At 31.8% G+C, this 61,840-nt stretch overlaps 3 protein-coding genes across 9 annotated transcripts in view; 1 reads left to right on the top strand and 2 right to left on the bottom strand.

Moving 5' to 3' along the window:
• The window catches only part of LOC132725419 (uncharacterized), an 18,005-nt gene extending 2,069 nt beyond the window's left edge, over positions 1-15,936 (top strand). For 3 of the 5 annotated variants that reach the window (XM_060710546.1, XM_060710544.1, XM_060710545.1), the window contains exons 2-4: positions 6,809-7,631; positions 9,289-9,413; positions 11,571-15,936. In XM_060710546.1, the coding sequence (XP_060566529.1) occupies positions 6,811-7,631; positions 9,289-9,413; positions 11,571-11,674 (1,050 nt within the window). In that variant the 5' untranslated portion in view covers positions 6,809-6,810 and the 3' untranslated portion in view covers positions 11,675-15,936. Of the gene's footprint in view, positions 1-2,803; positions 2,946-6,808; positions 7,632-9,288; positions 9,414-11,570 lie in introns of all 5 variants that reach the window. The other 2 variants (XM_060710541.1, XM_060710542.1) reach the window with 1 other exon arrangement.
• A 2,464-nt stretch (positions 15,937-18,400) lies between these two features.
• Positions 18,401-24,591, bottom strand: LOC132725418 (uncharacterized). 3 transcript variants are annotated; one of them, XM_060710538.1, is made up of 3 exons: positions 24,381-24,591; positions 19,921-21,284; positions 18,401-18,934 (listed from the first exon to the last, which is right to left on the bottom strand). In XM_060710538.1, exons 2-3 carry the CDS (start codon positions 20,945-20,947, stop codon positions 18,909-18,911), a joined length of 1,053 nt encoding a protein of 350 aa, XP_060566521.1. In that variant the 5' UTR covers positions 20,948-21,284; positions 24,381-24,591; the 3' UTR covers positions 18,401-18,908. The 3 variants fall into 3 exon arrangements, with proteins under 3 accessions (XP_060566521.1, XP_060566523.1, XP_060566522.1); XM_060710540.1 differs by having other exon boundaries at positions 19,963-21,284; XM_060710539.1 differs by lacking the exon at positions 24,381-24,591 and adding an exon at positions 22,277-22,442.
• Positions 24,592-30,602: 6,011 nt separating this feature from the next.
• LOC132725417 (guanine nucleotide exchange factor DBS-like) lies at positions 30,603-48,901 on the bottom strand. Its single transcript, XM_060710537.1, has 16 exons — positions 48,848-48,901; positions 48,350-48,541; positions 44,618-44,806; positions 42,818-43,087; positions 41,957-42,189; positions 41,311-41,377; positions 40,545-40,660; positions 39,445-39,514; positions 38,734-38,922; positions 37,939-38,067; positions 37,128-37,334; positions 36,395-36,487; positions 35,798-35,876; positions 35,209-35,465; positions 33,336-33,561; positions 30,603-31,054 (listed from the first exon to the last, which is right to left on the bottom strand). Exons 1-16 carry the CDS (start codon positions 48,899-48,901, stop codon positions 30,966-30,968), a joined length of 2,460 nt encoding a protein of 819 aa, XP_060566520.1. The 3' UTR covers positions 30,603-30,965.
• Positions 48,902-61,840: the final 12,939 nt, after the last annotated feature.

The following is a 61,840-nucleotide window of genomic DNA, read 5'->3' as shown; positions in this document are numbered from 1 at the left end:
TATGCTAGAATCAAATGGAACATATTCAAAATAAATATAATTGCTTATTTGCAAAGAAACCATCCAATTATGGGATAAAATCAACAAATAAGAGAACAAATGCAAAAATAAACGGATCAAAATGAGGATCAATTTTAGGATCAAGATCAAAATTTGGATCAACTGTAAAATACCTATTTCTTGTAAAAATAACAATAAATTCATTCTAAAATTTCATAAACGTGCTATTTCATGACAGTTTTATCAAGTTAATTCTGAAAATTCAATCTAAGAGAATGAATAAAGGAGAATATTCGAGTTTTTAAATTCGATCCTGATCTTGATCCTTAAATCTTTGTGAACACGGGGCCAGGACGACAAGATGAGAGTCGGACATTGCGCACTTTGTCGCACAAAAGCATTCCAAATCAGCCATCATAGTAACTTAGTAAGGGCTATTTTTGCATCTATATATATAATTATAATACTGCATGTTTGTAAGGTCGCTTTTCATTGGATAATCGTGACGTTTATATAGCTTTATATATATGGCTGCTGTCAGTTTATTAAGAAATCACATTTTCCCCCTTAAAAAGGAAGTTTGCTGTATTATAAATTCGTAATAAAGATTCCTGACATCTTATATGGCCGTATATTAATGGTTGTTTGCAATATAATCCTTGCTTAGCTGCTCGGGTTATATATAACAAACAACGGTTTATATAGGGTCAGTATAACCTGTCAAGAATCGTTATAACTAATAATTTATATAATATCCACCTCTTTTTGGTATTTATGTGGATTGAATGTGTAAATTACTTTTCTTGTTCACAATATACAATACATTTCCATGAAAATTAGCATGAATCTGGAGGCATGCTGCTTTAAATATACATTAAAATTTCATGTTCAACTCACAGTTGGTATACAGGATATATATAATATATAGAATTGTTGATATGATTTTACAGATTGAATGCTTTAACAGTCGGTGTAATTTTAGTTAATTTAAAACTACATTAGGAAATTGTACATGATATTGAAGGAAATAAAATTCAGTTAAATTCAAAGTAAGACTTTTTAAAGATTAAGTGAACAGTATAGATAAATGTACTTTTATAATCATATGTTATACTTGCAGTGGAATTTGCATGATGAATACGCATGGATTTTATCAAAACCAACTGAAAATATTTTTTTTGCTATATAATATATCTCTTTATGAGTAGATCTATTTCCATAATTGTTTCAAAATAATGATATGGAACGCTGCAGGGTTTATTCCAGGATTTTGTGAACATGACCCATACCTATGGAATTGGGAATTTAGGCAATGTTTTGTGAAAAATTGGAAAAAAATGCATGAAATAAATTTTGCAGTGATTAAATAAATGCAAAGAATCACTGTCTAGGATGTCATCTTCAAACATTTAAACACCTTAACAGCGAAGAACCCCTCTTTTTAAAAAAAAAAAGATTTAAGAATTTGTTATTCAATATTTTTATTTTGTAACTTCGGTTGGGAATTTTTTCTTGTCAACTGGGAAAATAGTATACTATTTTTAATAAGGAATATGACCGAATATTGGCTATAAAATAGGCAAATAAAAAAAATCCCTGAAGTTGAAGAACAGAACGGACATTTTATTAGATTTGAACATAAGTATAATTATCATCTTACTACTTTAAATCATCAGTGTTAAACATGCCACATAATTATTTAGAACATATAACACAAGTTAAATATATGCTAAAATTTAACATAAATTTACATAATTTAAATTATAATACATACATGACTTTTTGTATGGATAACAAAGACAGTAAGGTAATAATTTAGTAGTAGTACTATTGCATCAGGTATTAATTATTATTTATAAATAAATTTCGAATAACAAATGTCTTTTTCATAAATTTGCACAATTTTACAATATTGTTTTTTTTTTATAATAAGTAATTTAAGCAAATCATGAAATTTAAACACAGATGGTTTGACATAATAAAATGTTTCATTTAACATCATTTAAAGGGAGACACAGGCAAAATTTTCATTTCTTTGTTTTGATTTTTTCATTCATAATATTCTGTAAATGTCCTCAAAATGAATACTCTAGGCAGTCATAGGAACAAATCTTTTCTCATTATAAAGTATTAGATGATGGTTTTCTAACCTGACCCAAGTGGGTCAGGTTAGAGCATTAAGACTTCACAAATTGTTGTCACAGTGAACTGTTAAAGAAATGTTAAAGAACATGTTAAATGAATGACTTAGACTTGTTTCAATCATATGATAGCCACAATATCTGTTATTGTAACTTCCAGGGTATCTCATAATATTTAATGAATTATTATTGTTATAATCAGCTTCATTTTTTGGGATACTGCTATAATTACATGTAATTTATAGAATATTTGTGGGTAAATTTATAAGAATAGAATGATGTATAAAAATATTTTGTTTACAAAGTTTCACAGAAAATCTGTTGAACATCTTCAATTTAACAGTTTGTATATTACTTGAATCAATATTATTGGTTCAAACATAATAATTATAAATCAGTCAAATCAAAATTGAAGTTCAATTTAATAAATTAATATTCATCACCCTCAAGGGACATCACAGGAATGTTCATGCATCTTTCAAATTTAAATTAACTTTATACAAAATAACTTGGCCTCAGATATTGATATTAAATTTCACAGTACAAAAAAAATAACTTAGCATAAATTCCTTCATTTAATTTCACAGTATAAAAAAAAACATGTCTACTTCAGGTTATCGTACTTCAGGTTATCGCAAGAACTTTTTTATCTGTTTAATCAGGTTTTACGTCACTTATCTCAAGAAAGGTACAAGTTCAAAATATATAATGGCTGACTGGCTCCCCAGTAAGATTACAGTGTAAGCAGGAAGTAACACAGTCATCCTTGTAATCACAAGACAGGATATAGGCTCACAAGACAGGGTACAGTGATTTCATTTATGTACTGCGAATTTCGTATCCATTCCTTTTAAAGCTACAATCAAACACAAAATATTTTGAGCGTTTTTTAGCTCGACTTCTTTTTATTAAAAATAGAGGTATTGTTACATGCAGTCACGTTTGTGGTGGAAGTTGCTGCAGCAGCCCTTGCTGTCTACTAGCTTGTAGCTTGATCATAACTTATTAAGTTCTTGGAGAATTGTCTTTATACTTGGCCACAAGAACCCTTTGGACAACGACATTACTTTCACATTGACCTGGCTAACCTTGACATTAATTCATAAATGACCTTGAGCTTAAAGGTCAAATCTCAAAATGTTGCCTCTTTTTTGTGTGGTGATTTTTGCTATTAGTGTCTGTAGCTTTGTCTGTGGCTTTCCATTTTTGAATGGATTAGCTTCAAACTTGAACATAATAATCTTTTATTAATATAAACATTCACTCATAAATGACCTTGACATTGAAGGTCAAATTACTTAAATTTTCATTTTATTTGTTGTATTTGGCTATAACTTTGTTATTATTGAATTGATTGACTTCATGTTATAACAGAACATTCTATAGGATAAGACCCTCATGTTTATCAAACTCAAATTTATCATTGCTCTTTAATGACCTTGACCTTTAAGGTTAAATTATTGAATTTGCACTTATTTTTGTTATAATTGACTGTAACTTGGTAATTTATAATTGGATTATCTTCATACTTTGACAAAGACAACATTTTGGACAAGACCTTAAAGGTTAGCTAACATTGAAATTGAGCTTTTGGACAAGACCTTAAAGGTTGAGCTTAAACATTGAAATTGAGCTTTTGTAACTCATACAGTGAAATTGAGCTTTTGTAACTCATACAGGGACAAAACAACCATTTCATACAGGGACAAAACAACCATTCTAAAAGGTGGAACTGACCTGGACCTTATGCTTTAAATGACCTTGACAGTCAAGGTCAAAGTATTGAATTTTGATTAAGTTGTCATATATGTACAGATCTGATTCATACATGGACAAAACAACACTTGTAATCAAATGGACATATTGTATAATTTAGATATGACCTTGACTGTCAAATACTTGAATTTAGATTATAATTTCTAATCTAATTTTTAATTAATTTTAATTAATTTAATTTTTTTAAATTATAATTTTCTTAACTTAAACATTTATTTATGAAAATGATTCATACTTGGACAAAACAACAAGTGTGACTTGACAGATCTATTAAAATTAAAATAAGGAAACACTTTTTTTTTCATGAATATTCTTTTTAAAGATTTGTTTAAATATGTGTTTGTTAGCTTTTTGAAAAAGTATAAGTAGAGCGTTGCCCTCGTCCAGTGGTGACCCTTGTTTAAATAAAATGTCATAAAAAATTTCACCACCGACTTGTACATTCGTTTACATGGCACTAGAAGATTAATACATGTTTTGTGAGACAAAAAAAAACTCAAGTAAAGTATTTGCAAAGTTTATCCTGCTGTAAATTTAAACAGTTGTGACATTTTGTATTGTACATGTAAATATTGACCCACTCAGTTCAGGGCTCTCGTTTGGTAAAATTTAGGGCCGAATATGGGCCCCATTCCCCCATTAAAATAGTGTGTTTTTTCCCCCTAAAACAGAAAAAATTCCTCCTCAATAATAATATATAACAGCCATAGATCAGGGTTGAATTTTTATACAAAGTATAAAAAATTTACTCAATTTCATTGGAAATAACCAAAATATTTCATGACAGCAGCTTATTGATGATAAATTTGTTAATTGAATCACACTTTCACTTGTTTTTATGAATGAATTTTCTTCTGTTGAAATCCTGGCCCCTTGAATGACAAATATTTGAAAACCATGCAAAATTCCCCCTCAGCATGGACCCTGACCCCAGTCTTAAAATGCTAATGAGAGTCCTGCAGTTGAATTTACTGGGTTGGTTGTGGTTAAAACAATTGTGGGCTTGGTAAGTTTTTTATCCTGTAATCAAATGATGTGCAATTTATCGTAGAAAATTATGTCTATATAAAAAGAGACAAAAATGAAGAACATATCTTGATAATCCAGGTACATGTTTAGGGATGTAATAAAAGGAGTGTTTTTATCTGATTGTCAAGTGAAACATAACAACTGTTAGGTCACAGTTATCTCCTGGAAACTGAAAATTTTTCCTTTATGCATACTTAATAACTGTAAACAAATTTGTTGATGTTTTTAGGCCTGTTTTGTGTGTGGGAAAATTGCTATAATAACAGACAGATGTAATGCAATGTTCAACAAGTATCTTATGTTTCCTAATATAATCTTTATCCCAAGTTATATTATACATATGAGCCGCGTCATGACAAAACCCAACATATTGTGTATGCGACAAGCATGGATCCAGATCAGCCTGCTCATCCGTTCAGTCTGATCAGGATGCATGCTGTTCGCTATCAGTTTCTCTACTTGTTATAGGGTTTGTAAGCGAACAGCATGGATCCTGATCAGACTGTGCGGATGCGCAGGCTGGTCTGGATCCATGCTGGTCGCAAAGGCATTACGTTGGTTTTGTCGTGACGCAGCTCATATATGCGGTCAGAAGCTCTCTTATGATGTTGACCACTCGGTAGGTAATTGGCCTTTCCTTTTCATATTTCAGAGAGATTAATTTAAACAACCAAGCATGGCCTAGTGGATGACACGTTGGACTAGTAATCTAATGATCGCTAGCCGCATGGGTTCAAACTCCTTAGGGTTTCCTTGAGCAAGAAACTAAACACTCATTGCTCAGTACTGGTTGGTTCCAGGAACGGATTCAAAAGTGTATCTATAAGCTTATAGCTTCCTACACAATTGAAATAAAAAAACGTTAAAATTCTGTATAAACCAAGCATTAGTTCAATTTTCTTCTATTCCAGGCAGATAACGAAATGCAAACCCCATTTAGTCCACCTTTCATTATTTATGCACTTGAACAAAAATTATTCTAAATTCTATATAATATTATATACATGTAATTTATTAAGTTATTTTACTGTAATGTATGTATTTTCATTCTATCCTATCTTACATAAACCTAAGACATAAACTGACTTAACTTACCCCCAAAATCTGTATATCCAAATTTTTACCCTTAACAAAGTATCTGCCCCCATTTGAATTTATCAGATCAAATCATATATTTCTTGTCGATAATTAATTTCATTATCAAAGATGCTGTCTGACCAGCTTCTATTTCTCCCATCAAAAGATTTCACACCTATGTGATATTTCTTTGAGAAGCTGGATGAAGCAGACCAAAACCCATAATCAGCTAGCTATCCATTGAACCAAAATATGTTATCAAATCATTAAGACATAATGATAATTTTGATCATGAAAGTAAAAAAGTAGTGCCTGGCTTAACATAATATATTCAAATGTGTATTTTTGAATAAGGAAGCATGCAGACCCTATAACTTATAATGTTGGTGGTTCCTTGGTTCTAATTTCTCCATTGACTTTGGATTCTTTCATGAGAGGAAGTCCTAAAATCCAGCTAGCTGAAGAATAAGTAGTTGTACTGCTCTGGTGCTCCTGCTAAAAGTAATGCACACACAGATACCCAAGATCCAATAAATTTATCTTATTTCCTTACTTTTTTTTCTAAATCTATCCTAATTTCTCCCTAATTTCTCTAATTAAGTCTATCCTAATTTCTCTAATTTACTCTATCCTTATGTCACTTATTTAGTCAATCCTAATTAATCTCTGATATATATGTCTGAGGTCTGTGTGACCATTACTACATGTATTTATTATATCAGGGTGTGCCAGGTTTATACTTTTAAACATTAAACATATATTTTAGATATTATGTTTTATTTCAGATATGAGGTGGCAAAGGATGGACATGAATTTTACAAGATTAAGAGGCATAGTGATTCGGTGTTGTGTAATCTTCACCATCACTTGTGTTGCATGGTATATGTATATGTCACAGCCCGACATGTCACTGGAAATTATACAGAAAGCTTGTTCTGTAGGACATATAGGGTCAAAGGTAACAGACCAAATACCTGGCAACGATGATAAATCAGATGATATGAAACAAGTTGTGGCTGTAGCAAAGGCTGCAAGTAAACATAATGGTGCAGTTCTCGTTAGTGTAGTGAACGATGCATTTCTACCATTTGCTTACAGCTGGCTGTGCAATACTAAACATATGAATATTCATAAATCAGTTCTTGTTATAACTACAGACTCTCTCTCTAAACGAAGACTGAACCAAGATTGTCCTGACTTAAACGTTGTTAAACTTAATTTGAACATTCCACGAGGTAACCAGGAATACAGTAAGGCCGGATATGTTCAAATTATGATACGAAGAACGGAACTGCTGTTAGAATTATTACAGGCCGACATAGAAATTCTATTGTTAGAATTTGACTATATGTGGTTTGACAATCCATTACCTGGCTTGCAAAATATGAAAGGTGTTGACTTTCTAATAAACCCAGTGACTAGCACTGAAGTGGTGTATAATGGTGGATTTTTATACATGTTTCCAACGGTGCGGTCAAAAGCTCTATGGAAAAAGCTAACAGATATGATGCATGATTTGGAAAAACAGATCGCCAAGAAATCGGAAACTTTTGAAGTGTCAGCAGATGAAAATGACCAAGTGTATTTTACAACTTTGATAAAGGAAAGGTAAGTGATAAAACTTAACAACTCCTAGCCCCAAACCCCCTGCCCCCACCCCAAGATTATAATAAAGTAATACGTCTTAGAACTAAGAAATATTTAAGGTAATGTTAATTTGAACATTTTGCATGAATTGACATTTATGCATCAGTATATTTACATACATATATCATGGCCTTTGAAGCACATTTATACTTTAATACATGTAGCTGAATCACTTATGATCATGGGTTCAAATTTCAATAAACGCACTTACATGTCAATGAATTTACATTGTACTCAGAAAGACACTTCTTATGTTATTAAGAAAGACACTTCTTACATTGTATGTTATTATTGTTTATAATGGACTATAATTTATTATTATGTTAAATAAATCAATATCTCATACATGTTAAAACAATGTCTGATAGATTACTAGATCTACTAGATTAACGCAAGGATTCAAAGGCGTTAGATGAGGGGTTAAGGGGCCATATGACCCCCCACCTCCATCACTCCTGAGATTTGGCTAGTATATCAAACTCGTAGATCTGAAGTTTTAATGTCAACTTCTAATTTTCTAGTTTTCGAGTGAAAATTATGCAAAAAGTGATGAAAATTGCACAAAAATTGGACAAGTGACTCTGTGAAAAACTGGTTACGCTTGAAATCCCAAACTCTCACTGGAAGTAATAAGTTATGTGGCAGGTTGTTAAAATATATTTTACGACCCTATCTAAGAATAATCTTTGATCAGCACCTGAAATTTATTAAAATTTTGTTATCAATTTTAAAACAAGTATAAAATCCATAAGAAATAAAAGTTTGATAAATGTTTTATAACAAATATCATGCATTTAACATCAGTATTAAGAGTTTCATGTCTTTGCCGCAAATTTAAGTGTCTGAATAAGAACTGCCTCCCTGAATTGTGCTAAGGTCACAAACTTTTAAAGATTTTTTTAATTAATGTTGCCAACATAAAACTTTTATTTATAGTAAGAATACTGAAATTGATAATTTCCTCTTACATCTCTTTCCTTAAGAAAGTTGAAAGTGTGTACATTTTTCACATTCTATATTGCTTAGTCAACCATCATGATCATGGATGAATGATTTCATGGAAATAATGCGCAGAAAGTGGTCAAACCGCAGTTGTTTTGAAATTTGGAAAGTGTATCTCTATAGGCAGGGCCCTCGTTTTGGGGTCATGCAAGGAATTGAAATGCCTGGCGTAGTGAGCGCCCAACACGGAAACTCTCAGTTTGTGGAATGGGATACTGATGTCGGTCCTTTTCTAAATTAATCCGTGACATCCAGTTATCCTTTTAGTAAATGATTGTAATATATAACACAAAAGTCCAGTGTTGATGTTATTTCATTTATTTTGTACAGTTATGGAATTAAAGTTTCTAAAATACATGTATAGCATAATAATATACATGTATATAGTCCACATATATATTTTCACAGCAATAGCACCTGACTTTACCTAAGTTAATTTTACTGTTTAGGTGTCTGCACCTGTCCAGAAATAAAATAGAGGCACATCAAAGTTTATCATGATAACAGTACTCATAAGATTAAGAAGGGTGATTTTAATCCCAATATGATGTTCACAATGTAATTGTGGCTTTAAAACATTACAGTATGATGACAACATTTTAATCTATGTTTTAAGGTTTGCCAATGTGAGAACGCGGGAACTGCCACTACATACATATGCGGATGGACAATGGTACGAGCTCACTGAGAAGGAAAGAAAAAGTCAAAATACAATAGTCATCAGTAATAATTTTGTTCTAGGTTGGTGTTTTTATATCTTTGATAAATTAAATTAACTGGACCATTTTGTAAAAAATTACATTATATGTTTTCATTAATTTTGATGACATATATTTAAGTTATTCTTGCATATCAGAATGGCATTTCCATTAGTTTTACCCATGTTGTAAATTTAATATTTCGATCCAAACCATAACATATGATCTTTAAAGTTACACTGCAACAAACTTTTAATATCCTGCTGGTATTATATAACATACTTTACCTGTTCCGGGTCAATGCATGGTGTATTTACAATATACCCGGTAGGTAAAAGGTGTAACAAACAATGTTGTAAAAATGAATTATTTAGTTGCCAAGCGAGGGAAAATTTGCACAAAGTTCTGTTCACATTGTTGGATTTTGAAAGTTAGGGTGTTGGATCCTAGTTACCATGTATAGAGATTAAAACCGAAGTTAACCCTAACCCTGAACCGGAAGTGATTTACTGTTGCCACATTAGCCTGGGTTCCAGTCTGTCGATTTTTTATGTGCTTCTGTTCAACAAATCGATATTGTTGATATAATGGATAACACGAATGAGTATGAAATACAAAATGTATTGCATATGTTATGAATAAGCAAAAAATATCAACGCCTGAATCCCAGGCTAACTGCACATCTGTGTAGTTAATTGACCATTGAAATTTGACCTGAGCAAAATCTGACAAGTGAAGTCTGACGCAGGCTTTTTATTGATGGCTGACTAACTTCAGATTTTCTTCAGTCTTGATATCCCCCAAAAAATATCCAAAAAATAAAAATGCACATTGCAACCTTGTATTTTATCACTTTAATTAATTCAACTTGTTTAATATATTCAATATGAAAAGACACTTGGATAAGATTCTTTATTTTATTAGAAATTTATAAAATTGTTACAAATGACTTCTCAAATCTTTTAATAACATCTTTTGCTGATGAAAGTAAAGTAAACAAATGGTTGACAAAACTCTCTTAAGCAGGAAGTACATGGTAATTTCAAGCATTTAAATAAACATTTTGCAAAGGACACTGTTAAATATTACTGCACTGATCATAAGGGTGGATTCATTAATAATAGGCTTAATGTTTTATTTGTCTGTTTCTCAACCCAATAAGACAATAATCAAGGCTCAGCCACATGTCCTACAAATTGTAACCATCTGGTTAGCTCACTAGGTAAAGCGTTGGACTGTGAATCTGGCGACCTTATTCCAGGGTTCGATTCCTGGACAGTGCAGGTCACTTTTGTTGTGATTCATCATGAAATCTTTCTTTTCTACGGTCATTAGAACTGTGTACCTCTGCTCCGGCATGTACAGAAGTTATCAGTTTCTTGCCAAGGTGAAAGGAACTACTACTGGTAAACTGCTTAACAGCCTGTCAAGGAACGATGCGGTGGCTGAACTGTGCTCTGGTAAATTCAATGTGGCTTACTGCCGTGATCCAAAGTGAAAACTTCCAACACCACCACCACATATTAACATGTACTAATTGTTTATAACCAAGTTTTGTTTCTTCATAAATTTGGCACCAGTACTGATTAGTTAAAGAAGTGAGGATGGAGCTGTGACCTAGTGGTTAAGGTGTCGATCTGCCTCTCAACCCAGATATCATGGATTGAGCCCTACTTGGGTTACACGACCATGTTTCTTCATATTACACAAGTACTGGTTGGTTCCAGGAGGCAGATTCGAAAGTGATTAATATAAGTTGCAAGAACTTGTTTCGCAATCGAGCTTAAAGAAATATGTTTTAACCATTAGTTTAAGAAGTGATGATAATCAAGAAAGATAATTCTTTTCCAAATAAACAGACATGTCCATTTTTAAATCTGGACAAAAACTGCCACTGTAAAATTTTAAGGAAAATTTCAAGATTATAATTGTATTGACTGAATAGTGAACAGTGCAGGAAATTATCAGATGGCATTAAGTTGGGTAAATGATTAAGGACAATGGCCTTTATATTGTGAAATCATTTAGTGAAATGTACTGGCATATATGGCCATATCGAATGTTCATGTACTTTGTAACTCTTGTGCCTAGAGGGTAGAAAAGTCATTTAAGCTATTGCTGATTATGTATAGTGATAATAAAATATTATTTTGTTTTATGAAGTCATTAAATATATTGTTCTATCTTTGTGTCATTGCAGGTAACTTAAATAAAATGAAGCGTGCACAGAAGTGGAATCACTGGTTTTTACACAATGACTGCACATGTAATGCTGACCTTGTTTTAAAGATGGTCCATAAATAACATAAAGGCAAAATTATAGGCGTTTTTTTAATTTGATAATATTAACTATAAAAAAAAAAACTAATATGAAGTGAAACAGGTTGACTAATCTATTGTGATGGGTAGTGCACCGTGAAGCTAAAACGGTAAAAGTTAGTTTGTACCTACAGATTAGCTGGGAAAAACCCACGTTGCCGAGTTCCGGAAAAATGTCTATTATTTAATGTGACACATGGAAAAGTCCTTCCAGTAATGAACTAACAATTTCAAGGATATTTAGGAACAGGCACATGGTAGTGAAAGGAAGTTCAAATTTTTATACAGGTGGTCGGAAAATAGCTGTATAAAGACATAAAAGGTGTTCAAAACTCTTGCCAAATCATAAATATTCCAGATATTTTGTTCATATTAATTGTGGGGGTGGGGAATTGAAACCGTCTATTGTACGAGTGAGACTAAAAAAAGGATTGGAGCACCACACTAAATACCGTATTCCAGTATATACCTGACAAGGCGCTTGAATGATAAAATGCTAAAATTTAGCCTTTTTTTACCCAACGAAATGAACTTTAAAAGGTCTAATTCATCTTTTTTCACTTGATTTATGTACTATTATGAATGAAAAATGTAATTATCGGCGGAAAAAACAACAATATTTGTCTATTTAGTGATCATGGTTTCTGCAAGCGTCTAGAGGTATTGCTCCAGTCCTGTAATGAGTTAAATCCCTATTGTACATAATTGTATGAGATTTTTGAAACAGTTTTAGGCCTATACCAAGTATTAGATTACAATGAATCGATTCATACATGAACCTGGGTTAACACAAGCTGTTAAGGGTTATATATGGTGGCTGATTTGGAACCCTTTAGTGAGTCGTGCTAGCGACAACAGGACAAAGCACTAAACGGCGCATTGTTGGACTTTTGTCTTGTTGTCCTGTCCCTTACGATGTACCACAAACGGCGTTTTCGTGCGGCGTGATGTCACATTGTCGCTCGGTTCAAATCAAAGGATTGGCTTATAATAAGCTAAGTGACAAACGCCACATGACAACGTTTGGCGCTGTGTTGTGTTGACACTAGCGACAAGACGAAAGGGGATTACAATATATCTATCGACAATGCAATGTACCAAATCAACCACCATACTTATAAGTTACAGTACACTAGTCTAAGGATGAATTTTCATTTTAACCAGAATTATAATTTGTTGAAGATGTTTTGTATTTCCATTTTTGGAACTGTTAGTCATTGGTTTGGAGATATTGAGATGAAATTCAGTTAGTGCAGTCAGTGGACCAACAGTTTACTAACCAGGTCAGACTGTATGGATGTGCAGGCTGGCCTTATGCTATACTGGTGGCGAAAGTGTCACTTTATGTTCAAATAGTCTAAGGTGTTGATATTTTTTGCCATATTTTAAATAGTGTTTATTTTGTTGATTTATGATGAAGGAAAATCAAACAAGAACTTTTCTTATATGTGCAAATTGATAAATTGATTAAAGGTAGTCTTTTTAATGCTTACCTAGTTGTATTAGAGTCTGGTCAAATCGCAGAATTTAAAGCTTACTTAGTTGTATAAGAATCTGGTAAGAGTTTGTACAGATTTTCAGGCTGACCTGATTGTATTATAGCCTAGTCATCTTGTACAAACTTTCAGGTTGGACTAGTTTTATTATAACATGGACAGATTGTACAAATTTGCCTGATTTTATTATTGATGGCAGAGATGTTTCATTAATTTACTGCAAACATTTTAACTGTTTACACAAAATATTTGTCAAGCAGAAAAAATAATGTGTCATCACAAGTAGTTGTCAATAAGTAATATTTAAGATGGCTTTTGTCAACAAGTAGTATTTAAGATGATTTTGATGCTTTGGGGTAAAAATTCTTACAAATGTTTAAGTGATAATTAATATATGAAAGAGGATACTGAAGTGTGACACTTTAATTTACATCTGTCATGTATTATAAATTATTCTTGATTTCATCTATCCTGTATTAAACAGGATGTTCATTTCCTCTTATCTTCTAACATGATATATTGAAGTTAACAGCTGGTTTCATTTTTTTTACATCATTTATATTTAACTCATTTCCGGAGATTGTGATAAAGTTCTATGAATATACATCGAATACAGGAAGTACAGTATAACCTTCACATAGTAACATCCTGTTGTGAGTAAAAGATTTATGTTATTCCCGAATAAAGTGTTGCTATAGTGAGGGTAAATCTAGAGTCTATTAGTATTGGGGAAGATTTATAAATTATGTTATGGTTGTTAAGGAGAGGTTATTACTCTCACAGGGGGTCGCTCTTACAGGTGGTCACTCTAACAGGGGGTCACTTTACAGAGGTTTCACTGTAATATACAACGAAATGTGTTTTAAGAGATTAATCATTTAAGCTCACAAGTAAAAGCAAATTGTGGTTATTTACTGCCTGTCTGTCCACTCAATAAAAAGATTTATTCTCCTTTTAAATCACATCACATATACCATGCAATCAATTTGTGATTTGTTAAGACCAAACTTAATCAAACAAGCAATGAGAAAAATTAATTTCAGTGCCTGAACATTCAAACTTTAATTCATGTAAGATGCTGTGTGAAAACATGTTTTCAAACGGTGGAAGAAAGCAATAATTTTTGTGCGATTAAATATTTGCGTATAATTTCAATTCGCATAAAATTAAGATAACTTAGAGATTTTGAATAACTCTGGTTTCCAAAACAACAGTAAATAATTTTTTTTTTTTTGAAAGATAGTTTTCAAATAAGTCTGGAGAAATGACCCTTTTTGTGAGAACAATTTTCAGACATGCATGTTGTTAAAGTTGGGGTTTATTATTGTTTATTATTATGTATAAGAGGTTTTAATTGCTCAACAACATTTTTCATAAATTTTGATGAATCATCAAATATTGAATGTTAGATATAATGTTCATTTTATTATGCAAGAAAGCTTGCTTATTTTTATTGTATACAGTCTTGTGTTATATAATATAATGATAAATCATGTATAAAATTTGAGCCGCGTCACACCAAAACCAACATAATGGGTTTGCGGCCAGCATGGATCCAGACCAGCCTACGCATCCGCGCAGTCTGATCAGGATCCATGCTGTTTGCTATCAGTTTCACTACTTGTTATAGGGTTTGTAAGTGAACAGCATGGATCCTGATCAGACTGCGCGGATGCGCAGGCTTGTTTGGATCCATGCTGGTTGCAAACCCATTATGTTTGTTTTGTCATGGCGCGGCTCAAATGTTGTTGTTGTTTTAAACATGTGTATATTTCAAAATTTACTTATTTTTTAACCATTACTATTTCATGCTTTCTTACTTTTTACGTGGTTTAAAAGGTTCATATTTTAACATTTTTTATGCACTTTATAGCTAAATAATTACAAAACTTTTGAAATTGTGTTTGTGCATGTATGCTTGTATACACATGTTAAAATTTTATGCATTTTAAAATAGACAAAATATTTGTTTACTAAAAGTCTGAGGCTTGTTATAATGCTTTGTTGCAGTTTTTTTTTTAACATTTTGATATGTAGTCTGCTTATTTATGTAGTTTAAAACCTAAACTTAAAATGATAAATCTTAATTTATTTTGCTGTTTCAGTCGAAACATTTTATAAAAGTAGGGGACAATACTCTTTTGAAAATTCATATGATTTTCTACAAATTTTATATTTTGAAAATGTCTTAACATGCTTGGCTGATATGATTGTAATAGTAATTACATGTAAAATACCTATAATAAATGAGGGGTTTTGATTGGTAAAAAGGCCAAAAATGTTCCATGTTTCCATAGTCACCCTACATACCCACATTTTAAACTGCCAGCCCTGGTCATTTATTATTTTCTCTCTTAAATTTTCTTCTCACTTTTTAATCTTTTATTTGCTGAGTTTTTTTAAATGGAACTGTCCACCTTTTATTTTGGACCTATCCATTAACAATTTTAGGGAAATCAGGAAATTTAAACATTGGGTCAGCCAACAGTATAAAGCCTGGTCAGACTTACACAAATGGCTGATCATGATCCACATTGTGTTGACCAAAAATGATGCTGGTCAAGATTTGGAAGCTCATTACACATATCTATCATGTTATAGGTAACAATAATAATCAAATAAATTGGATGTGCAATATTATAAATTTGTAATAGAATCTTATGACAGGTTATTTTATCATGTCAAAATACTCATACATGTAGTTGTTTTGGTATATTAAACTTTCATTTTAGCATCTTTGGTTATGATCAGAGACAAAGATAACAGAGATAAGCAGCTCCTATATACTCCATTGAAATATCACTCATGCCTATCAAAAAGTGAAATATTAGGCATTTTGTAGCAAATAAAACTTAATGGATGTACATTTGATCCTTTAATATTATATACCATTTGAAAGGTAAATCTTTTATCTTTTGCTGCATGTTAAAATATTGGTAACTTTCCATGCCTTTCACTTAGAAAAACATGGCAGAACATACCCACTGAGCCAGTTTTTTGTCATATGAATAGTTTTGTAACAAAAATTATTATAGTAGTTCTCTTTAAAAAATGATGTAACATTTATTTAAATGGGAACTGTAAATATTTTTACCTGCAGCCATAGACAAATGCATAAGCTTTCAGAAAATGTATTATTTTACTGATTTTGATATCTGGTTAATAAGTTTTACATGCTACAAGTTTTAAGTTTAACAGGCACGCGTGATATTTTAACTGGCTAGGAAGTTGCCTATCTCTGTTATCTATGTCTCTGGTTATGATATAATAATAGTCAGTCATTATAATTGACTATACCAATTATATCCTGTATAAATTTGTATATACATAATAGTGTTGCAAATTATAGTTATAAAGATTCTTAATATTATACATTGTATAAATACTCAAAAAAACTTTTTCTAGACCTTTAACTTTAATCAAAGGGCATGAAGATATAATAGCCTGTAGAATATATTTGTTTAATCTTGATCAAAATTATACTTATTGATATGTACCAAAAATTGATAGAAGGATGTTCATAAATTTCCCAAGAAGTGCCTAGAGAAAATATGTCAATTAGCAGCTGAATATTTTGATAGAAAATCAATGTTTTATCTGTTGTTTTTTATGCATTTAAGGCCCATTATAAACCTCAGAAATGCTTTTATGTTTATTTATCAAAAGCTTTCTAATTGTGGTATCTTAATATAATTTACTTAAAGGTTAGTCAATGGTCATTTACCTGAGCCTTTTGCTTTGTTTGCTTTTTTGCTTTTTGGCAATTAGTACAGTTATAGTGATTTATTGTTTTGTATGGAAGTCAAAATACTACTTTGTTTACATTTTGCTAAACTTATGACAGATAATTTCACAGTCAACTCTACTTTTCTTCTTCAAGTGTTATGCATCTAACTTGCCTAAAAATAAGACCATTATTTAAACATTACAAAACTTAATTGGGTTATCTGTTTTCTAAAGAAAGAAATATTTGTTTTACACTTCTTGCTAAAACAAGAAAAGTTTATAGATACTCTGCTAGACTAGATCTTTAAAGGAAGACATGAAAGCAATGTGATTTTAATGCTTTTGTAATTTGTTTTATTGTATTTTGCCATATGTTACAAACTTTTTTACCTTATAATGGCTTTTAAAGCAAGGTCATATGTTTTTTCTATGAAATTATCAAGAGCTTGTGGTGCTTTTTAGAAAGCTTACATATTATATTTTATATACAAGTTTCATGGTTTATATGTAAAATCCTTACACATTTTTATGCCCTTGGATCAGGAAATCCCGTCGGCGAATTTATTTTTGCTCTGTTTGTTTGCTTTTCTGTCTCTTTGTCCTTCACTTAATTATAACAAGGAAGTCCTTCCGCTTAGTGTCTCCATACTTCCCAGGTATACACACTTGCCAGACCTACTCAGAGGTCACAGTGTCAACAGTTTCCAGGGTCAATGACTCCCTCTGACATTTATTTGAACATAAAATCTGTTTATGTAATACCTTGCATGTTTTATATGCTTATACATACAGAGGCTTATTTCAACATGTTGGTTTTATTTTAAGCAGTTATATCTACCATGTATGTTCATTTTATGTTACATGATATACATGTATTTTGATTGTATAAATTGTTCACAGTGAGTCATGTGATTATATGTAATAAAAACTGTTGAAATCATGTTGTTTTTTTTGTTGCGGTTTTCTTATGAATGTCGTTAAATAGATGATTATGATACCTGTGTGTAAAGTTTGTTAAGTATTCACTGGTTTGGAAATAATTATCTGAAAGTATGCAGCTTATTAATTAATACTACAACTCATTTAGTGAACAAGGTCAAGTTAGGCAGCCTAAGTAAAGATCCAAGTCACCCTTAGATAATATGATAGTGCATTGATAGTTATGTCCAGTAAACATCTTTGTTATTCATGGACAGATTTTAAATAACTTAATTATGGCATAGTTATTTATCCAGTATTATTGTGAGTGATTTCAATGTAAAATGCTTATTTAAAACGTTGTACAGCTGTATTCAACAATACAACGAAAAACATGTAACTCAAATGTCACCAAAATCAAGATCCTGTATTGTAAATTTCCATTAGCATTCTGTATATATACTCAATGCAATCTGATTAAAATTAGCTCCTAATTAACGGGATGTATTAGGCAAGAAATAAGTTAAGTAGATCTAAACTTAACACAGATTGTACAAATTGTGACATGTGTGAACTTTAATGTATAGGTCAAATATATATGGAGAGGGGTGTCGAGATGGTAAAGATTATTGTCTCCCTACTCAGTGATCATGCGTTGGAGTCCTATTGGGAGCTCTGGCTGGTATTTCTTAAGGCATGTGATTTATATTAACTGCCAACATTTAAGAGCTATAATGCATTATATTATACACATAATAAATTCAACATTTAAAACACTGACTCTTGTTCTATAATTTATTTCAAACAATTAATTATTGAAAAGCAAAACTTTCCAGGTTTTAAATTAATACAATGTCATATTTTTGGAACAATTATCATATAGTATCGTACATCACGGATTTATATTACATAATATAATCCGTGCGTACATGTAATTGCAGAAAGTACTTCAAATAAATATATGCATGTTGCAACCCTTTTGTCGTCTGTAATTAAAGGGAAATAACACAGCGTATATAATTTATGAATGATATGTATTTGTTGTCTCCCTTGGTATATGATACGTAAACCCATATTGGTTAGCTTATGGTACAGCAGCTAGATTCTGAAAGAAATAAGAAATAAAAGATCATTTAAACAACGTTATATTTCCAAATATATAACAACGTAGTAAAGTAAAGAATCATTTAAATAATCTTAATTAATGTTTATGATAATTGTAAAAAGTAAAGTTTTTTTTAACAATATGCAGTTTGCGGCAAATCACAGAAATTTGGTGGTCAAATATTCCCTTTCGCCCACCCCACATTTAACTCGAGATCATCTACCTCTATTAAAGACCTGTTTTGAGACCACTTACTCGTGGATTTAAAACAAATTCGCATTTACCGTCATGGTTCATTAAAGAATTTATTCATACGTTATATGGTACGTAAATATTCGTGTGGATATTGAATAAGAACAGGTTCTTATGATTCAGGTAGATGACACGTTTTTGGCAGGGCAATTAGGGCATGATCTGACCATCTCATAAAGTGTCTGTGAAATGAGCAGGCGCGTTGGTCCGTATTTATAATATCGAACAGAACATGAACAGAAACACGAATATACGACAGTCATCATTTTGTCTTACTTTCACTCCGCAGTGGGCAAGGCAAAAACACGATATACCACTTTGTCGTATGTTCGTGTTTGCGCTTTGCAGAACGCCGGACGAAAACACGACAAAGTCATTACTTTGTCGTATTTCGCCTAGCCACATGGCAAAAATCAGCCATCATAATATAAATGTACAAATCAGCCACCATAATACAAATATAATATAATGTTTTGAAAAGACACACAATAAATAACGTTACAGGAAATGAAAGCCTCATATGAAAAATGCATTACTTAAATTCTATATACTCCTTAACCAAAGAAAGCTAGATAAAAAAGACAAACGGAAAGACAGACAAATAACCAGAGAGAACCGATAGACTATACAGATTACGAAAGACATGAATCTTCCGGGTGTAATATACTAGTTATGATACTAGAAGACAGTGTAGAGACAAAGGATCCAACCTCTACTGTAACATTAAGACTCACGGTTATTTGATGCTCCGTTTTTGCTAGGGTTTCCACCTTTACCTTTAGTTGGCTTTTTCTTTGGCTGCTTTGCCTTCCATTCTTTCCAACGTTTCGTTTCTTTACCAAACTTTGCGTTCAATGTAGCATCATTCGTTACCGATATAGTTCGTCCATGATTCCTGGTCAAAAATTGTTTATCCATTTCAATTGCATCATATTTTCTGGCAATAACTTGCATAGTTGTGAGTGCACCACAACGTTCTAATTTGCGGAACACGTAGAGTCTTCTGTTGCCATTGACAACATACCAAAGGTTACCCTCTTTCCCGCCTTCCATTTCTCTCGTCTGCATTACTTCTATTGGCGGGACATCGTTTCCACCTAGTCGTATTTCAACACGACCATAGAGTAGGGCTATAAATGTTTGTAGCATGGACCTTCCGTCCGTGAAATGGGCAGTGATCTGATCATGTGTGTAACGGACTTCTGATGGTTTTAAATAAATAATCTCGCGAGATTTGTCATATAAGTTAGTCACCATATATTCATCCCTCGGCGTCAAACCTTTCTCATTCTTTTTATTTATAGCAACAACGTTGTTTTTTGAGTCTTCCTTCCCTCCCTTTCTAGGACTTTTGTCACCTTTTCGGGGAGTTTTCTTTTGAGTCTCGTTACGTTCATCAACCACCGACGCATTCAGATCTTTCCGTTGTTTTACGTAAACAAACGGCTCTCTCGGTGTCTGTTTTTGGGACTCCAACGGTTTTCGTGGCGTTTTTCTTGGCGATTCAGTTGGCATGACTTTGTTTGCAGTACCAATGTGCTTATTGCTATGATTTGTGTTGACTGAACTGATAGAAGAGGGCGCTGCCGTTCTGATGTCATGGTAATCGTCATGGATTTTCCGTGACGTATCTAAATGGTCTAATTGATGTAATTTCTTCGTATTTAAATTTTTCAAAATATACCTCCTTCCCCTGGGAGAATCGGATGGTGAATATGAATCGAAGCTGTAGTCATTACCATCTGCATATCTGGACATCATATTAATGCTTTTAAAGACTGTAATGCACTACCATAAAAAGAAATCAACTCAATTTTTTCACTCTTATATCTCTTGTGGTATATTGTTTAGGAAATCTCCATAGTTTAGTTATTTCCTTTTGCTATAATCATATCTAATTTCTTCCATATTCATTTTTTATAAATTTATTAACGAATTAGAAGTGCATGTATACCGACTTTTGTTATGAAGTGTATAACAAATACACAATGTTCCATAAACGTCAAATTCCAAGTATTTCCTTGATGAGAATTTATAATGTTCAAGTGTCAATATCCGTTTCTTACATTGGTTCACATATTCAAATTGTCAAATATATCTGAAATTAACAAAACATATAACATTTAGCTTATAAAGTTATATCACATAGATATCAATAAATAGTTCTCGTTTCCACTACGATTAAGCACACTGCGGCAAACTTTTCATCTTTATGGATATATTTGAAATGCAATTTCCCCTACAAAAATATATATATGAAATATCTAAAAGTAATCCAACTTTATATTTTTATTATTTTTAGTTTCACTTTGTATTTTTAGTTTTTTGAAATTACACAAAAGCAGGCTTTGATATGAAACAAAGCACAATCAAGGAACAAAGCAAGTCTCTAATATATCTTACTTTCTTAATATGTTAAGCCACAGGTTTAACAAAATGATGAGTAAAAAAAAAAGATCATATTTAAACATTCAAATCCAAATAAGCTATGTTACTAAGCCTTAATAACTTGTTTACTCAAAGTAATATATGCAAAGCGACGATAAGATATCATAAATATTCAGTGCCATTAAATCGGGCGTGATCAAATATGAGGGTAGCCCGGGTAGAAAGTAAAATGTTTTGATAAACATATACTTAATGAAGTGTCTTAAGTTTGTTGGACTCGGTATATTTAAGGATGCCTTTAAGCAAACATGAGGCGAATTAATTGGTATATGGAAGAAAAATTGTATACGTAAATGATTTGGTAAATTCTATGGCGAATTGTTTTTTGTAGAAAAAAAACAACATTTTTATAAATAAAATGGAAATTAAGGTAATAGCTATATCTCGCCGTCGTTCTGTAGCTTCTTTTGTAAGTAGATGATATAGTATATGTACGTGCAATTCTTCAGTGATTAGTGTTGATTCAAGGTAAATTTTAGCACACTTGGTCTTCCATAGGTTATACTAAATAAATACGTAAAGTAATGATTTCTTAATTAAGCTCTGTTATTTTAGCTAGTAAAAGTATTACAACATATTTATATAAACCTTATTATGCTGAGAAAGTTATATTACTTTTAAAAAAAAGCAGTATTGACTTACTTGTTCTATTTTTAGTCCCAGTCATTCATGTCTGAATTATTAAACATCTGCTTGAATCAATTTTAGGCGGTATTTAACTTTGTACCATTTTGTTGTTAACTTGTTTATTCTCCTGTGTGAACCTTAGGCTTTAAAAGGCTTATATCAAAATACTGAGTATTTAAGATACGGTCTAATATTGGAAAGTCGTTTTTCAAATACTCTGTCAATGATTTTCATCGATTTCCAAGGTCCGCAAATCGGTATATATTTAAGGTAGAAAGGAAATTTGTAATAAAGATACTATTCAACGAAATATATTCAACATTTTCATGATAATCTTATGAAAGAAATTTAAATTTTCACATGCCTGATGATTTCGTGAAATCATTTGTGAGATGCGATTTGAAATTCAATGAATATGCTTAAAGACCCATGACGACTCGTTTTTTTGCCAGATCTTTAACTACAAAAACGCATTACAAAAACAAAAATATTCATATAATACATGTATATATAACTGCTGAAATTTTTGAAGCTTGAAAGATAGCTGTCTTTGTACAATCAAATGATGGATGTTGGGAATAAATTTGTTTAAATGAAGAAGCCGTTTTAAAAAATCCATATTGAAAAAAAGACGATCTACCAAATTCAAAAACCCAAATTGCCAGAAGAACTTTGATTGGATGTTTTATAGAAATGACAAATGGCTTCCTAGAATGGGTAGATAATGCAAGCATTGTTGTGCTACTGACCATGTTATAACATGTACGACTAATTGCGGCATCATTATAGTTAAACATTTCCCCTTTCTATTCAACTCTTGTAATGCAAAAAAATACTAACTTAAGGTTGAAATACCGCTTTTAAACAAATACCACATGACTAAGTATTTATTGATGTTTCTTTAAACAAATATCATAAGAACAAAATAGCACCTGAAAATATTTCGTTGTTTATTTTATAATTAGGTCGACATATATTTAATTCTTGAATTTTGATATATTAGGAACAGGTACAAGCAGAATTAAGTACACAGGGGGTATTTGAATTTTATTTATCGCATACAATATTCTTTGAGAACACACAGAGAATAAAGTAAAAGTTGGTCAATGTTGGTCTTTAATCTATGACATCTAATTACAGATCACTGATGCGTTCCATTAATATCAGTCAAATTCTTATGATATTTTCAGATATGCTCATTCAAACAACCGAAGTCATCGTTGCTAATAACAATTTACTTCTACTTAAGTTAGTCATTTTATTTATATTTAAAATTCTGTTTTTAAATTTATTTTCTAAGTGAGAACAGCAAAGGAGGGCGAGACTGCATTTCCTATATTTAATAACCACTTCTTTTTATTTACAAACGGTGTGTATATCAATTAAGTAATCAAGAGTTTTACGTAATATTTGTAACCCAACAGAACATGTAAACATTACAAACGTTTAAGACCTTCCTTATAAACAAATGTATTTAGTGTCAGGGTGTTAAAAAATACAAGACAAGACTAGTGACAATTACCAACATCTTACTGGGAAGAACTAGTCGAAATTAACTGGATACAAAGTGGCAATCCGGCCTCTTTTTTATCAGCTTTGAGCCAGTCTATTTAGGAAGACATTCAAGTATATGCCAATGTTTTCCCCCAATTACCAAGTTGAAACTTTTTGTTTTTAACCAGTTCGTGTGTCCTTGTGTCGAAAATGACTAGTTCAAGACACTGTCCTAATGTTTTTTAAGTCAAACTTTATTTTAAGCTTCAAACTTAATATAAAGTTTTAATTAATCAAGGATGACCATTAAATGTGACATTTTGTGCCCGGTTATTTTGGTATTTTTCAGACGGATTATTATAACAGGTTTTACTGTATTTAGAAATATAATTGCATTTTGGATACATGTTCTTTAAATTTATTTCAACCTGAATCGTATTAGCTAGCGTTTGAAAAGTATTCTATACATATTTTAACGTTTTTTTTTGCCATATTTTAATCAAATTATTTATATTTATCCACTCGAAAAATGTTTAAAACAGGTTTCCTTTAACATTTTTTTCTCTTCTTTTTTCTATAAGGAACTTCAGAGTTAAGATAAAGTACACGTGAAAAGAATACATACCTTTTGTGTTAGTAACAGAAACAATACAATAGAATTATTCTCTTATTTTTTTCTCTTTCAATCAACGTTTCTATATATCCACATAAAAAGTCCGTTAATTTTAACAATTTCGGAACCAGCATATACCAACTTTATCTCAATTGTTTGTTTACAAAGTCGAAATATTTACAAAGTTTGATCTTTCTAAAAGCTGGACTGAATAGCTATCAAAGAAAAGAGTTTAATAAAAATAGTGACGGATTGATTTCTGCCCCGGTAGTTAGTAGAATAGTCTATTGTCTTATCATGATTCGAAAGACTGAGTATGAATGGCGTTTAACCTTATTCTTCAATCCTTACTTTCATTTCAATACTTTAACAAGGTCTAAACTATTGAGTAAAACTGTTCTCCGTTGATATATCCGTTATATATATGTGTGGAAGTTGTCACTTTTATGCGGAGGAGACTAAGAGGATTCCTTATTATACGGTTTTAGATTATTGATGTTGTGATTGAAGAAATGTCATGAGGTAGCTTGGTTCGATAATAACGGCTAACTGGTCTGGGTTACCTAAACTTACACTGGGTTTTGAATATCTTAGTTCCGTCTCCTATCTGATAACTTGGTTCCTCACCTATCACGGAGTTATCCGATAACGTTAGTGCCAGACAACATGTTAAGGATGTTTCATGGAGTTTTTATGTACATGTACAATGTACTAGCATATAGACATGATGATAACTGTTTCATAGGATTTATTTTGACAAAGCATGGAAAGAATATGAGAAAGTGAAACATTAAGCGAAAAACAAATCGGGGTGGGGGTGGTGGTAAATTATCTGTTGTTATATTTCATTTGTGTTTGATAATCCATTGAAACAGGTATTATCAATAGTTTTTACATGGTTTGAGGTTCGAGCAAGTGCTTAAGCATAAGCCTGTGTCATCATTTGTATATAGTAGTTGTGTACCGTTAGGTATCGAAATACAGTAAAAGTCTGGGGTGTTGTATAATAATAAAGAAATAGGTATTGTGTAGCTGCCGTTTTTAACAATAAATTCAATAATTATTTCTGTTCGAAATGAAAAACAGTGTTCATGGTGGGTATTTCCCTTCTTTTGCAGGTTTGCGTGACCTTTGATTTCATTTTTTACTCAACGCATTCTTGTTTCAGATTTCTTCATTTTTTGTTTGTCGTACACTCGCCAAATCAAGGGAGACAACTCTAGTTTAATTATGGGTTCTCTCCCTTATTCTTTAAATTACAAATAATGGAAATAGCAACACAACACTTTATATATTAACTCTGTTTTTAATGTCCATTTTTTCAAGATTTCAATAAATAATTGCAAAGCATAACAATATACAGTGAGATTTTATTTTTGAAACTGGAATAAAAATTATGTTAAAATACACATCTATCTTGTCCATACAACTAGATATAACAACAACAACAATTCATAATGAAAATGTTTGAAAACAAAGTCAGTCAACATAAATATGTAAAAGTAAAGGCCCATATACCATACACATTGTGTGTGGAGAAATCAGGGAAGCTGCTAAATATAAATAAAGGGATATTTGGGGGAAAAAAACAAAACCCCTATAGATACATCAATATTTGTTTTTTTTACCTAGAAAGATAAATAATTACTTATATTGAGTTCAACAATCCTCCTCCTCCCTATTTATCTTAAGATTGGATCATTTTAGACTGAATGATTGAGTTATTGCCCCTGTGTTGTTTTTTTTTTTTATAAAATTGAGAATTGATATAACAAATATTCGTTTTTATCAGTTTCCATTAGTGTGTTTATCAAAACTTTAGAATCCCAGTTTTGAAATTGAAAATAGACAAATAAAACAGAATATTTGTTAGATCCAGACTCAATTTTATAAAAAAAAAAACAGGGGCAATAACTCAATCATTCAGTCTTAAAGGATATGATCTTGAGATAAATAGGGAACTCAAAGTATGTAAAACTACGAAAATCATATTTTAAACTGAATTATTATTTATTAACTTGGGATCAACATTAAATGTAATGAAAATATTTCAAAGATAATGTTATTTCATTGTTAAAAAAAGATATTTCAATTTAGCTTACTCAAGTTTGTAATGGAATGTATAATAACCAATTAGCAACAATAAAAGGCAATGAGTAAAATTCTTCTATAAAAGCAGCTGAAATTCATACTTAAAAAATCATTCATTAATATCATAATAAGGGGAGAATTTGTTTTTAACATAAAGAAATATTAATAACAATTTTGCATAAGAATAATTTCATTAAGTCACTGGTTTAAATGTAATATAATCACAACCTTTCAATTGTCATTCACACTCTTTGTCTTAATGTTGGGCCGAATCAAACATATAGTCACTGTTTTAGATTTTAATCTATTTTACGAGTACAGCCCTGTGAATGCTTACGTCCATTTTATACTAATGATAATGTCCTTAATGCCTTACATATCTTAAATCTCTTAATAAGAAATGTGTCCAGACCTAGTAGAAGCAAGGGCAAATCCCCCAGCATTGAAGTGGGAGGGCGGCATAAAATCAAACATATGCTATAGCAATTCAATTTAGTAAGTAATTTACTTCCATTTTTTAACCATTGTGCCAATGAAAAGTTACTCATTGAAGTATGCTAAATTAAAAATGTACCTATAAGTATAACATGATTCTTATCTTGTTAATTATGGTGCCTGCGCCTTTGAACATTTTACAAAATTTAAAAAAAAAATTAATTTAAGAATGTATTGAACACTGATGCTCTTAATATTTTTATTTTTCATTCTCATTCCAAATTAGTTTCATTAACTATAATAGCACTTAATAAGTTTGTTTATTCAATGAAAAACTAATTAATTTTCACATACTTTTTAACATTCCTCTTGTTTCACTTTACTTAACAATAGCAGGATAAAATATTTGAATAAAAATATGACTTAAAAAGTCAACAAGCATATTTAACATATTTCTAACAGATATTGCATCACATAAAAACAATATACAGCAACAATAGTGCAATGTAACGTAATATTGAAACATCCGTTACAAGTAACTTATTTACATCTTTAAACTGTAACATCTATTACAAGAAACAGATTTACATCATTAAAGAGTAACATGCATTACAAGTAACAGATTTACATCATTAAGTTGTAACACCAATTTCAAGTAACAGATTTACACTATTAACATGTAACATCCATTACAAGTAACAGATTTACAAAATTAAAATGTAACACCCATTGCAAGTAACAGATTTACATAAGTAAAGTGTAACACCCATTATAAGTAATATATTCATATTATCAAAGTGTAACTCCCATTACACATTTACATTATTTAACTGTAACATCTGTTACAAGTAACAGATTAACATCAATTAAGTGTAACATCCATTACAAGTAACACATTAACATTATTTATTTGTAACATTAACAAAGTAACAGCCTACAACAAGTTTTCTACAATCAGAAATAACAATTTTTTAAAGTGATTTTCTGTTATAGTTATATAATAAAATAGTTCTGTAAATCACACTATTTAACAGATTATTGCTACAAGTAAAATTATTCTTTTCTATGAGTACATAATATTAAGTTTTTCAACCTTACGTTCATCATAGTGAAACGATATACAATTAAAAGCCGAGACAGTTCTAAGACAGGCATTTTTAGAAAAAGACTTGCATATCAAACTGATATGTGGGTATAAAATAAATAAAATTAGTTCTTGTAATTTGTTTACCAAAACAAAAGCTTGAATGCTACATGTGAGTTTGTTTACTACATGTGTAACAGAAACTTATAAAAAATATCTAAGTAAAGAAATCAAATTTGGAATGCTTTAAAATTTAACATTGGAATGTTCTGATAAAAAGGAATGAAAAATAGGTTTTCTTTTCTTTCATAGATTTTTTTTAACAAACAATCTTTAATTTTCATTTTAAAATAAGTTAAAAAATATCCTCTGAACTGTATTTTAGTATAATCTACAGTTTTAGATGATTCTGAACTAATAGTAGATTAGGTAGAAGCATAAAATATATTTGTAACTAAAAACTATGCATAAGAAAATTAAACAAATTACAAAAGCTAGAATAGGACAACAGAAGTCATGCAAATATAGGTATATAAATATTGGTATCACAATTATTCATTATAGCACATAGAATATTCCAAATTTAACATTCGAGACAAGATAACAGTTTCAATTATTTAGATACATCTTAACTGTATACTACTTTCAATTTTAACTAAGTTTCTCCAATCTCCTACCCAGTGACCTCCCCTTATCAGTACACCACATACATTTTTAACAATATTTTGTTAAAAATATTTTTTAGCTTTTGAATTTATTTTTCATTATTTTTTTTTTCATTCTTTTGATAATTTTTTGATAAATTATAACAAACGCAGGTACAAAAAGTGTTAAAAATAAAACAGAAAGAGAAAAATGATGTTAGATTTTCTATGTAACAGTCAATATTTACATTTGAATTTTGATGTTACGTCATGTGACTTTCATCATCATGTGACGTCTGTGAAGGCAGTGATTACAATCTGCCAAGGGAGGTAATCACTGTGAGGAGTTTGATGTTTCACTTTTTATCACCTAAGAACAAAACATTACTGTTTAAGATGTTTTGGCTAGACTAGCAAAATACTGATGATAATATACCTGCATCTTTTTCCAATAGCGTTAACTTTATTTTGTTTGTTTCATTTTACATCTTTTCCAAACAGTATTTCAGTCATATAGGCGGGTAGTTTCCTAACCATCATCCCTGGAGAGTTACACCAGTGCTAGACTACCTTCCTCGTGCTTAACTACCAAAGCATCTACCGGGGATCAAACCCACGCCAGAGAGGTAACTGGATTAGAAGTCATCGACTCTAACACCTCGACCACGGAGGCGATCACTAGCATTTAAATCATCACTGAAGAAAACATCTTTTCAGAATGACCTATATAGTTTATATATCTCATTGACAAGTCTACTTTCTCATTCATTTGCATCAATAAAATTGTGTCCTTATTTTAAGTTGCATTAAAATATACAATACATCAATTATAACAAAAAGTATTTCAGCTGTATATAAACAAAGGCAATATATATGTACCAACAGGAAGTAAAACCCCATACATCACAATCATAAGCCCAATATTTCACAATCGTAAATGCTATACATCAAAAAGTACATATATAAGAACACAGATATGAGAAAAGCTTTAACAAGAAGAAAAAATCGTCGTAATTTTCAACTAACTGCCTTATATAAAACTAAATCTATATTTCATATACTGAGCAGCGTTTCAACAACTTACACATTTACACAACATGTTGTTATAATTATATATTTATATATATATATATATAGAATATGATAAATATCTAATAAAAATGACTAGCTTACTCTTCACAGAGTGATTCCAAAGTGATCAATAAAAATTTAAGGACCAGTCTGGGAATGGAATGTTTTCATTGGCTAAATTCAAATATTCGTTTAAAATCAACGAATCAGATGATTGGGTTTTTAGACTGACTTTCATTTGAATGTTTTACTTTAGGTGATTGGGATGAAGTGGTTGTTACTCATTTTTATGTTAATATAAATATATTTATATACAAAATAATTTATAAATTTACAATATTAGTACAATTTGGATTTTATTATTTTAGCTAACTAGCTTCTACTATAATGTTCAATTCATTTAGCAACTCACAGACTGAAGGAAAATGGTAAACTCCTATAAATAACTAGCGTATCTTTAACAAGTATAAATATATTTTCTACAACCTCATTTCATTACACACTTTCTTTTGATTGTTAAATTCTAATCTTAATACAGTGTTGAATTTGAAACCAAAGATGGCAATCGCAAAACAAAAGCTGTCAGACTGGTTGCAACAATTTTTGAAAAATGGACTGTAAATGACAAAAGCAGTCCAAACAATTTCAATAATCATTTATTATTATAGAAGGACATTTCTCAGCAATGGTGCTGTGTAGCACTGAATCCATTTATAAGTTGGTTTCAGGTCAGGTTTCAAATTCTACAGTTGAATCATGGTATTGATTTGTTTGTTTGATTGGGTTTTACATCACACCGACACATTATAGGTTATATGGTGGTGTTCCAGCTTTACTGGTGAAGGAAGACCTCAGGTGCTCTTCTGTTCATTATTTCAGGCACAAACGGGCACCTGAGTAGAACCACCTAATGGTATTGAATCATAAATTGTTCAAGTACTATATTTGCATCACGTTGAATATTTTGTTGATTACTTGTGTCAATTAACAGTTAGACCATTTTGTTTAAAACACAAAAAACAAACAGTATATCAATGGTAACATGTTTGAACCTTAAGTATTTTACAGTCAAACCTCTTTGAACAGAGGACAGACTTTGATCACTTTCACTAAATAGCATGTACTTCCAAAAAGCTATAGCAGAATAGCTTATATTATACTGCTGAATTTTATCTGAATGTAAACAAATAAATGTCTAGTCTATTCTATGAAGAGTAGAGGTTACTCTATCGGGATTGCACTGTTTTGGTTTCACTATAACGGCTGTGGTAGTTAAATAGCACTTTCATCTACAGGACTGGTTGCACTGTAGCCACTGGTCATGCTTGAGTGACTAGTCTGACTTGGCACACTTCCAGAACCTATATAAACAAGATATGTTTGTAAAACATGTATGCCCCCTATCAGCAGCCAATTAGTCATGTGATAAGGTTATTATGCATGACTTCTGACCCAGTGATCAAACAATTAATAAGGGTTATCAAGTATCTACTGGTCATGACCTTAACCTTGACCCCTTGACCCAAAACTCAATAGGGGTCATCTGCTGGTCACGACCAATCATCATACAAAGTTTGAAGTTCCTAGGCCTAAGCGTTTTTAGTTAATTGATCAGAAACCGTTTTTACCTACAAGGTCAATGTGACCTTGACCTTTGACCCCTTGACCCCAAAATCAATAGGTCATCTGCTGGTCATGACCAATCACCATACCAAGTTTGAAGTTCCTAGGCCTAAGGGTTCTTTAGTTATTGACCGGAAACCGTTTTAACATACAAGGTCAATGTGACCTTGACCTTTGACCCCAAAATCAATAGGGGTCATCTGCTGCTCATGACCAATCACCATGCCAAGATTGAAGTTCCTAGGCCGAAGCGTTCTTTAGTTATTGATCAGAAACCGTTTTTACTTACAATGTCAATGTGACCTTGACCTTTGACCCCTTGATCCCAAAATCAATAGGGGTAATCTGCTGGTCATGACAAATCACCATACCAAGATTGAAGTTCCTAGGCCTAAGCGTTCTTAAATTATTGATCATAAACCGTTTTTACTTACAAGGTCAATGTGACCTAGACCTTTGACCCCTTGACCCAAAACTCAATAGGGGTCATCTGCTGGTCACGACCAATCATCATACAAAGTTTGAAGTCCCTAGGCCTAAGCCTTTTTAGTTAATTGATCGGAAACCGTTTTTACCTACAAGGTCCATGTGACCTTGACCTTTGACCCCTTGACTCAAAAATCAATAGGTCATCTGCTGGTCATGACCAATCACCATTCCAAGTTTGAAGCTGCTGGTCATAACCAATCACCATACCAAGTTTGAAGTTCCTAGGCCTAAGGGTTCTTTTGTTATTGATCAGAAACCGTTTTTACCCAAGAGGTCAATGTGACCTTGACCTTTGACCCCTTGACTCCAAAATCAATAGGGGTTATCTACTGATCATGACCAATCACCATACCAAGTTTGAAGTTCCTAGGCCTTAAAGTTCTTTAGTTATTGATTGGAAACCGTTTTTGCTTACAAGGTCAATGTGACCTTGACCTTTGACACCTTGACCCCAAAATTAATAGGGGTCATCTACTGATCATGACCAATCACCATACCAAGTTTGAAGTTCCTAGGCCTTAAAGTTCTTTAGTTATTGATCGGAAACCGTTTTTCCTTACAAGGTCAATGTGACCTTGACCTTTGACCCTTGACCCCAAAATCAATAGGGGTCATCTACTGATCATGACCAATCACCATACCAAGTTTGAAGTTCCTAGGCCTTAAGGTTCTTTAGTTATTGATCGGAAACCGTTTTTGCTTACAAGGTCAATGTGACCTTGACCTTTGACCCCTTGACCCCAAAATCAATAGGGTTCATCTACTGGTCATGACCAATCACCATACCAAGTTTGAAGTTCCTAGGCCTAAGGGTTCCTTAGTTATCACTCGGAAACCATTTGGTCTACGGACCGACGGACCGACGGACCGACAAGTGCAAAGCAATATACCCCCTTTTCTTCGAAATGGGGGCATAAATATATACAGATTATAAATTATATATTCATGAATTATAATTAGATTTAAATATTAAGTGTTACATAGAAGTCGCCTCTCCAATGGTAACAGGTTATATGATGTACAATTTACATAACTTAAAATAAGAAGGGGAGAATAAATTGATTAACTTGAAATTTATATAAACCTATTAAGTAGTAATACTGTTTGACTTCAAAATCTGAAGACTTGGCAGGTCTTGTTGCACAAGAAAATGTGCATTAATCATTATAATGATAATTGGTTAAAATGGCCAAGATAACATAATTATACTTATCGTAATTATACTTATCCTAATTATACTTATCGTAATTATACTTATCCTAAAGTATGAATATGAATTCTGTATGACAGTTTCTCAAGTATATATAAATTCTTATTTATGAGTAACTGAAGTAACTAAGAATTACACTTATTATGTATTTTATAACATTACCTCCGTTGATTTCTTTTTAATAAAACAATCAAATATTCTTTTGTATCTTAAATTTGTTGTTAAAAAGGTGGAGGTTACTTGAGAAAATAATTGGTAAAGAATTAAAAACTATTAATTTTATACCTATACTAAGAATGAAAAACTATTAATTTTTATACCTATACTTGACATTGAAGCCAGAGACCGTGAGCCTGTATTTGGTACGGGATCCAGGTAGGTTGACGGTACCCAGCCTTCATCATTTGTGGTCATATGATGAGCCAGCCACCAGCCAGTGGTTCCTGTGCGGAGAATTTCCACAATGTCTCCTTCTCTTAAGCCCATTTCCACATCATCAATAGGGACGTAGTCGGCAATAGCAACGAACTGCTGCAAATAGGAGGGCTGTGGGTAAGAAAAAGAACAAAAAGAACGGTCAAAGCTATAGGCATGCCAGAGTGAGAAAAATCTGTGATTAAGTGCACGGCAAAATTAAGCACTGCTTTATTCCATGCAGAACAAAACACTCCAGTTCTGAAAACAAAGTGCAAGCGGCTTTCTTTCAAAATGTTGTAAGAACAAAGATAAGCTAAGGGGGCTAAACAGCTAAACAGAAATTATGTGTGACCACTGTTGACATTTCAAAGCAACATTCAGTATCTACCTATCTATAAGACCCAGTAAGACCCATTTTATTTCAAGAAATATATTGTGCACTATTTGTAAGGAAAAAAATAAAGCTGTCTTATATAGATAGGAGACAAAAAAAATTGCTGATTTAGAATGATGAAAAACTTAAACCCCTGTCTTATATGCAGCCAGTCTTACATTTGAATAATTAAAATACCACCTTATTATAGTAGTGAACCACTCAGAGGAGCATAATTTTGATTACATGTTAAACAAAAGCTACATGATAGCTCTAAATTGCTCACCTGAGGTTTGTCGCTAAAGGGGGCATTGAGCCATTTACGTAAGTTTAGCACAGAACTATTCGTATGAAGATTGCTCAAAATCTATCAAGCAGTTTAGGGGAACATATTGTTTAAAAAAAAAGCGAATAATGATGCATGACTGACTATATCATAAAAGCTCACTTTCTGAGCACTATGTACTCACATGAGCTTAAAACAGAAAAGTCAAAAATAAAAAAATAAATTTCTTGCTCATTACAATGAAAGCACAAGATTTTAAGCAAATGAAAATGGCAATTTATATTAAACTTGTCATCAAAATTTACCGTTTGCACTAAGCAGAAGGTGACAGTAGAATTCTGATTAGGAAAAGGTATAATACAACAAAATAATATTATATCCAAAGATGTACTAAGGCAAATGAAATAATGCCAACATTGGTGCAAGTTTGAACAATTTTAGCATTGCAATGCTCACACTAACAAAATTTAATATTAAAGCAGGTTATACTGATAAAATGCCAAACAACATATAAGTCTTATTCATGAAGAACATACAGTATGTTTTATATGATCTGTAAGACACCAAGACATTGTTACACCACAGAAAGTCAACGGCATTACTGTATAAGTAAATATTTCCATGTGCCAAAAATTAAGCTAATTCAAATTTCAGACATTTTGCATGAGGAAATATTAGCGAATTGTGCAATTTAAAACCAGATTGGTTGATATCTACGCTAGAGAAAATTTTAGTGATTTTCTTCAAATTCACAAAATACCCCAATATTTCTGCATTGTTAACTAAACCACTTATACAGTACAATGTATATAAATTATAACCTTTCAAAGAAAGTAAAAAAATCTTCAATAAAACTTAAATAAATTATTTTCTAGAATGATGACAATTGTTATATTCTTATCATGAAGTTCAAAAGATCGTAATAAAGTCAATATTTTAGACTATTCCTTACAGCTTTGAACCTATACAAACTGGTTGTCTTGTTTAAGTAAGATAAAAAAAACACTAAGAAGTAAGGAAGTATAAGACATGAATTCTGTCGATTTTTTTATATATGAATCTTTCATCCAACAGTTCACAAACACAAAGAGAAAATGCGAAAGTAAAGAGTACATACCTCTAACGGAGATGTGTGCTGATTTGGTCGGCGCTCTGTTTCAGGTTCGGAATCAGTATAATCATCATCGGACCATTGATCTGTCTGAAGTCTCGGATCGGGTGGTGTCTCGGGAGACATCATTGTAAGTCCAACCGGAACTGTTGATGAGTTGTTATTACCGGAACCCTGCCGGTGCCGCCAGCTCTCCATGCCACTATCACTACCGGAACGAGGCAGATCCTCTGACGAACGTTGAACGAGATTCAATTTATTTACTGCAAAACAAAATGTATTTCTTTTCTGCTATGTAAAGAAGAATGATATTTAAACAGTTTTGTGCATGTGCAATTCACTTTAAAAGAAATAAACATATTTCTTAAATACAAATGTTAGAAATATTCTTTTTTTTTCAAAATTCAAACGATAACTTTGTAAACATTATGTACTGGCAAAAGATATAGCTTTACACACATTAATTTGTGAAACATATGAACAACATATAGACTGCTTTACACAGTCTTTAATTTGTGCAACATTTGAACGACATATAGATTGCTTTACACACTTTAATTTGTGTAACATAAGCAACATATAAAATATAACATACCACGTATTTCATCAAACTGATTCATCAACACTTTCTTGATTTCCTTTACCCAGAATTCCTTCACATCTAGACTAGGTGCCTAAAATAATGACAGGAAATTTCACTAAATAAAATCTTTAACAAAAAAAAAAAGCCAAGTACAAAACTTTCTCTTGTTTTGTCAATTTAATCTGAAGAGTCTGTAAGCTGTCATCGATATAGATACAGAAGCAGGTGCCCAAGTTTAAAACTATGCTATTGATACATAATGGACATATTGTTTTCCAGTGATGACAAAAAATTACCAGAAAGAAAAAATTTATACAGTTGACTTTTATAAACAAGACACATCACAATTGTATGAACAGAACATAAATTTACTAAAATCATTTAAAAAGCTATAAAAAAACAAACATTTATAGGTAATTATCGGTATATTGGTGTATCGTCGATATTTGTCATCATAATTGACACATCACTGATATGCTTTGCACATGAATCAATGACAGCTCAAAGAGTCTGAATTGTGAATATTCAATTAATTGTTACACCTCCTATTTGTAATAATACAAAATTACCAGGAAAAAGAGAATGTTGAAAATACTCAAATCACCTTACCTGTACAATATAAACCTCTTCACGCCCTCTCAACCACAGCTCAAATTTCTTTTTATCTCCCTTTATATTCTCCGTCAAACCAACTTGATTACACTGTAACATAAAATTATAACAATATCTGCTGAGAATTTGAATTTAAACCATCAAACATTAATATATAACTTAAGATAGATCTACAATTTTCATTACATAAAATTCATAAATAAAACCCATTAACCATTAATGTAGCATTTTGTTGCAGCCATATTCTTGTAATGAGGATAGCAGAAGCAGTTAATCTTATAGATAGAAAACATTGCCTATGTTTTGTTGCATATATTATATGTGAGAGGAAAAAAAATCATTATATCTCTGAACCTATAAATGGAAATTAGTGCTCTTTGTAAATGATACCGTAGCTGATGACATTTGATAGAAGCAAGCAGTAATGCACTTCTGACAGTTTCTTTTATCATTTTTATTCTATCATTGTTTGTCATTAAGTACCAAGCAATAAATTCTGCAGTAGCCATCAACTTCCCTAGCCACTGGTGTTGCTAGCTGCTGGGGTTGTTAGCCCATGGGATTGTTAGCCACTCCGGTTGTTAGCCAATGGGGTTGGTAGCCAATGGGGTTGCTAGACACAGGGATTGATAGCCACTGATTTTGTTAGCCAAATGGGTCCCAAGCCATTTTGGTCCCTAGCCACTTGGGTCACTTTTGAACACTGAGAAATGTGTCGATGTAAACTTACCCGAAGCATATTCTTAAATGCATATGCGTCTCTGTCGCCATTTTGAGCATCTTCTTTTCTTTTACACATTAATATAGCTTTCTCGTACAGGAATAAATGCCTGTGCATTGGTTTAAAGCGGATATCTCGTATTTTCTCGTGTTTGTGCTCCGTGCTACAGTTAAAGCTACCCTGCATCAGTAACCTACCTAAATCTGCCAGATTTCCCTGTAGAGTATAACAATGGAAAATTATTGAAGTAAAACTTTTAGGTAAGACTTATTTACAATTAATACATGTATACTAACCAAATCTTGTAAATACTCAGACTTAAGACTTTTTGAAGGAAGCCTCCCCATCCGTTCACCCAACAGATGAAATTTCAAATCAATATTGAATATGTATATTTGAGCAATCAGTTATCTGTCTGACATAAAATCAACAAATTTCATTTAAATGTATGAAGTCAGAAATTTTATTAGTTAAGCTCATGCCAACATTAGATTTACACAAACCAAAAGTGTTTACGCTAAAAAACCATTTGTGTTTATTTAAGACTTTTAACATGTTTTTCTTGATGCTTCCAATGTTCAACATTTGGAATATATTTATTTGTTTTATATACATTATCTAATATAAATGAATTATTTTCTGACAGAAATAGGTGCTAAGGAATGTACAGATATATCTTGTAAAAAAAAGAACATTTTACACTCTCACAATCAATTACACTCCACATAAAAAACTAAGATAGAACTATTTTTATATAACAAACAAAATCTATAACCATGTATGGGTGCTACAAAAAAAGGACCATAAGTTTTATACTTACAGGAAATCCTACGATACAGACTTCATACATGCTGTTGTTAACAATTCTAACAACTTCTAACATTGTGTTTAGAGATTCTTCAAGCTGTTGTTGACAAACTCTGTCATCTTTAGTGTACTTTAACATCTCCTGATTGTCAAATATACAAACGAAATTTCAAATAACGACTAAAAATATCATAAATATTGAAAACCTAAAAAACAAGAATAAGGAAAGTTATTTTCAATTTTAAATTTAGATAATTTCTTTATTCAAGAATAACTAAGTCAGACATGGCTGAGTGTTTATCGCTTAAGACTAGTAGTCTAATAATTGCTGAGCCATGTGGGTTCAAACCTCATCAGGTGCAAGCTGTTGTTTTCTTGAATAAATAACTTTACACTCATTGCTTAGTACTAGTTCAAGCTCCTGAAACAAACTTGCAAGTGTTTCAATAAGCTTATGATATCTTCTGACACGACTGAACCATAAAAAATTCTGAATAAACTTGAACTCCAATGTATAACAAATTCTAAATAAACTGAGTCAAAGAAAAATAATATTCTTTATGGTTTCAGGTTTAGTAACAGCCACATAAATTTGTCTGCAACCAATTTTATTCCCCATTGTGATAAGAAAGCTCTTTAAACAAGATAAAGATCCATGCTGTCTGACCAGGTTCTATTCTGTTACCTGTTCATATTCATTATTTTTAATATTGTAACCCTGTAAAGTCACAATGGATTTGTCCATATTCAAGACAGGATCAATCCATTACATAAATTAGGGTTATAAATAATCCTTATTTCTACATACCTTTAATAGAAGCTGATATTTTGTAATTCTCTGTACTGGTTTAAGTAAGAATGCCCCAAGCGGCAGTTTGTGACCCAATTTTCTTTGACACTCTTTAAAGAAAGGATTATTGTCACCTATCTGAGTCCGTAACTCCTCAGAACGAGGCTTGTTTTGACAATATATACTGTACATTTGAAACTCATCTTTCTGTGAAAGGGATAAAATATACATATGAAATATTATGTACCTACATTGTTTTTAAAAATGTACAGGTCTGTAAATTGTTAAATTCTAAATTTTTCACTCATTTTGACCCAACTTTTAATAGGTTTATATATCTTCTTCAATTTGATGTGTTATCAAAACATTAAAAAAGTACATTTGTTAATAATAAAATGGCATGAAATTTACATTAGGCTAAACATGCAAAACATGACCTGCAATAAAATTTTAGTATTAACTGTCAAATATACAAATATAAATTAACCAAATATTAATTAAGTCATCTGCAACTAAAATTCCCTATAATATACCATTATGGCTGAACAGCCTTCTTCCTGGTACATAAATAAATAATAAGCTCTATTAGAAATATGACCATGAAGTATGGAGGATTTGTCCTTTGTTAACAGGTGTACACTTTTACAAATGGGAAATTTCAAGTCATTTGTAAAATTATAGACATTATATAGAAAATTTCGGCCATAATGTATTCAATATTGTACTTACCCTATTAACAAAACATTTTCCTAATTTTGTGGGGCAGTCTGCACAACTTTGTAAGTCTTTCAGGAACACACTAAAATATAAAACATAATAATTTACTCTATCATATCTTTATAACCTTGTATCAAAGTGAAAAGAAGTTCTATTTTATGATATTTAAGACCTTGACTGCATTAAACTTAATACTTAAATTACTGGAAAGTTATTTTCAATTTCAAATTTAGATAATTTCTTTATTCAAGAATAACAAGTTGATTTACAGGATAAACCTCCAAATTCCAATTAAAACTTAAGGTTCTTTCATTAACATTCTTCAAAAAGATTTCAAGTGTGATTCGAATTTATTTTGCCTTTAAATCGCTTCAACATTATTTTGCCTAAATGCATTTCTAAACCATCCTGACTTTGTATTCTTTTTCTACAATAATTCTGTTTTACTTACAAGCCCAATTGTTTGAAAATTTAAATTTTCTTAGTGCAAGTTCAATAAACTTAATTTTTACTTTTTTAATTGTCTCTCAGTCTCTGTTAAGAAATTTGCCAAAACCATACAAATTGTATGTACTTTATTGTGAAAAAATATATGTGCTCTTATATTACAAAAAGATTTTTGGTAAAAAACAAAAATTAAGTCTATATAAAGGCTCTGTAGAATCTTAGTCACCCATTGACAAATAAACAAACTTAACCCTTCACCAGCTGTATAGTCTAGACAAAACCAGTTTTGCCATGCCATGACATAACCAACATAATGCATTTGCAACTAGCACAAACCCTATTACAAGTAGAGAAACTGATAGCGGACATCATGGATCCTGATCAGACTGTGCGGATGCCCAGGCTGGTCTGAATCCATGCTGGTCGTTAACGTATTATGTTGGTTTTGTCATGGCGCGAGTCATTTTAGGGAAAACTTCGAGTACTGACCACACAGCAATCAGTGCAGACCATGATCCGACAGCAAGACAGCACAGAATGTGCTGGCAAATCTAAGTAGCTAAAGGTTAATTAACAATCATCCCATATCAAAATGACACATTACTGATATATAAAAGTTAATATTAATAGTGATCAGTAAATACCAACTTGCAGCAATTACTTACTCATGGTGAAATTTGTAAATTTGATCAAGATTTGCAAACAGGATATCTTTTTTAGAGATTAGCTCATCAGGGATTAAATGTTGCATAGTTCTGTTATCCATCTCACAATAGTAGCCCTGAAATAAATTCAAAACACGTTTGATAAATATATACTTCCAAATCTATCTGATTTCACAAAATTGCATACATAACAATGTCCACTTTCAAAACAAGAGCTGTCACAGGAGACTGCGAAGCTCAACTAATAAAAAATACTTGACGCAGTAAGGAAGACAAAACTATGAAAGAAAAATCAATTATGGATAATAATGTATTAAGTAATAGTAAAAAAATAACATTGTTAACATAAATTACAAAATCAAGGGGAATAATTCTGGAAATAGTCACAGCTTTCCATATACTTCTTATGGTCGAGCTAAAAAAAGGTTTATAAATCCTAATAATGGTGTAAGGTAGCAACAAGTAAGTTATATTTGTTACCAACCAGTCTGCACAGTGCAGGCACGCTTTATGCAGTTGACTGCTCATTTATTTAGGAAATAGATTTCAATTTTGAGTGCATTGTTGTAGAATAATGCACGGTTTGAGTTCAAATGCGCAGGAATATAATAGACCTGAGTGATCAATTACAAAGCATTTATAACTAAATTTACATTTTCATTTGACTCGCAGCTACAAGTATATAGCATTCTTTTCCTACATAAAGGTCTCAATATTATGACAAAGTTTAGGTAAAGAGATTATCTGATCCCTGCTTGTTACTTACCCTCAATATATCATGAAGCTGCTGTACATAGGTTTTCTCTGTCTCTATCAACTCATTTAGTACATGTCTATAAAAAAGAATAAAATAAGTTATGAAAAAAAAAACAAGAAAAAAAAAAACAAAACAAACAAGAATTTGAATCATTCTTATGAGGTATAAGCAGATGTTTTTGGTAAATGTTAGATGAAAAGAACCAGTTCCATATTTTACAATTGAGGGGACTGGCTGCTTAGTGGTTAAGGTGTCTGCCTCTCAACCCAGGGATCATGGTTTCAAGACCACCCTAGTTTAAACCATGTTTCTTCATATGACACCAGTACTGGTTAAGTGATTAATGTAAGGTGCAAGAGCTTGTTTCGCAATCAAGCTTAAATAAATATGTCTAAACTAGAAGTGCTTCTCAAGAATAGAGTTACACCTAATTGCAGTCATCTATTAGTAGAATGAAAATGATCACTTTTTATAGAAATACCATAAATTCAATGCATAACAATTTCTTTATATTACACACTTAAAATATAAATAAGAAACACAAAGGGTCAATATACTGTTAACAAGCTTCATAATATGATGTGATAGTTAACACTAAAATACTTAATTATTAATTATTTAACATTTACATATAAAGATTACATATAAAACATACTGTCTTTTTTCTTGTAAACTCTCCAGCATTTGTTCGGAGAAAGAACTCGACCCAGAGGTTGTTGTCGAGGTTGATGCGAGAGAGTTACGTGCCCCGTCAGTGCTGTCAACCGTGGACATACTACTGCACGTACTTGTTGATCCATAATGTGTGGTGCGAGGAAGAGGCTGTGGTTGGGGAGGTCCAATGTCTACGCGAGAGTGTGGCTGGGGTGGTCCTACATCAACACGTATCTGTAACAAAAACTTACAATTTTAAAAACATTTCAAAAACAAGAGCTGTCAGAAGGACTGGATACTGTTTTCGGTGCTTTATCAGGAAAAAAAATCATGCAAGAATCATAATTCCGTCAAAATACATGTAACAGTTATGGGTTTGGGATATAGACTTACTCCAGAATTAAGATTATTTGGGGTTTTCCCAGCTATTTATGTAGGTACAAACAAACTTTTATGGTAACAGCTTAGAAAATAAGCAAAACAGATTGACTAATTTATTGTGACGGGAAGTGCATCGTGAAGCTATAACGGTAAAAGTTAGTTTGTACCTACAGATTAGCTGGGGAAACCTACTTTGACAAGTTCTGGATAATTTCTATTGCATGCAGTTATGATCCCTTGTGTTAAAGTTAGTCATCCTTTCAAATTAAATCTCCTTTTGTTTAATTAGGTACAACAGCCAATATAGAGCCTTCAAAAAATAACATTTTAATAAAGAAATTGTTTCTCTACTTCATATCAAAGTGACTGTGCTATGAAACGTTTCAAAATTGATATGAACAACTTATTATCAATAAAAATAAAAATCTCAAATGAAAAATTTTCAAAAATTTTCAATTTCACAAAGAAATGCGTAATTTACCCTTGCAGATTTTTCCACAGAAGGAACTGCAGGTGCCCCTTTTTTAGTAGTATCTTTACTATCTTTCCTGTGTCGATCTCTGTGACCTCCTTTCTTCCTCAGGTCATACTCTGGTACCGTTGTTTGACCTCTAGAGGAGGAAGTGACTAGATCAGGCTGTGCTGGATGATGTACAGGTTGGGCTCGAGCCTGTGTCTGAAGGTCAGCTTTCCTCTTACTACACATTGATTGAACATCCTCGATCTTTTTCAAAGTCTTCTGGACTGTTGCCTATAATTTCAAATAACCTTCATTTATTTGATTTACTTATGAATTTTTACTTATTATTTTTTAATTTTTTATTTATTTACTTATATTATTCATTTGTATTTTTTTTGGGGGGGGAGGGGGGGGGGGGAATTGTTAAAGTCAATTCTGGCAACTTTCTATATTCATTGACAGACAAGCTTAAGAAATAGTTGGAGCAGAAGTAAAATATTCCACTTTTAAATGCTTTTTCTGTCTACAAGAAGTACATCGTAACAAAAATATAGATTTTGTACAGTACAAAAAGAACCCATACTTTTTAAAGATAAAATCATGCCATCCTATAAATACACAGTTTGGCAGGATAAATATTAAAATGCCATATCATCTGAAATCCCACATCAATTATCATCTATATATTATAGAGATATGACATCTCTGTAAACATCTGAATAATTCATACATCATAATGTCATTATCCTTTTAAACTGATTAATTCTGACTACACCCTATTTCATAATATTCACTATTAAGTTATTATTTTAATATAGCTCAACTTTACCCCAAGATACAGTTAACAAAATAAACATTATCATGAATTGCAGACTTACTGGTATTGGTTAATATATGAAAATATAAAATTAATGTCACTAATAGTAAAAGGTAACTGAGAAGTTAAATATTTCTTTTGAAGCTCAAATTTGCACTTTTAAGGACAATTGAAATCACTTAAGATTTTCAAATGCTCAAAAATGGTGTTCATAGATTGGAATAATCTACTCTCTCCAATGGTCATGACTACCTCATTCATATATTAAACATGACTTTTATAATAGTATGGAACTGAAACAAGAGCAGCCGATGAAGCAGTGCTTGACTAATTGACTTGCTTGCCTCTTAAGACAAGCTAAATTTATATGGCATGGCTGAGTGGTTAACACATTGGACTAGTAATCTAATAATTATTAGCTACATGGATTCAAAACCTATAAGGGGCAAATCATTATTTCTTTGAGCATGAAACTTTAAATTCATTGCTCAGTACTTGTTGGTTCCAGGAACAGATTCAAAAGTGTTGCTATAAGCTTATTACTTCCTAAACAATCAAACAAAAAATAAAGTCTGTGTAAAGCAAGAGGAGAAATTTAGAAATGATCAACAATAAGAGTTATGGACCTTGAACAGTGATCTACAATAATGATCCTTGAGATTTAAGAGTCTACAGTTAATAATTTAAATGAAATGAATATACACTCAAAACCTCATGACTGTCATGCCAATACAAGTATCTTCATTGACACTGGAGTGAGAAGAATAAACGATAAATGTGTTTGCTCTACTACAATCAAACAATTCATCACAGAAAACGTTTGATCAAATTACTGAGGATTACATGATAAAGTACTGAGCTTGTACATGTAATTTAAACCTGTAGATAAACATTCTCCCACTGCTTTTTTACATAAATTATTGAAAATAAAATAATAAACATAATAATTATGTACTGAGTACTCTTCCTACAAAACTAGAATGGATTACAAACACTTTATTTACCCTTGTATCCGATGTGATAACACTGTCAAACAGTTGTCGGAATTCTTTAGGATTGTTTAATTTAAGATCCTTGGATGTGACAACAAATTTATCTATATCTTCAATAGCTTGACGAATACTCTCTGGGGTGTTACAATTCTCTAACTGGCTTGTTAGCATGTCCATTCCATTAGAACACCACTTATTAGCCTGAAATTAAAGACAACAACATTTATATAGAAATTAAACATATTATTCACAAGCAGAATACTCTTAAAAACTTGAAAGGATAAAAATTACTATTACAACACCACTTAAAGGCTTAAATAGGTCATTTTTTTTGGTTGGGTTTTAAGTTGCCACACAGTATAGGTCATATGGCAACTTTACTGGTGGAGGAATACCCAAGGTGCCCTTTCAAATTGCATTAATTCAGGCACGAACAGTGCACCATGTCGAACCACCAACATGCTGTAAGTTAGCTGGATAGATTCCTCACATGAACAAATCAAAAGGCCCTATTGGGATTCCAACACAAAGCAGTGAACCATTTGGCCACAGACACACCTTAATAGGTTAATAATAACAAGAGCTGTCGGTAGGACAGCAACGCTCGACTATTCTTAGTGCTTGATAGTAAAAAAAATGCCTGATACAGAGTTACCTCCTCCTGTTTACAGGTTGGGGTCATGATGGTGAACAAGTGTGCAAAGTTTCAAAGCCATATGTCAATGGACTTTGAAAATATTTGAACTATTACAAAAACTTTAACGTAAATTCTATGTCGAAAAAGGGGCATAATTCTGTCAAAATGCTTGATAGAGTTACCTCCTCCTGTTTAGAGGTTGGGGTCATGATGTTGAACAAGTGTGCAAAGTTTCAAAGCCATATGTCAATGGACTTTGAAAATATTTGAACTATTACAAAAACTTTAACGTAAATTCTAAGTCGAAAAAGGGGCATAATTCTGTCAAAATGCTTGATAGAGTTACCTCCTCCTGTCTACAGGTTGGGGTCATGATGGTGAACAAGTGTGCAAAGTTTCAAAGCCATATGTCTATGGACTTTGAAAATATTTGAACTATTACAAAAACTTTAACGTAAATTCTATGTCGAAAAAGGGGCATAATTCTGTCAAAATGCTTGATAGAGTTACCTCCTCCTGTCTACAGGTTGGGGTCATGATGGTGAACAAGTGTGCAAAGGTTCAAAGCATATGTCAATGGACTTTGAAAATATTTGAACTATTACAAAAACTTTAACGTAAATTCTTAGTCGAAAAAGGGGCATAATTCTGTCAAAATGCTTGATAGAGTTACCTCCTCCTGTCTACAGGTTGGGGTCATGATGGTGAACAAGTGTGCAAAGTTTCAAAGCCATATGTCAATGGACTTTGAAAATATTTGAACTATTACAAAAACTTTAACGTAAATTCTAAGTCGAAAAAGGGGCATAATTCTGTCAAAATGCTTTGATAGAGTTACCTCCTCTGTCTACAGGTTGGGGTCATGATGGTGAAACAAGTGTGCAAAGTTTCAAAGCCATATGTCAATGGACTTTGAAAATATTTGAACTATTACAAAAACTTTTAACGTAAATTCTAAGTCGAAAAAGGGGCATAATTCTGTCAAAATGCTTGATAGAGTTACCTCCTCCTGTCTACAGGTTGGGGTCATGATGGTGAACAAGTGTGCAAAGTTTCAAAGCCATATGTCAATGGACTTTGAAAATATTTGAACTATTACAAAAACTTTAACGTAAATTCTTAGTCAAAAAAGGGGCATAATTCTGTCAAAATGCTTGATAGAGTTACCTCCTCCTAGTCTACAGGTTGGGGTCATGATGGTGAACAAGTGTGCAAAGTTTCAAAGCCATATGTTCAATGGACTTTGAAAATATTTGAACTATTACAAAAACTTTAACGTAAATTCTAAGTCGAAAAAGGGGCATAATTCTGTCAAAATGCTTGATAGAGTTACCTCCTCCTGTCTACAGGTTGGGGTCATGATGGGGAACAAGTGTGCAAAGTTTCAAAGCCATATGTCAATGGACTTTGAAAATATTTGAACTATTACAAAAACTTTAACGTAAATTCTAAGTCGAAAAAGGGGCATAATTCTGTCAAAATGCTTGATAGAGTTACCTCCTTCTGTCTACAGGTTGGGGTCATGATGGTGAACAAGTGTGCAAAGTTTCAAAGCCATATGTCAATGGACTTTGAAAATATTTGAACTATTACAAAAACTTTAACATAAGTGGTTACGCCGACGCCGACGCCGACGCTCGGGTGACTGCAATAGCTCTACTTATTCTTATCGAATAGTCGAGCTAAAAAGAACACCTTTTTGAGGCTTGAAATAGGTTAAATATAAATGGAACATCTTTTATATGCTTAAATTGGGTAAATTTCAAATAAACTCCCTCCAAATGGCTCGAAATAGGCAGGTCAATTACAAGTAGAACATTAAAATTAAATTACAGGCTTAAATATGTAAATTAATTTATTATAAATAGAACACATATGTTTAAAATATGTACATCAATTACATTAGAGAACACACCTATTAAAGGCTTATAATATGTCAACTTTAAACATATAACCACTACTTAAAGTCTTAAAACATGTAATTGTCTGATATAACACTATTTGTAAGTCTGAAATTTATAATCTTTAACTTGTGAAAAACTGAACACCTCTGACATTAAATTTTATTAGCTTTAAATTGAAAATTTTCCCATGGAAAATCTATTTTTCTCAAAACAAGATATTTTGCTCAAAAACACCTTAAATCTACAATGAATTATAACTTTTCAAATTTACTTAGTAAAACTTTTAAAACACTCGAGTGTGATCAAATTATTCTTTTACACAATCCAAATGTTAATGTGGTCTTGCATAATTCAACAAGATAGCAACATCAAGTTTTGGAGAAAACCTATCATTTCAATAATCAATAAGTAAGTCTTTTAAAGATCTTTAAATAGAAAAAGGTAGTCCACTTAAGAAATTAAGAAATCATATATTTTGTATTGGATGTTAAGAGATGATGTTGATATTTCAAGGAAGAATTTAAGATTTTAATGAAACAAGAAAGTCACATGTCTCAATTAATAAAAATAATAACAGATCTTTTTTTATTTTCAAATCTAATAACTGAATGGCTCAAGGACATATTTTGTCTATTTCATTATAGCTTATATTGAAAACAGCTGAGGCAAATTTTACAGGTTTTGAAAACCTTAAAAACCAGATCTGATATACAGATTATAAAAACAGAGTAGATTTTTTACATGTTTTTATCTTAGATTTTTGCATATTAATTTTAATGTCAAAATTATAATCACACACTCGGATGTTACATATTTCTCATTAATTCTAACAGTAACAAAATGTTCTGCTTTATTTCACATAACTTTTATCATAAGTATGCTGATTTATTGAGAGTTGGCTTTTATTGTCACAGTTTGTCATACAATATGCAGCAACCAGAACCAACACATGTATGAGTCACATTTATCATAAATTAATTTCAATCAAAATAATTACAGTTCATCTTTTTGACATTTCATAACATGATGTAACAAAACAATAACGTTTTGCACACAAGAATTCATGATCACAACAGATCCATATTTTAGCCAATAGACAATTGCTATGTTTTTATAAAATAAGTAAGTTGAAAAATGTTGGTACTGGGTGTTCAAGCAAATCCCATGTTGAAACTACATAATTTTAATGTCTGAAAAACAAACCTTTTCGATCCTTTCATGCAGATCATGTGACTTGTTCAATATCTCTCTGCGGCGTCTCAGAAGTTGCCGATATTGTTCGCACATTCTCTGTAACTCTATACATTTTGGTCGTATACTATCTACAGCGTAGTGGTCATCCATGATATACTGATCGCCGTCTGCTCGCATTTTATCTCCTTGTTCTATCTCTTGCTGTAACGAGAAAATATGAAAATATTAACATATATATTTATAGTTAAAAAATTAATCTAATTATGCATATTTATTTCCCTCACCATGTAAAAAATCGTAAATGGACTTGACAACGATTCAATCTGGATAAAACAATCGTTTTAAGGAAAAGTTTCAAAATAGATACTAACAGAATAGCAAAAACAGTGCTGACCATGCACTGTTCAAGCTGAACTTGGTCTTTACTGGTCGCATGCAATTTTCAACATAGATATTGGCTGAATAGCTTATAATTCGTCACCTGAGTGGTAAAAGGTCGTAACTTACATTTTGCCGAAAATCAGATTTAAACATTTCTGTGATACACATAGCAATGTGCATATTCTGTAAAAATATCTTGGCTATATTCCATTTATTGACTTTGTTATTGATTAGAAATCAAAGGCCATAACAACCATTTTTTAATTTCAATGAGCGGTAAAAGGTCTTAAGTGAAACTAAATTACCGGTAAAAGGGCAGATTTGACAAATATGCCCATTTCATTCTCAACTTTTTTTGCAAAACATTATGCCAAAACTGACGTATAGGGTAGTATTTGCCAATTACGCCCTTTTCCTTCTAAGCAAATCACTCAATGTGAAACATATGCCCCCTTTATCTGAACAAATTAGCAGTGTTATAGATTATAGAGAATATCATTTCAGTACATGATAACATAAGAATTTCTCTAATATCATAAACTTTCCACGTTCATTTGTGGTTATGTTTACAAGAAGGAATCATGGATGAAAGAAAATCAGGTTTGTACAATTTCATTAAAGTCTTTGCAAAATAATTAATTTGTAAAATAGTTTATATCATATTTTAGAGACAATATTCTAATACTAGTAAATAACCAGTATTCTTATTCTGCAAAATAAGTTGTTCAGTAGGTAGTCTGGTATGTTTATGTGCATGTAACTTAATCAATTGTGTCCAGTACATATTTCTTTGATTGCATTTAACTGCCAAATAATAAAATTTGTTAAGTAATAAGTATACGCTTTCTTTGTAGGAAGACCTATAGATGTATTTGAATTGTCAGATGATGAGATGTACTTTGATATTAATGTGGCTGTCAATAAAGGTAATTGTCTTAAACAATGTGGAAGAAAATAAACTTTGTGACTGGAAATGCTGATACAATATTACTGTTATTGTCTATGGAAGGTGGGAGTTTATGCGAGTTGCTGATTAAACTGATTTAAAAGTCATCATCATAAGTAATAAGCATACTATAAAAGGACCAAGAAAGTCATGTATACTATATGAAACCTTACCACTATATGAAACCTTACCACTGCATATTAACTTATGTGATTATTATTCAGTAAATGCATTTAATTGAATTTAACACATGTTTTATTCCATATTCTTCATTTCAGACAAAGAAAGTAAAGACGAGAAACATGTACATGAATATGAAATACATGGTAGTAACAAGGAGCAGCAGGTGAATCCATCTGAAATACAGCCAAGTAATCAGGATCATAAACATGTGAATGATCAAGAAAAAGTAATCGTTGTGTAGTGATGGACCAGGCTCACGGACTAATGACGAACGTATCTAATAAGTGAATGCAAAATGAAATCGTCAATATTATACTAGGTCTTGTGCTAAACTCATAATAAGCATACTATAACGTCTAGATTGCCGGATGCAAAATTGATGATAAAACAGTTAGCTGACATTTAACGAGACTGTGGAAATTATATTCTAGCTACAAGATAACATGGAAATGGATATTACAAGGATCGAATAACTGTGAATGACAATGAGATACGTTACTTAGTTACACAGGAACAAACATGAAAAGCAGACCAAAAACAAGGGACAACATTTGAATTATCATGAAATACAGGATAGCAGCAGCGGACAAAAACGTAAAAGAAATCAATGGAAAGCTTCACAGAGACGCCCAACATCATACAAGTTCTTCTGATGACGATATACCACTTTCAAAGTTACTGGAATATGATTTTTAAAGGAAAAGAAAGGAAGTCTGTTTTGGCGAATGTTAATCGTTACAGATACTGAGTATTCTGATGATTGTAACCAGGACATATCATATGATCTACAAAAGAATATACTAAATGCTACAGATTCAGAGACAGAAGAGTTCCAAAAAATAAAACAGTGAAAAGGGAGACAGAAGAAAAGGAAACAAATTACTTGTTGCAGAAACAGATCGTGGAAGAAAAAAAGCATCTACATTTTAAAATATAAGTCCAAGAAATGATTGAACAAACGAAAGAAGGAAAGTCCCCTACAAGATCAATAAAACTTTTAAAAGAAAGAAGAAACAAAATCAAGAAACTTACAAACACATGATGAATTTATAAAAAGCAGTGAAGTGTAGCAAGACAATTGCATCACTTAAGGCACGGTTAAATGGACTGCATGAGGCTAGACTTGACCATCTGTTAACAGTAAAAATAAGAAAACGAGTTTAAATTCCCACAGAATGAAACTGTTTCTTTGCAGCTGTTGCTGAGAGTGTTAACAACAATTAATGTAAGGACGTAGATACTTTTCAAAATTCGCTATGTGATCACATTCAACAAAATAAGGACATATACTTATCTTTCTTGACAAGTATATCATAAAGCGAGAATCAAAGTGATGTTTTTGCATCCCAGTGACCATTGCGTCTCATAATGCTTATATCTCATAAGCATTATGAGAAGCAATGGTCACTGGGATGCAACTCTAGCCGATTGCATCTCTATAGCTGCTACTTACTACTTAAATTGTGAAGTGCGGATATATTCAAGCTCGACTTCGACTCCATTTATTAATGTTAAGCAATCAAACTGGAAACAAGATGAATATAACCAGCAAATGGAAATAGTGTATATTGCATTCTGGAATAATGAGCATTAAGATGCAACCAAACCAGTCATTATACAACCAGACAATACTGAACTTCCCCCTGATAATACACCAAGAGTTAATTCAATGGAACATTGTGGGAATGGAAACCATATTCCTGTTACAGCACACAAACGTGCAGACTATAACAGCCCTAAACAGACGCTAAACAATCCGGAAAAGAAAATGAAATGAAAAAAGAGTGGCAGTCACCTGTACGTAAAAGAAACAAACTGCAATGAAAATCTTGCAAATCAAAATCGGGTAAAACAGTGAGAGGAAAAAGGAGTTAAACAAAGTGACTGCTCTAAATGAAGATTCAAATGGAACAGTAACTTCACGGAAACAGAGAAAAAAATATATTTGAAATGTATTATGCACTTCCAACTTATGAGAGGCTACGATGTTTTATTTGCGTTGTTGTATCGAAAAGCGACCCGGTTAGAAGCACTAAAAGTAAAAGAAAAGAATCGTTGAAATACAGTTTTTTCAAAGGAGAAGAAAGCATCCGTGTTTGCCAGAAGTTCTGTCTTAAAACTCTCGATATTGGTGAGAAGCTGATACGGTACACTCTTAAAAACAAATGGTACATTTCAAGGAACAGATTTGAGGGGTAGGCACACACCCAGTACAAAAATCAATGATGCAAGTGTGAAATTCGCGTACGAACATAAAAGAAATTTACTACGCTAGAAAAAGTTCTAAGAAACAATATGTAGCCCATGATAAAGCGTAAGTGGCAACTCTACAAGGATTGGTGTAAGAGAATCGAAATATAAACAGATATTATGTGAGAATTTCTTTGCACGAAAGACATTATTCCCGAAGAGTTCCACTCATATATTGCTAGCTTACTAACAAACAAAAGCAACAAAGACTTCCTTCCTGAAAATTCAGAGTATGAACAAGAAGAATGTTAATTGGTGAACAATTTACAATAACTGCTAACATTGTAACAGACGAATTAAAAAGTATGTGTTTTATACATGTATAGAAATTTAAGTGAGAAAAATCTCTGATTGATTTTATGTTTAAAAGTTGGGATGTATAAGGATGGCATCTTAAAACGGACAATCGTGATTATGTGACGATATGATGGCGGAACTGTAAAAGTTTAATTTGTGTTACCCTTGAAAACTTTTATGGATTTTACGCCTTTATCATTTAATACTTGAACACTTTCAAACTGTTATATAATTTCATTCCATTGCTTATAGGACTGTTTATGCCATTTTAGTGATTGTGACCCATTATTCTAAATACATATATGAAGAAACAATATATTCAATGTACATTGTATTTTCAAAAGGAATAATTGTTTTTAATTTTATTGTGAATGTGCACGATTTCAAAAAAAAAAGTAAGTGGTAAAAGGTCAGATGTGTCATATGTCACCCTTAGTATGTGTAAGTTTTGTGTATTTGTTAAGAATGAAAGGGTAGTATTTGTCAAATACTACCTTATATGAATGAACAGTTATTCTATTAACTTAAAATCCTCGGCGGCATAAGGTCATATTTGCCATATGCGACCTTTTCATTCTAATGTCTTTAGCAAAAAGTAGTAGGAGAAAAAGGGCGTATGTACAGTATTGATGATATTGATTGATTGATTAGATATTTTGTATGTTTGTATATAAGAAAATAAAGATGATATAATAACATCTAACATAAGAATAATTGGTTTTCTCTGAATTCAAGTTTTGATTCTTTTTAGACAGGTACAAACCTTTAAACTCTGTTCCTGAAAATTATGAAAAATGCACTTACGACCTTTTACTTCTTAGGTGTCGAATTAATATTCCGCTTCATCAAATATTGACCAATTGTAAATATTGGCATCTCGAAAACTTGTGAATTCTTATCACAAAAGCATCTCAAAGAACAGTGTACTTTACCTCAAATTCTTGTATCAATTATCCAAAACAAGGCTTTCACTAAATAACAGTCCTCCCATAGTAAAAAAAATATTTTCAAGTCGTATATTGGCTTACATGACTTAATGCCATTATGACTTTATCCCTTGTGTGAAATGTCATACAACAAAGGTATGATATATATTATACTTTATCTATATAGTATAGCCTTTATTTAACCTTATTATAATTATATATCAATCTAAATCGGTCTTTAATTACATTAGTCACTTATCAAAATCCAATCAGTATTATAATACAATTGTGATTCATTTCAATCAGAGTGACAGATATTATAATATGTTTATAGCTTTTGAGACCTTTTGAAAAGAGCTGGTCTCCAGGTGTAACAAAGATGATAACATTAAAAATATAGGTTATATTTTAAGCGAGTCATTGAGTGAATTGAATTAAAACAAAAATACTGACATGGTCACAGGCCTTGCTTTCTGGTTGAGTTTTTTTTTTCAAATTAGCCAAATTTGTATGATTTTCTACTTTCTGATAAGATGGACAAGAAATTCTGTAGCTAGCTAGTTAAAATTAAAATTTCTGTAGCTAAATTAATAAAATTTTAAAAGATAGGTAAAATGGCAGAGTGAGCCCTGGACAGAAAATACTACATAATGTCAGAAAATTCTTGGACTCATCTGTTAAGTATATAACTCTAATAGTGAACTTATATATTGTATGAAGTATAATTAGTTTAAGTCTATAACATTTATACTAGTTTAAAGTATCAGACCTTAACATAATACCAGCATCTGTCTTTAGATATGACCAGTTTTAACTTCAGTATGCATTAGACTGGTAACCAGACCTGATTTTAATGGTTACCACTTAAATTTCTTCTGATTGCACTGGGAACCACTCAAATTTCTAGTGGTGGATTTGCATCAGTTTGGTAACCAATGAAATTTCTAGTGATTGTACTAGCATCAGTCTGGAAACCACTCAAACTTCTAGTGATTGTGTACTAGCATCAGTCTGGAAACCACTCAAATTTCTAGTGATTGTGTACTAGCATCAGTATGGGAACCACTCAAAATTCTAGTGATTGTGTACTAGCATCAGTATGGGAACAACTCAAACTTCTAGTGTTTATACTAGCATCAGTCTGGAAACCACTCAAATTTCTAGTGATTGTGTACTAGCATCAGTCTGGAAACCACTCAAATTTCTAGTGATTGTGTACTAGCATCAGTATGGGAACCACTGAAATTTCTAGTGATTGTGTACTAGCATCAGTCTGGAAACCACTCAAATTTCTAGTGATTGTGTACTAGCATCAGTCTGGAAACCACTCAAATATCTAGTGATTGTGTACTAGCATCAGTCTGGAAACCACTCAAATTTCTAGTGATTGTGTACTAGCATCAGTCTGGAAACCACTCAAATTTCTAGTGATTGTGTACCAGCATCAGTCTGGTAACCACTCAAATTTCTAGTGATTGTGTACTAGCATCAGTCTGGAAACCACTCAAATTTCTAGTGATTGTGTACTAGCATCAGTCTGGGAACTGTGATTATACTAGCATCAGTGTGGGAACCACTCAATTTTCTAGAGATAGTGCAATTGCATCAGTCTGGGAACAACTTAAATAGCACTGAATATTAGGGTAAACAACTGCAAATATAAATATTTAAACAAGAGGTAGTTGTCATAATTGTAATTTAAATATTTCAAAAGCCCTTTATCATAAAGTCAGAACAAAAAACCATTTGATATGGTGACACATTTATTAGATGTTAAATGAAATGTTCATTATAATCGGATAATTTTATGCAAGATAAATTTAGAAACTGCCATAGTCCCCACGATTGTCTTAAATATTTACATCCCTGTGCATGAATCAAAGGCTTAGATATGAAATGAAAAATGAAAATATGATGATCAATTGAATGTGCATTTACCAAACAAAATGAGCATTCCATCTGCGTAATTACAGGGTGCCACCAAAATGGTTTACCCATTTATTCTGGTTGTTTATCTACAAATGATGTAACCTTTTCATTTTGATTATCGATAATCAAATGGTCAGTGACATAAAAACCAGGGCAATAATGTAGACTAGTGATTCAGAAACTAATGACTAACATAAAACGTTACAAAGCACAAATATGTAAACATTTTTGTCTCATCTTTCATTATGACTTCATAAAACACATTAAGTTACAAAGTAAATTTTAGGTCTTCCATTCATTTTTCGGGTGAAGGGTGAATTATATTTTCTGATATCATATCATGTCTTCCTTCACACCAATGCAAGTGAAATCAATACTTGTAAATAAACATATTATAAAAATTTTAAACTTAACATCACCTAAAAGAGCATCAATATATAATCTACCTCAAAGATTCTAACTTCTAACTCAACTCCCTATATTTGGACAAAAGTGAGATAAATAACTCATGATCATAATATTCACATTGTCTCAGCTCAAACATTATCACAAGTGTCACAGGGTGAGAAAAATGTGCAGCCTGACCAGACCTTGCAATACCGTACCACGGCTCTACCCACTGAGCTATCTGGGCGCTTACACATCTTCTCCCCTAAATAGTGAACAGTTCTGAACCATGACACAAGGATAGATAGATGGTAATACGTAACTTTAAGGTCACTGACTAATGTTTATCTTTATAGAAAGAACAACAACAGTAACTAATGACTGGAGCTGCAGGCATTAAGAAGGACACAACATAACAAATGACCACCATAATACACATTATAACCCTGAAAACTGCTGGTGGCAAAGACTTGCATTTGTCACCAGTAAACACAAGTACAATCTCAACACAGACTTGGAAAAATTACTTTTATTTTTCCCTTATATTTTATATAAAATGCACAAAGTCGATTCCAAATCATTAAGAATTAACCCAACAACACAAGTACCCATTATCAGCTCAACTTTACAAATACAGTGGGAAGAAGCATTCATATTGACTTTCAGGTGCTCAGAGTTATGCTAAAATGGCAGTTTTTAAATTTCATTGCAGAATATATTATATAATCCCTTTTCCTGATGGAACTGAAAGTTATTAGCCTTTACCACCGTTATAGAAAGCCAGGCCTGCCTGCACATCTGTACAGTCTAAGATCTAAGAGGCTCTTAACCTACTTGAAATTTTTGTCTTGGTGTTCCAAAAATTGATAATGGATAGTTTCAACGATAGAAAATTTGGACAAAATAGAGAGAAATAAAGAATCCCTAAAGAACGCACAAAACAACAAAATTTTAAATGTTGCAGGCCTGGTTTGTCATGGGCGGTAATGGAAAATGCAAGTTACTGTCCATGACCCCTAGCACCGACTTCAGCAGTATTCAACATTTAATGATGGTAATGGTGAAATTTCGAATTTAGAAACATCCGCAGACAAGTCCTTTTTAAGAATTTCAGCAGGGTCCAGTTAAAGAGACCCGACAGATACATGTACAGATAGATGCATTTTTAAGAAGATACAGTTTGAAACTTGATTCATTATTCATTACTGGTACATATAAAAGACTTGCCACTTCACAAAAGTTTAAATTGATTACTTCTTAATTCATTGTTATGCTGTTGTTTTTCCTTTCTTTCATTTTCTGTTTCCATTTGATTTCATTGCGAAATACTATACATTTTTTCTTAATTTCTATTTGTCAACATTAATAAAAGATATATCATATATTGTTTGTTGTTTTTTCTCATTTTCCATTTATCAACATTTCTAAATAATATGATAAATTGATAATTAAATGCTTTTCTTTGAAGACACTCACTCAACAGTTAACATATTTTTGTTTAATGGAAAGAGAAGACAGCAATATTGTGAACAGTACTTTATATACAAGAAAAAATTACAAAACACACTTAACAATTTTCATCAGCAAGATATGAGACAGGTATTTGAAGTGACAGATACTGTTTAATATAGGTATATAGACTAAAAGGATATAATACAAACTGACCAACACATCTACCTTAAAAAAAAGAATCAACCAAAAACAAACATTAAAGAGGAATTATATATAAAATTAGTCCAGAATGTGGAGCAATGTCCCCACCAAGTTTCAAAAACCTAGGCTTATTCCTTTTAAAGTTATGGGTTACAATTCCAGTACTACCAAGTGTCCCTGTGACCTTGACCTTTGACCTAAAAATCAATTGAGGTTATCTGGCAACGACCAGCCTCATTTCTAAATATAAAGACAGAATTACTAACAACTAAAAGCTTATTGACTGGGCATCAATTTCTCGCTGAACTATTAGCTGACACCGATGTGGCTAATTACTAACAGACGGACAGATGGACCCACACAATACCATAATATAACCAAGGTTACCTTTAAGCATTAAAAAACACAAGAAATGAAAGTATATTCAAATCGAAAATGACATATTTATAAAATTACTTTAAAATCATCTTTCCTTGATTACTGTGAGAAATATCATACATATACACATTATTCATTATAATATTACGTTATAAATTGACAATCCTTTCATCTGAGGTTCTTAAATGAACCAGAAATTGAAAGAAAAAAAGCTATTAAATTTGTTATTAAACTTAAAACACAAGTAAACATAGCTACCTTTCATATTCAAGATTCTATATCCATATAAACTTCACATGAACTGTTTTATCAATAGTAAATTCCCCGATACAGATCATTCAAATATAAAATTTCATTATGAACATCATTAACCGATTTCACCATGAACAATTTCTCTTAGTTTTATATTATACGCACGATAATATTCTAATATTTTCTCCCTCAAAAAATGTAAATCCAATCGCAAATTTTTATCCCGATTTATACTTAAAAACTTGAATGATAAAATCAGATTTTCCATACACAAAGACACCGTTCAATATCCATTTTTATCTGAACTCAATCACTTTAGTATACACCATTTTCCAATCCTTAACACGTACTTGAATCTACGATATAGATTAAAATAGTTAAAAGCGTCTGTATATTTTTGTCGTTCATTGTCAGGTTCAGTCTCGACTCGGACGAGTAAATTTTCAACGATCCTTTTTTTTTCTCAACAGGTAACAAAAATCTGTTTTGCTCTTTTCGCTGTGGTTAATTAAATAATGTATCACGGTATTCTTGAATCATCAGGTTGTACCTCAAACCGCTAACATAGCAACTTTATGAACTTAAAATATGAATCTGATGGTATAAAGACTAAAAACATTAAATATTTTATATAAATAATATTTATTATATGGCAAAAAATAACCAACCCAATTTAAATCAATTTTTATCTAAAGTACAGTATCATAATACGAAATACTGATTTAAATCAGGCAAACAATAAGTGATTGTCAGGTCTTTAAATCTAATTGTGTGTGCTGCTTTAAATAAACATAAAACTTTAAATTACAAACGTAAAAGTTTATTTAAATTTTACACTTATTTTCAATAATATAATTCATTTCAGCACAGCATTTCATTATATTTCTCACTGCACACAAGATTTTAAAGAATAATAACACAAGATAACATATCTGATCACCAGATAATTTGGTTGTCAAAGAGGCTCAAAGTTTACAACTGTCAGAAAACAGGAAACTGCAAAACCTTTGAACTATAGAAAAGAGAATAATCTTTAAACACTATCGTAAACTAACACCTGTCTTGAACTTTAAAATTTATACAAGTTTAATACATGTAATAATCTAAATTTTAAGAAATTAATTTTTAATTTTTACTTTTAGTTTATGCCCTCAATAACACATTTTTAAATTGATAAGCCAAACAATGCAGAAAGTTACATCTTAATATAAGTTTGAGATAGACAATGCACTTGGGACATTGTTACTTTGGAAAACAGTTGCTTTGAAAAGGGTTAAATTGTGACCTATAATTTATAATCAATTTTTCCAGCTTTTCACATAGGACATCCTTGGTCGAGTGACTGAGGTTAAGGTCGTTGACTTTAAACCACTTGCCCCTCACCACTGTGGGTTCGAATCTTGACAGGGACTTTTGATTCTTTCATGTGAGGAAGCTATCCAGCTAACTTATGGAATGTCGGTGGTTCTACTCAGGTGCCTGTTTGTGCCTGAAATAATGCACAGAAGGGCACTTGAGGTCTTCCTCCACCAGCAAAGCTGCAACGTCGTCATATGACCTATACTGTGTCGGTGTGACGTAAAAGTTTAAACCTAACTAGAGGATGCTTTTGTAAAAAAGCGCATGTCTCCCCCACTGCAACGGTCGCTGTGACCTTGACCTTTGACCTACTGACCATTAAAACAATAGGGATCATTTGATTAATAAGACAATCATCCTATGAAGTTTGAGGGTTGTAGGTCAAAAAGGAACTCTAGTTATCATCCGGAAAATGAGAAATTGACAACGGTCACTGTGACCTTGACCTTTGACCTACTGACCCCAAAAACAATAGGGATCATCTGCTCTATAAGACCAATCATCCTATGAAGTTTGAGGCTGTAGGTCAAAAGGAACTCTAGTTATCATCCGGAAACGAGAAATTGACCAACGGTCACTGTGACCTTGACCTTTGAACTACTGACCCCAAAAACAATAGGATCATCAGCTCTATAAGACCAATCATCCTATGAAGTTTGAGGGCTGTAGGTCAAAAGGAACTCTAGTTATCATCCGGAAACGAGAAATTGACCAACGGTCACTGTGACCTTGACCTTTGAACTACTGACCCCAAAAACAATAGGGATCATCAGCTCTATAAGACCAATCATCCTATGAAGTTTGAGGGCTGTAGGTCAAAAGGAACTCTAGTTATCATCCGGAAACGAGAAATTGACCAACGGTCACTGTGACCTTGACCTTTGAACTACTGACCCCAAAAACAATAGGGATCATCTGCTCAATAAGACCATTCATCCTATGAAGTTTGAGAGCTGTAGGTCAAAAGGAACTCTAGTTATCGTCCGGAAACGAAGAATGGACGGACGGACTGACTAACGGACGGACGGACTGACGGACGGACGGACGGACAGGGCAAAAACAATATGTCTCCCCCCGAGGTGGGGGAGACATAATTAAACAAACAAACAAACTAGCCTCTCTTTTATGTTAATAATTTTACAAGTTCAATCCACAACCACAATTAAAAATTTTGAAATTTTCCCTAGAAATGATAAATGGTATTGTCCAGATTGAAAGATGGGCAAGTCTATTTCAATATTTGGGTTGGGGAAGTATTTTTTAAGATTTGGGGCTTTTTTGGGTTCTTTCTTTAAGGTTCCATTTTTCTCAAATTTTTAAATTCCCTTTAAACCTCCCTTGTCTTTTAAAAATTTACAAAAAGCATTGTTTGGTGTACATTAGTTTGGGGGTACGGGGAATTGGACCCATCTAATGAAAAAATTTCTCAAGAATGCAGTGATTTTGTTTAAAAGGGTTTTTTAAAACAAAAAAGGGACAAAATTTAAACCTTTTTAAAAGGGAACAAACTTTAACTTTTTGATAAATGCCCGTAGTACATTTTTTTTTTGTGCTGTCAAACACAATAAAAATGCAAAAGGGTTTAACCCTTCCTTTTTCCCACTAAAAGTTTTAACATTTTTTTGGGTTTTGGCATCATTTTATTGTTTTTTAAGCTTCTTTGCTAAATTTTCACAATCAAAACATTGAATAGTATATGAAAATTTTTTATTTGATGACATTACAAGTTATATACTATTGGATGCCAACTGTAAAATGTTTTTTCAGTTAAAAACAAGAAAAGAAATTATTTCCCTTTAGGAATTTATTTTATTGTAATCAGGGTAACAGCAACCAATTACTGGTAACAGATGTTTAGAACCTCTCAGTTGAACATTGAAACTATGCAAATTTTATGCTTGTGAGGTACAAGTTAAAATTAGAATATTTTCCATTTTTTCTGATCCACTTGTAAAAGATTTCCAGCATGAATTCACTCTAAACTGCACCATGCAGGATAAATGAATATATAATTCCAATGTGAATTTCAAATAATATCATTTATTTTTCCAGTTTGGAAAAAAATTTTCCAGTTAATGAATGTATTATCCAAAAATTTGATCACGTGTATTTCAAGCAATCTTTTATCAAATGAAAATCGCACTGTGTAAAATTATCCCTTTTTCTTTTAAAACACCGGGAAAGAAAAAGAAAATCCGATAAATGATTTTAAATTTTTAATGTGAAACCCCCGGGTTAAGCTCGGATTTTAATCAGAAAAAATTAAATTGATCAGATTTTCAGTTGAAAAACAGTCTATTATAGACAATACAAACTTTATAATAGCCGTTTCTTTAATCTCTTCATTTCACTGTCTTAAAAAAAATTCCCGCCCTAAATAAAATCAAATTTTGTTTTGCTATTTTTTCATATAATAATGTCTGAAACTAATCAAAATGAAATCACTTTAAAACCCTTTCTTGTTAAAAATTTAAACATCTTTTCAACTTTATTAAAAAGATTTGTAAATGACCCAAACTTTTTTTCCAGATTGTGCTGACTTAAAAAACCTAGAATTTT

Source organism: Ruditapes philippinarum, unplaced genomic scaffold (genome assembly GCF_026571515.1).
Source record: "Ruditapes philippinarum isolate M1 unplaced genomic scaffold, ASM2657151v2 ctg2598_1_1_1_1, whole genome shotgun sequence".
Classification (NCBI taxonomy): domain Eukaryota; kingdom Metazoa; phylum Mollusca; class Bivalvia; order Venerida; family Veneridae; genus Ruditapes; species Ruditapes philippinarum.
This window is presented reverse-complemented; position numbering and strand designations above follow the sequence as displayed.

Bases quoted from the DNA above. Each gene is read 5' to 3' on its own strand.
- LOC132725418 (XM_060710538.1), bottom strand. From the start codon at position 20,947: ATGATGTCCAGATATGCAGATGGTAATGACTACAGCTTCGATTCATAT. The intron at 18,935-19,920 runs GTGAGTCTTAAT...TATTTCTTTCAG, and splicing joins AAACGGAGCATCAAATAACC to AATCTAGCTGCTGTACCATA.
- LOC132725417 (XM_060710537.1), bottom strand. From the start codon at position 48,901: ATGCACATTGCTATGTGTATCACAGAAATGTTTAAATCTGATTTTCGG. The intron at 41,378-41,956 runs GTATGTTTTATA...TCTTTTTTATAG, and splicing joins AGTTTACAAGAAAAAAGACA to ACATGTACTAAATGAGTTGA. The intron at 39,515-40,544 runs GTAAGTAATTGC...TTTATATTTTAG, and splicing joins ATTTACAAATTTCACCATGA to TGTGTTCCTGAAAGACTTAC.